This window comes from Micromys minutus (assembly GCF_963924665.1).
Source record: "Micromys minutus genome assembly, chromosome: 10".
Taxonomy (NCBI): domain Eukaryota; kingdom Metazoa; phylum Chordata; class Mammalia; order Rodentia; family Muridae; genus Micromys; species Micromys minutus.
The window spans coordinates 48,217,236-48,288,256 of record NC_137979.1 but is presented as its reverse complement, the minus strand read 5'-3'; the positions used below and the strand labels follow the sequence as shown (position 1 = coordinate 48,288,256).

Below are 71,021 nucleotides of genomic sequence, written 5' to 3'. Positions count from 1 at the left end.
ACGACCAGGGTTTAGTTCCCAGCACCTCCATGGTTACCACTTCCATCCAAAACTTCAGTACCAGAGGACTCAACACCATCATCTGGCCTCCGTGGGGACCAGGCACAAACATGAGACACAGATAACATGCAGGCAAAACACTCATGCACGTAAAATAAAATATAAAAATCTTTACGTTTTCTGGTTTTATTTATTTATTTCCTTGTTTGTTTGGTTTTGTTCAGTTTTTCAAGACAGGGTTTCTCTGTGTGGCCCCGGCTGTCCTGGAACTCTCTCTGTTGACCAGGCTGGCTTTGAACTCAGATATCTGCCTGCCTCTGCCTCCGAGTATGGAAATTAGAGATGTGTCACCACTGCCTGGTTAATATTTAATTTTTAAATGTTTGTGTGTGCGTGTGTATGTGTGTGTGTGCTTGCACATGTTTTAAGATGCCCACAGATGCCAGAAGAGGGTGTTAAATTCCCTGGGGCTAGAGCTATGAATGGTTGTGAGCCCCAAGATGTGGATCCTGGGCACCAAACTCAGGTCCAAAAGAGCAACAAGAATTAGTAACTACTGGGCCATCTCCTCAACTGCTTTTTTTTTTTTTTAAGATGTATTTTATGTATATGAGTACACTGTAGCTGTCTTCAGACACACCAGAAGAGGGTATCAGATCCCATTACAGATGGTTGTGAGCTACCATATGCTTGCTGGGATTTGAACTCAGGACTGCTGGAAGAGCAGCCAGTGCTCTTAACCGCTGAGCCATCTTTCCAGCCCCTCAACCCTTTGAAAGCTTGATGATTTTTACATCTGTTCTGCTTGCCCTTTATAACCTTGGATTTCATATCCACAAACCCAACCAACCACAGAATGAAGATATTACACTTTTTTAGGTGTTTCTATACTAAACATGTGCTGACTTTTTTCTTCTTGTTGTCTCCTAAGCAACAGCTTACATTGTATTAGACACTGTAAGTAAACTGGAGTGGCTTAAAGGGTAAAGGGTGCACCTGAATTCTGTCCTATCACTGCACTCCATGCTACACAGTGGATTGTTGGCATCCTCAGACAACCCTGAAACAAATCCCAGGGCACAGCTGTACAGCTAAGTGCTTGGGCTGGAGAGAGATGGCTCAGTGGTTAAGAGCACTGACTGTTCTTCCAGAGGTCCTGAGTTCAATTCCCAGCAACCACTGTAATGGGATCTGATGTCCTCTTCTGGTGTGTCTGAGGACAGCTACAGTGTACTTATTTATTTATTTATTTTAAATTCAAGTCATCAGTTTTTTGTTTGTTTAAGATTTATTTATTTTATGTATGTGAGTACACTGTCGCTATCTTCAGACACACCAGAAGAGGGCGTCAGATCCCATTCCAGATGGTTGTGAGCCACCATGTGGTTGCTGGGATTTGAACTCAGGGCCTCTGGAAGAGCAGTCACTGCTCTCAACCGCTGAGCCATCTCTCCAGCCCTACAGTGTACTTATATATAATAAATAAATCTTTTTTTAAAAAAAATCTGAGTCCTCCACCTGGATTAACAAAAACAAAAATAAAAAATAAGCAAATAAACAAAAACAGAGCAGTTCTAACAACAACACATCAACATAGATTATTTTATTATTCCCGATGTGTCACCACCCATTGGTTAAACTTGTCCCTTTGCTGTAGTATTTCTGCAGGGATAGGGTTTGAAACAGCATCTCTTGTAACCCAGGCTAGTCTCCTACTCACTATATGTAGCCACTATGTAGCCACTATGTAGCCAAAGCTGACCACAAACCCACCAATCCTTGCCTCCATCTCCCACTGTAATCCTGGGAATTTCTGGCATGGGCCAACCTGCCCAGTTTGAATTTGTTCTAGAACTTCATCTATGAGACATCACAACAACCAGCTCCTTCCTAGTTCATCTTTTGCCTCTTTCCATCAGCCGGCCTGGGAGATGCTTCTGCGTGGGCGTGGGCATAGGCGTGGGCAGCTGTAGTTTGATCTTTTCAGCCACGGGGCACTAAACTCGGGGAACCTATGCACGAGGCTCTGTGCCACTTCCTGTGCAGCCCGCTGCATCCCAGAGCATCCACCTGTCTGGCTGGTTCCCATTCCAGGGTGGGTTCCTCAGTTGGCGGCCACATCTTCGCCTCCTGGGGAAGCTGCGTCCCTATTTCGCTGGGATGAATCGCTAGCTAGAAACAGAGATGCTGGGCACAGGAAATAGGGAGGCTGAGAGGGACAAACTCTCCAAGCAGAAAAGTCAGGGAGAGGAGGGAGAGGCTGCTCTGATGCTCCTCTTCTGACCTCACTCCCCTTCCCTGCCACCCCACCAGGAAAACCTTTCAGCTCCTTTCCCCACCCCCCACCCTACCCCCCACATCTACCCCCACCCCTCCCCCTGCCCTCTTACAGGACCCAGCTAAGCGCTTAGCTTCCTGAACATGGCCGCCACCGTAGCAGCTGCACCATCCTACTGCATTATAACGACGATAATCAATGAACTGCTAACTCTATTGCCATAAAGGAGAGAGCCCAACCTTATATAATTCTTTTTAATTGTTTTCTCACATTACAAGGGATTTTTTTTTCTTTTTGCTAAACTTATTCCACCATAAGTTATGTCGTTTAATTTCTCAAAGTGCTAATAATTTAATTGCTTCCTTCCTGCAGACAAAGTGTCTGAGCTGTCCTCCCTCCCCAGCACGGGAGATTATAAAACGGAGTTGGCAGGAATACCTAAGAGGGGCGTCTTTTTGGCGGTAGGATTTGATAGGAAGCAGCTTTCTCAGAAGTCAGTATGTGGGACTAGGAATTTGGCTTGGGACTTCAAAGAGGCAGGAGGCCCAGCTGAGCCAGCCCACTAGCTCCAGGGGGTTTATCCTAATCTCAGGGGAGGGAAAAGGAAGGCTGTGAGATCAGAGTGGTGGTGAGGTATAGCCCAGGGAGCTTGCATCACCCAGCTTCCAGTCTTAGAAGGATGTCAGGGAAGCTGGGGTCTGTCAGAACATCAAGGAATTAGACCAGATGGGGGGAAGGGGTGCTGATAGTGACATCTGTTAACAGCCAGTGATATGCACCTTGATCCCATCACTCACAGAGGCAGAGGCATGTGGTTCTCTGAGTTCAAGGCTAACCTGGTCTACAGGGGGAGTTCCAGGATAGCCAGGGCTACACAGAGGAACCCTGACTCAAAAACAAACAAACAAACAAAAAAATCCCAAACCCTGAACCACTCTAATGCATCTTGTTTTATCTTCACACACACACAGTGTTAGTGTTATCTGACAGTTGAGCAAACCCAGGCAAAGAAAGGTTAAGTCAAGCCAGGGAGGTAACTCCGTGGATAGAGGAATCTGAATGCAGGCCTAAGAGCCTAAGTTCAATCCCTGATCCCACAGTGGGAAAACCAGCTCCCAAGAGTTAACCTCTGACTTCTGCACACACACACACACACACACACACACACACACACCACAAATAAATATATTTTTTAAAATTTTAAAGAAAGAAAGTTAAGTCATGAGTGTGTTGTGGGTCATCCCGGCACTTGAGACAGAAGTAGGAACGCCAAGCATTTTTGGGCCAGCCTGGGCAGTAAGATTGAGACCTTATCTTAAAAGCCAAAAGGGCTCTTTCCTCTTCTCTCCCTCTCTCTGCACACACTCTTTCTTCCTCTCTCTTCCCCATCTCCTCTCTCTCCCCCTTCTCATGGAGAATTCCCTGACCCCCTTTCTTTGGGCCAGTGAACTCACCTGCCCAAGAGCAGTATCCCAGTAAGCCTCCATTAAAAAAAAAAAAAAAAAAAAAAAAAAAAAAAAGCAGGGGTGGGGGTGGGGGTGGGGGCCTGGGCTCAGTCAATAAAGTGGTTTGCCACGTAAGTCTGAGAATCTGGGTTCTGTAGTTAGGATCCGTGTAAAAGAGCAGCATGGCACACACTTGAAATCCCAGATCTGGGAAGATGGAGACTGGCTACAGAACCCTGGGATGCTCTGACTAGACAGACTGGCCTATTTAACCATCTCTAGGCCAGTGAGAGACCATATCCCAAATAACAAGACAGACGGTACCTGAAGAACAAACTGAGGATGTCCTCTGGCCTCCACACTTGTGTACACACCCGTACACCTGCACTTGCACACAGGCGTGCAATAACAGTTAAAAGGGAGGGAAGGAGGGAGGAAAGAAGGAAGGAAGACAAGTGACATAGCTTAGCCTCCAGAACCCAAATTTTCATCACCAACACAATCATGTCTTGGCCATCTGTCTGGGTTGAACGATGGTGTCAGATCTATGTGCCAAGAAGGGAAAGAGACAGGCCTGGGGACAATATCATGGAAGAGCTATTCTTGATGTTTCCAAGTCCCTCCTCCTGGTCCCTCCAGCCCAGGATCTGATCCCACAAGAGCTGCCCTTCCTACCCAGTGACTCCCAGAATCTACAGACCTTACACTACAAGATGCTCACATCCCTCAGCCCAACCCTCCCACCCCCCCCCCACTCCCATCAGCAACCCCAAGAATCACCACCCTTTGATTTCTTTTCTGACTCTTGCACCTTTACAACCACTGCTGCTGCTGTTTTTCAGGCCTGGAACTGTCCCCTTGTCACTGGTGTCATCTCTTCCAACCCACATGTCCTAACTGAAAAAACACCCTTCCCTGAATCCCAAAGTAGAGTCCCCCGTCACAGCTGCCCCAGCTTCTCCAGAACATCTGGAGCATGTCTTCCAGCTGTGGTCAGTGGGGCCTGCTGGAGGGCCGTCTCTCCGAAGTCCCCTCTTGTGACTTGGGAACATTTTGTAGTTTCTCTGGATATGTTGATTTGGGAATAAAAGATTAGCACATGTAAAACATTTAGTCTGGCACAGGACTGAGTGCTGAAAGAGAGCTTTGTTGTCATGACTGGCGTTCCGACTTCCTAACAGTACTGGCTGTCTAGCAGTTGCTCGATAAAGAAGTTACGTGAAGGGACTGGAGAGGTGACTTAGAGGTTAGGAGCACTGGCTGCTCTTCTGGACATTCAAGTCCCAGCATCCACAGGGTGGATCCCAACCATCTATGATTCTAGTTCCAGGGGATCTAATATCTGTGTGACCCACATTAGCGTGTGTGAAGATTTGGGTATAATCCCCAGCACCACAGAAGCGAGATGTGTACCCCAGTCTGAGCTACATGAGACCCTGTCTCAAAAAAAAAAACAAACAAAACAACTGCAGCCCATTCTGCACCCAGTCACTCTGTCCCTCCTCTAAGCTGAGAGCCGCAGGACCTTAAATCGCCAAGCTCTCCCCACCCACATCCCCACGGAGACTCCTAGTGCCAGCCGAACACATCCCTATCAATGACACCTCTGCACTAGTTCGTGGCCCAAAGTCACCATCCTTGGCAGAGACTGGCAGAGGCCAAGCGAGATGCTGGCACGCAGAACTGAGTGACTTCCTGAAATCCCGCTGCAGCTAAGCTCAGGGAACGGGGAGCTGCTTGCTCCAGAGGAGCAGCGCCTCTTCCGGGAGTGGGCGTGGCTTCCTCCACCCTCCAATTGACACGCCCATCCCCCCAGGTGGCCTCTGGTACCTCACACTTGAATTAGGAAAAATGTTATTAGTAAACATAATTCTGCCAGGCCCACCCACCTCCCTGACTAAACAGGAAGCACCTGGCAGGTAGAGGCCTGCTTTACATCCCTGTGGACAATCTTTCTCCCCTGGCACCCACTCCCTCAGTCCTCCACCCACAAGTATTCATTATACACTGATGTAGGTACCAAGTGCCCAAGCCGGAGGCCTGAGGCTCATCCTTTTTTTCTTTCTTTTTTTTCTTTTTTTTAGCATTCTAATAGTATGTGGTGGGGGGAGGGGCTGAGGTGTGCATATGTGGAGTCCAGAGGTTCACTGTCTGTCTCTATTGCTCTCCACCTTATTTTTTGAGACAGAGTCTCTCACTCAGCCTGGAATTCACCAACTGGCTAGACTGGTGAAGCACCCAGTGATTCTCCTCCCAAAAATGGGCTTAAAAGTGCTCCCTGGGGGGTCTGAGTTCAGGTCTTCATGCTTATTCAGCAAGTATTTTACCCACTTATCCCCTCTCCCTAACCCTGAGGCTCCTTCTCTTTAGGGCACTAGCTGCTAAATCTCCAACTAGAGCTCCTGACAAAAGCTTGCTTCACTGCCACCCACAGGACAGCAGAGGTCCAGCTGTGACTAGTAAGGAGAACCCAGGTGTGCATCTATGAAGAGAAATGACTCCTCTTCCTCTGAGGGACCCTAAGGGCTTTTACAGTCCCACTTACAGCTTCCTCCTCCCACTGAGGGTCTTACAACTCCCCTCTCCCACTAAGGACTTTTGTAGTCCTGCACCCTCCAGGAAGGAGTGATTCAACTTTATCTGGGCAGCCTCTGGAATGCAAGGGAATAACCTTATATGACCCAGGCAGGTGCCAAGCAGTACTCCTTCCCAGGGAGAAGCCTCTTATCTGGGCAGCCCTGGAATGGAGGGCATAGGTCCTGAGATGCAACCTTGGCAGCAGCTAATCAACTAAACCCACCAATGCCTACTCACCATCACTGTAGCCCATCCGTTACTAAGTGTATAAAACTATACTGATGAAGGGCTCAGGGTCACCTCTCCTCTGGATGTAGGCCACCCCAGTGCACTGGACTAATAAACCTTTTGCTTTTGCATCAATCCCCAATCTCTCGTCTCATTTATGGAAGCCTCAAATAACTAATACTCAGTTTGGGTCTTACACCTCTTGCCCTTACTAACAGTGTTTGGGGACCCATGAGGCAATCACAAGCTGGACCTGGAATCTCAGGGAGGATCCAGCTCAGGCTTCACTCAAGGAAATCCTACTGCCTGAGTTCTGGGACAATATCTTAAGCCACTGATACATATAAAGCTAGGGAGGGAGACCTGGAATTTTTCTCTCTGCTCTATAGATAGAAAAGTGAGAGATCACAAAGACAAGATGCCCTAGGGAATGCCTTAGACAGGCATCCCAAAGGTTTTCAAAGTCCTATCTCCTCCTTCCCTTCTTCCCTTCTGGGTCTTTGGTTCTAATGATATCTCCTTAGGCTAGAATAACTTGCCCCTGCCCCCACTCCAATCTGTTCTACCTCAACACGGAAGCCATTGCAACTTCCTCCAAAAGTTCTGTGTCCTTTCCGAGAAAGAGAAGTTCTTTCTGTTTCTCCACTTAGAGCACAAAAACTCAGTTCCCTTCCCTACCTCCCCAGCTGTAGTCAAGACTTAGGCTTCTGAAATCATATCCCTAGGGTTGGTAGGTTGACTGAGTCCCTTCCCAGCTGAGTGGCTTCGGGCAAGTTCCCTCCCTAATTCTTGTTTGTTTGGTTTGGTTTTTATAACCATTGAAAAATATAACTGGCAGAGTGGTACATGCCTTGTAATCCCAGCACTCTGGAGGCAGACACAGGAGGATCAAGAGTTGAAGCCAGTTTGAATATAAATGGCTCCCATGGGCTCATAGACTCAAGTGTTTAGTCACCAGGGAATGGGACTCTTTGAAAGGATTAGAAGGATTGGGAGGTGTAACCTTGTTGGAGAAAGTGTGTCACTGGGGGCGTGGCCTTTGAGGTTTCAAATGCCTATATGAGGTCCAGCATTTACCCCCCTACTCTCTGCCAGTTGATCAAGGTGTAGCTCTCAGTGTTTGCTCCAGCACCCACCTTCACGCCACCATGCTTCCTGCCATGATAATAGTGGACTGAACCTTTGAAACTGTAAGCCAGCCCCAGTTCGATGCTTTCCTTTACAAGGGTTGCCTTAGTCATGGTGCCCTTTCACAACAATAGAACCGTGACTGAGACAGCCACCAGTGCAACACAAGATACTGTCTCTAAAAACCTAAAGGAAAAAAGGACAAAGACAGGACTGGTGAGATGGCTCAGAAGTTAATTAAGATCACACTGCCTCAGAGGTCCTGAGTTCAATTCCCAGCAACCACATGGTGGCTCACAACCATCTATAATGGGATCCGATGCCCTCTTCTGGTGTGTCTGAAGACAACTACAGTGTACTAATACATGAAATAAATAAATAAACTAATAAATCTTTAAAAGAAGAGAGAGAGAGAGAGAGTTAGACAGAGCCTGAGGGATGACACCAAACATTGTTCTCTGGACCCCATGCTCACCCAGTGGCATTTGCCACTACAGCCAGTTCTGGGATTCTTGATTCCTTTATGCCAAAGTGCTCACAGTCCACGGCCATGTGTCGTTAAGGAAGAAGTTCCAGTTTGATCTGGAGATCCACAGTGGCCTGTATATGAGTCAGGCCATCTTAAGGTAGAGCCAAAAGAAACTGAACACCGCTGCCTTTGGGGAGGCACAGCAAAGATCAGACAATTTCAGTGGAAGTCCAATGAGACGGCTCAGCTACCGTGAACTCATATACACAAAATAAATAAATAGATATTGTTTTTTTTCCCATTTTAAAATTAACGTTTATTTGAAATTACTTTTCCACATGTATTTCAGGATCCTATACAATAACCCATGTAACCAATGTCCCAATACCAAAATTCTAACAGCAAGTTATACAATTGTTCTAGGTAATAAATAAAGGTTGTCCTTCAGTGATTAAGGGAATACTTAAGTTTCCGTAAATTTAACATAAAGATCACACTTTAAGTTTATAGGTTTAACATGTAAATTCAATACAACATGTCTTATAGGAATTACAAGTTTTTAATTTCTAAAAGGTGACTTAATTTTTAGGTTCAAAGTTCTCTTCAAAAGAAATGTCCCACATTTTTTCCTAGAGCTTCAAACTTTCTACATTCAACTATTCAACTGTTCCATGCCGCTCCAGACAAACCTGACATGACTGACCTAAAGTGTTATTTATCTTCCCCCAAAGCTTAAAGATCAGTTTGTCATAACCACAGACTTCTAATGTCTACTACAATATCCATCAGAAAAAGCTTTCAAAAGATGGTTTCTTTCCTCTCAGTAAGAAGTTGGCAAAGAAGCACATAGCATGGCGCTCCTTTGTACTCAAGATGTTCAAGTACTGAAAAGACAATCACACCTTTAGGAGTATAACAAAGGGTGCGAAACAGCAACATGACTGCCCATGAATAGATTAAAATAAAACAGGTTTTTGTTGTTGTTTTTTTTTTAAAAGGACTAGGAAGCAATGGAAACTTGGAAATCCAAAAATCAAAAAGAAGAAAAAGCAAAGTCCTTGGGCACAATCACTCCAGTATCAATAGCGTCTTGGGCTATAGGAACGGGATCTTGATCGTGATCTGTAGCGACTGTAGTAAGGAGAGGGCGACCTTCTTCTGTACCGGTAATCATAATCTTCATATCTATCATAGCCTCGATCATATCCTCTATCGTAGTAAGAATCTCGTCGCCTGCCACCGCCGCCACCACTACCACCACCACCACCTCCTCCTCCACCACCTCCACCGCCGCTATGAGTTGGTCTGCCCATGTAAATGCCTGGCGTAGGTGTGTGTGCTCTCTTGGTGATAGAATAATCCACGCGAATTCTTCTACCATCCAGCTCCATCCCATTTGCTCTTTCCATAGCCTCCTTAGAGTCCTCTATCCTCTCAAAATACACAAAAGCAAATCCACGTGACCTCCCAGTTCGCTGATCATAAACAACATTAACGCCACTCAGAGGTCCATATAGAGAAAACAATTCACGAAGATCTCTTTCTGTTGTATACAGACTGAGGCCAAATACTCCCAGGCAAGTGTTAGGATCTGGGTTTGCCCTGCTGCCAGTGTGCCTTCTGCGGTTAGACATTGGAGAGTGACTCCGGCTCCTCCGCCGCCTATACTCTGGTGTATAGGACCTACTTCGAGATCGTCGCCTATGAGAGTGCGACCTGGATCGTGTGTAGCGTCTGTGAGAATGCCTCCTTGACCTTGACCTGGATTTTGATCTTGATCGAGAATGGGATTCAGAATGTTTGGAAACCCTTGATGGACTACGAGATCCTGACCTGCTCTCTGATTTTACACGAGCAGGAGTTCCAGTTGGAGATTTTGACTGAGAGCGAGACTCTCTGCCCTCGAAGTTGTTCTCCTCTACATCACTCATGTTGGCCAGGTGCTCCCGAGAACTAAATAAGAGATATGTCTCGGCTCGGGGGCCGACGGCCTAGTCACCGCGCTGTTTGGACTGTGGGGAGGAAGAAGGCGACGGCTACAGCTGCCGGTGCGCTCCACTCCCACTAGCTCGCACGTTCAGGCAAAATCGATATTGTTTTTAAAAAGAAAAAAAAAGAAAAAAAAAGCAGAATCAAGGTAGGGTTTTATTAATTATTTATTTTATTTATACTGTACACTGTGGCTGTCTTCAGACACACCAGAAGAGGGCATCGGATCCCATTCCAGATGGTTGTGAGCCACCATGTGATTGCTAGGAACTGAACTCAGAACCTCTGGAAGGACAGTCAGAGCTCTTAATGGCTGAACCATCTCTCCAACCCTCAAGTAGGTTTATTAAGAAAAGGTTTAAAACAAACAAACAAACAAAACCTCCCAAAAGCAGGAAAAAGTCTACCCCATTGTATGACTTTCAATTTGGTTCCACATGGATGTCTCACCTACTCAGTAGATGATTTACAAGTGCAACTCTAAGCACAATATGAAATAACAGGCTCAATAGCATCTGTTTTCAACTCTGCAGGACAAGAAAAGCAAAGGTCTGGTTACCAAGAGAACAGAAGAAAAAGTGGGAAAGTGGTCATGGACTAAGGCTGAGAAGTCACAGGGCTAGAGAAGCCACGGGACTAGAGAAGCCAAGAGTCTAGAGAAGCCATGGGGTCTAGAGAAGCCAGAGAGAACCATGAAAGCAAAATTAGCATCCCTGAGGAAGGCTGAGAGGGGCTAAAGTCTGAGCGGTGGAGGGGACCACTTTAAAACAAAGTTTTCCGAGACAGTTCCATGCCATCCAGGCTGGCCTTGAAGTTGCCGTGTATCTGAGGCTGGTCTTGAACTAATGATCTTTCCAACCTTCTGCCCTTTCGGAATACTGGGATCAGAGATGTGTACCACCAAGCCCAATGCGCCCGGTGCTGAGGATGGCAGACAGCACTATAGGTATGCAGTCAACCAAGACCAACTGAGCTGTTTAGACATCCCCGAGAAAGAGGCAGCCTTTAAAAGAATAATTACCACCCTGGGTTGCATCAGGGAACTGAAGCAACAGAGAGAAGCAATGTTTGTGGTTGTGTTGACACTGGCTGTTCTCCCATTATGGGGACTTCAGGGACCCCAACTTGAGCCTCTCAGTTTCTCTGTCAGACAGACAGATGGATCTGAAAGTAGCTCTAGTCTTTGGTGTGATGGCAGCAGCCTTCTGCAAAACATGCATAAAATGGATTCCTCTTAGCAGTAGTAAAAACCAAGCTGAAAATCAGATTTATCATTTTAATTAAATATACTTTACACTCTTAATTTTTCTTTTAAGAGAGAGCAAAATGCTTCTCCCTTCCTGTCAGCTTTCCCTTCGTGGAATCCATTCATGTCTGCTGCACAATTTAAGAAAATATCAAAGTACCCCCTAAGAGGATAACACAATTAACCGGACCTTAACATATTTCTTAGCAGAAAATCGAGACTGATTTGTAGAAGGGAAAAAGAAATTGGGAATATCAGGCAGATGAGGGTTAGGTGGGGTCAAGGTATCTAAAGACTGGGAATCAGGTCAAACTGAGTAACATAGTAAGATCCTGTCTCTAAAAATAATTTAGAAAATTAAACCACAAAGCTGTGGGCTATTTTTTTTTTTTGTTCTGTCTTTTTTTTTTTCTTTTGTTTAAAATTTGCTATTGCCAGATGAGGGTTGCAGCTTAATTGATAGGTTTTTCTAGTGTGCATGAGGCCCAGGGTTTGACCCCCAGTGCTGCAGAAACTGGCTGTCACTTGGGCCTATATAATAGCACACTCAGGAAGTAGAGACTGAAGGATCAGAAGTTCAAGGCTGAGGGCTAGAGAAATGCTTCAGCAGTTGGGAGCACTCGTTGCTCTTCCACAGGACCTGGGGTTCAGGTCTTAGTAACCACACAGTAGTTCATAACATCGCTACTTCCAGTTCCAGAGAATCTCGTGTCTTCCAGCTCTTTAAGCCTCCATGGGCACCGTGTACATATGAAGCAAAGGCATGCATGCAGGTGTACACATTAAAATAAGTTTAAATTAAAAACACAATATTTATATGGGTGTGGTGGTATGAGACTTTAATCCCAGCACTCAGGAGGCAGAGTGGATCTCTGAAAGTGAGTTCGAGAGCAGCCTGGTCAAAAAACAAGTCTAGAACAGCCAGGGCTACACAGAGAAACCCTGTCTCAAATACACAGATAGATAGATAGATAGATAGATAGATAGATAGATAGATAGAGAGGGATGGATGGATGGATGGATAGATAGATAGATAGGTAGATAGAATAATATTTAACCAATATTTTTTTAAGTTCAGAGTCATTCCTCAATATATACCAAATTCAAGACCAGCCTAGGGTACTTGAGACCCTATCTCAAAAATAAACCAAATAATGAGAAACAACCTGCTATCCTTACTACCAGCTTAGAATTGCTAACCTTGGAGGATGAGACATAGACCCTGGAGGTCTGGAAATGAGAATTTCCATGAGAGAAGAGAGAGTCCCCTCTCCCACTGAAGATGGTACAAGGCTAATTGCTCTCTGAACTTTCGAGTGCTCAGCTATAATGTGGAATTCCACATATCCACTGTGCAGGGCACAGGGGGAATGACACAAGATGACACATCTGGAAATGTTCAGGAAGACAGTGAGGCTTAAAGCTCACTTACGGACACCTCATTTTGGAATGTCAGATTGAAGTCATGAATGTCTGATCTCCATTCAGCTGAATATTGTGTTCTCTCAGCATCTGGCCTGTGCTGAGATGATCTTCTCTATCCAGGTCCCCAAGGGGTGACCAAGAGATGAGCTCTGCTCCAAACTTTAAACCAACAACCATTGCTATAAACTGCCTGATGAATCTAGGCTTGGGTGGCCAGTGGGACAAATAGGAAATCAATTGGCAGCTGCAGTCAGCTCCTTGAACTACAGCAGAAACCCTGGTGAGTTTGGGACTCTTAATGGCTAGAAATAACAGAAGAAAGAGTTTCTGTTGCAAGGAGAAGCAAAGCAAAGCAAACAAAAACGTTGGAAACAAAAACTGGAGCAGGAGACAAAGCTCGATGGACAAGGTGATTGAGGCACCTGGGATCCATACCTAGGACTGAGAAAAAACTGGGTGTGGTGGTGCAGCCTGCAAGCTCAGAACTCTAAAGATGGAGAGGCAAGAGAGTCAGGAATTCAAGGTCATCCTCAATTGTATTGTGGGTTTAAGTTAAGGCTAGCCTGGGATACATCAGACTATGGCTCAACTACTTTTTATTTAATGTTTAAAAAGGGCATGAGAACACCACACACACACACACACACACACACACACACACACACACACACACACAACTATTGCCTCCAAAAGCAGTGCCCAGGAATAGTCCCCAGGTTTTGCCAGTCCAGAGGTTTCCTAGCCCCACCTTCGCTGACTGAGCATATAGTTGTCCATTATTTCTGACAAGAACAAATATAGACACTCTCAGGGAGCTGGGGAGGGACTAAGTGGAAAAAAGATGCTTAATTTGTGGAGAGAAACTGCTTTCCCTCAGCAGAGCCCCGCCCAGCAGGAGCCACGGCCTCTCATAATTCAAGTCCACACTTAATTAAAAAGGAGAGCATCCTGCACTCCGGCCAACTGGCTCTAATTCCATTCTCATCCTTCAGATTGCAAGCATTTGTCTGTTTGTCTCTGTCTCTCTCTCTCTCCATCCATCCAAAGGGGAAAGAATTTAAAGCAAACAAACCAAGCAAAAGCCTTGTCTCCTGCAGTTTTCTGGGAGGACGATCTGTTCTCCTAGAAACAGGGAGGTGGAGATCTAAATGCACAGGGAGAAACAGGACAGAGCCAAAAATAAAAAGAGCTTTGCGTGTTCAAGGGAGTCCTGAGCTGCTGAAGGCAGTGAATGGGAAAAGCTGGGGTCACAGCACCTTCTAAAAATAGAAACTGCTTTTCTCTGGCCGCCACAGGTCTGGGGCCTCTGGGCACAGGCTCACTCTTGCCCTTTCCTTGTGAGACAGTGTTTCACAGAAAAGGAGCACAGCTCATATTCTGATCTGTTTACAAATTTTAAAATGGGGCCAGTGAGACAGTGCATCAGGCTGAGGCATTCGCTGGCACGGGCCTGACAACCCGAGTTTGATACCCAGGACCCACACGGTGGAAGGAAAGCGGGCTTACCGACTCTCCGCTATCCTCCATAAGCATGCTGCGGTAAGCATGTACCTCCAGATAAGTAAGTAAATACAGTTAGCAATGTTAAAAAATATTAAAATGTGGGGTTTTATAAATGGCCCAGGGAGTAAAGACCGTGCTGCATAGCATAAGGGTCAGAATTCAGGTCCGCCATACATGCCAGGTGGGCATGGCGGCCTGTCTATAATCCCAGAGTGAGGGAGGCAAAACCAGGGGAGCCCCTGGGCAAGTTGGCTGGCTACACTAGCCAAACTGGCAAGCTCCAAGTTCAGCCAGAGACAGCGCTCCAGTAAAAAAGACGGAGCGTGATCAAGGAAACACCCATCTCTACTTTAGACCTCCACAGATGCAGTCACCTATACACCGGTATCCATACATGTGCGTGCACATATGCAAACACACACACACAAAAAAAAGCCAGGTGGGTCCTAGGGATCAAGGTCAAGTCCCAGGCTTGACAGTGAGTACATCTATCTGCTAAGCCGCCTTACCCAGGCGCTTACTAGATTTACAGGTATGAATTGTAGGTCCCCAAATTGTGAGCCCCCATTGCTGCAGAGTCCCTAGGTCAGACCTTCCTTGGGGTTGGCTCAGACTCGCTCCGGTCCTGTGCTCATCACTCTGATCATTAGGACACCGCAGTTGTCCCACACAGATGAGATACGGTGTCTCCAGGGAACCACATCACACTAGAGGAGGCTGACTCCTCAGGAGTCATCTGAGCTTCTCTTGATTTTATGGAAGCTCTTGAGGATACCTAAGCCCTGCATCAGCACCGGACGGACAGAGTCCTCATCTGCAGGACTTCTGCTCACCAACAGGCTCCACCGGAGAGCCCCGAGGATGGGGTTAGACTGTATTCATCCCCCTCCTTTGGTCCATTATATTTTCTGCTGAATGTCTAGAGAGCCCTTGTTTAGTGGAGTCTCAAGAGGGGGTTCATCTGGACAGAGTATACACCTGTGACCTCAGTACTCAGGTGGAGTCAGAAAGATCCGGATGCTACACAGTGAGTATCAGACCTGCCAGAGCAATAGGAGATGGGGGTTGGTGGAGGTGGGGTATGGGGGAGACAGCATGACACGGACAACACTCACGGCTGACACACACACTCAGGCTAGTGGAAGGCAAACCGGAACGAGGGAAGCAGCTCTTTTACAGCCCTCTAAGCATCGTCTGCCATAGCGACGCATCCTCTCTCTGTTCTTAGCAAATTGAAGACACGGAGATAAAAGACCCAAGGGCCATGTTTCTAACCTCAAGAGTGGGAATGGGCAATTACAGACCTGCTCTGTGGTGACCCGGATAAAAGCCATAGACTCTCTCTTCAGGGAGGTGAACGCTGGAGCACACACAGATGCAGGTCATTAGTTTCCTGAGGTGCACACTCCATTCATGGCATGCGGGAGGGTCTGGAATCCCCTGCAGCCTGAAGGAGCCAAAGAGAAACTGGGCCAGTGAGAAAAGGATGAAAGGAAGTCCAAGAGAGTCACAGAGTTTTTGTTTGGTTCTGTTCTGTTTGTTCGTTTAGTGGTACTGACCTATCACCAGCTTATGGACTGGATCTAACCTTTCCCCCGCCCCCACCCCAGACCTTGCTCTCTGGTTTGTTCTCCTTGATGAGAAAGCCTGAGAGACACTGAAGGAATCCTATTTATCTCACCCCTGGCCTTAGGTATCTAGCTGTCTCTTCACATCACCCTCTGAGTTCTCTCTTTAAGTGCCTGACCTCTGCTTTTCAAGTTCTGCCAAAGCCAAGCCTAAAAACATCTCTGTTCCTGCAAACAGTCAGGCTGCACACGTTACCCACAGAATGTCCCTAGCTAACACAACACTGAGGACCAAATCCAGACCCCCTACCATTCATTCTCCTAAGCCTACGTGGGCCAGGTGTGCCCACCTGTAATTCCAGCACTCCAGGAAGACAAGTTCAGCCTGGAGACCGAGAATCTGACCCTGTTTCAAAAGATTAAGCTGTTAGTAGACAGAGGCAGGAGGATCAACATTTTAAGGCCATCCTCAGCTACCTAGGAATTCTGGGTCAGAGACCCTGTCTCAAAAAAAAAAAAAAAAAGAAAGAAAGAAAGAAAAGAAAAGAAAAGAAAGTAAGCAAGGAAGACAGGCAGGCACAACAATAAAACATGGACTGAGAGATGGCTCATCAGTTTAGAGAGCACTTGCTGCTTTTCTAGAGGATCTGAGTTCTGTTCCCTACCCACATCAGACAGCTCACAACTGCCTGTTACCTGCAATTTCAGGAAATCCAATGCCTCTGGCCTCTGTAAATGCCCACACATACCTACACAAACACATAAATAAAAATAAATAATGCAAAATAAGAAAAGGTGTTATAAAAGCTGTGTGGGGGATGCCTCTTTGATGGCTCCAGGGCCAGCATGCTGTTACATTCAGGCTTTCTTTCTTCCAAGCCCATACTGAGGTCTCCCAGCTCCCAGGGCAAACTTTGGGCTCCCTTTGTATAAAAATTTACATATCTAAAGTCCACATTTGCATTTTATAACTTAAACTCCTAGGAAACAGGTTAGAGTCCAGCCCCCCCCAAACTACTGGAGGAAAAGAATATTTACTTGCCCAGCTTCTCCCAGAGCTATATTGGTGGAGTCAGGAAGCATAAAAAGTCATGGAGTCATGAGCATCCTGCATCTGAGAGATGCTCATATAGGTCAGGTCAGGTTTGGGCGGGTCCTCCACGAGACTTCATGTGCTCCTTAAAGAAACTCTTTTCGGAGTACCCTCCATCTGTGGGAAGGGAGGGGGACTTGGAGTCAGTGTTCATCTGGTAGGCCTCTATTGTCACCTCTTGTAAAATGAGGGTGAGGATGGCAGGTGGCAGGAACTGATGAAAACCACACACACAAGGCTGGTCCTTCAGTGTCACTTGACCCACCACCAGAGAGTCCCAGTCCACACCTCCAGCCTCCCTCTTCCTTCCTCTGCCTAACTACCTTGGGCCCCCTCGGAGAAGAGGCCCCAGTGCTCCCTTTGGAAATGTCACTGATGGTAATCTGAGTGTTTATTCAGAGGCCAGGGCAAGTGTGGCAGCTGCAGTTGGTTCTCTTGCTGGGTACGTAGGTTGAGCCAGAGATAGGGAGGTAGGCTTCTTTGGTCTCTGCCAGGCCTGGGAAGCTGAGGAAAGGAGAGGAAATCGTGACTAGTCAGGGCTCTCCAGAGAAGTGGAGGAGCTCAAAATCGGACAGGCAGCCCTGGACAGGCCTCAACTGCAGCACCCAGTGCCCACTCAGGGACCCACCTGAACCCTCAGAGACCACATCAGAGATCTTTTCCTAGAACTGCCTACCTTCCTCCCCCACTTCTCCTGGCCTTGGAACTCATACCCCTCCCTAAACTGGCTTCATCTGCCCCAAGCTGGGATTTGCTTGGGCTTGCCTCTCCTTTCTTGGGCAGGGTGCCTACAAAACCCCAGCACTTTGTTTTTTTTTTTTGTTTTTTTTTTTTTTTATTGTAGCTGTTCACCTGACAGGCATTTTGTGCAACTCTCTTGAGTGTGAAGGAGGCTCAAGAAAGGAGTCCTCCTTTGGGCCCTGTAGAGCTCATAGGAGTACATAGGAATTTCTCCAGCAGGAAAGAGAATGAACCTCACCGTATATATGGCTGACCCAGGCTCTCATGAAAGGGAGGCTCCCTAGGAGAGCAGCAGCAGGTTTGAGCTTTAAAGGACAGTTTGGCAGATAAAGGGGACGAGTTGATTCGGCAGAGTGAGCCCAATTCAGGTGCCAGGGAGTTAATGTTTTTGTCCCACCTCTGACTCTTACAGGCTGCAAGAGATTGTATGTACCCTTTCCTTCTCAGAACCCCCATTTGCCCCATCTGTAGTGTTTGGTTAGATGGACAAATTTTGAAAGCAGTACCGTGGGCCTGTGGGTCCCTGTAATGACAGCTAGAGCAACCCAGACCCCAAGGGAGGTAGTTTTTCTCACACACACTTGCTAACCTCTAGCACTGTGTCTGACAAGGCAGATGTTTACTGAAGGAACCAATGAGCAAACGACAAACTAAGATCAACTTCTTGAACAAAACAGAAACCCATCTTGTCCTTTGATTGCCAAGTCACTTGGGATTTCTGCTTTTTGTCATCGGATGCTTGCCTTCAGGTAAGGCGTAAGATGACATCCTTGAGCCTCTTGTTTGCAAAGCTGAGAACGGATGATAAAGCAGCTTCACAGATCACAGGCCCTCGAGAAAACCGTTCCAGACAGTTTACATTTACTGAGCACCACCTATGCATCCATTTTTTTCCCCTCATAGCTTAATTCGCTTAAACTCATGGGTTTAGGGGGCTGCTCAGAAGATAATGCCCCGCAGTATTGACAAGCTGAGTTACTTCAGGTAAGGGGCAATGGTGTCTTTCTTAGCTTTCCTCCATTTTCATTTGTAAAGTAAAATGGAAACAGCTCCGCAGCACCGCGTTATGGGAAGGAAATTAGCACGTGGAGACAGAGCGCTTTATAAGTGCTCGTTATTATGGTTCCTCTGGGCGCACAAGTCCGTTTGCCTCCCCCTCCCCCCAGGGCACACAGAGGTGTTCACACTCCCACGTAAGTATAGATGCACAGAGGCGTGTGCTACCGCCAGCGGGAGGAGCTCAGAGGTCCTTAGACCCAAAGCCCATGCTGGAAACGGTGGAGAAGCTGCCGGGTCTTCAGCTTCCCTCTTTTTATTTTTTTTTTTTTTCCCTCAATTCTTTATGAATGAACTAAGGCCGAAAGGAGTTTATTTTTTTATGAATGGAAGTCCAAAAAGTGAATGAAGCCCGGAGCCAACCCCTACATTCTGATTGGCTTTCGTGGCTGGGAAACTCCGCCCTCAAGCTCTGCTAGCCGAGTCTGAGGATTGGCGGGCGTGCCCGGCCCTGGGGTTTCATTCACAAAAGTCAATGAAACAAAGGGAACCGGTGGGGAGGGGCGGGGGAAGAGCGAGAACGGAGGCCGAGGCAAAGGAAATGCACCAATCAGCTGCTCCCCCGGGCTCACAACTGTCTGCTGCGCCCGGAAAACAAGCCGGGGCTCTGGGGACCCGGGGCTCAGGCCGCCTTGCTCCGGCCTAGCCCCGCCACCTTAGTTGTGTCATCCCCCGGGCATGCTGAGCATCCCCCCACGGCTCCTGCACAGACGCCCCGACCTCAGGTGAAGCTGCGGAAGGGAAAGGAAGGGAGAGTGTCTGTGATTTCCTCGCTTCGTCTCCCACACACCACACTCTCTCTGTTCGGCGCCCGCTTCCGCACATTCCGGGGCGGGGGTGGGAGGCGTCGGGATTCGAGGCTGGAGGGGGTGCCCGAGTTATGGGCGTGCGAATGGTGTGCGCTGCGCGCGCGCCCACATACACACATACACTCACTCACACACACACACACACACACACGCGCGCGCGCGCACACACATACACACACGCACACACACGTCTTATGTAACCCAGACCGGGCTGAGCAGGGCTGCAGAAAGCAGACTCGCCGACCCCAGCTCGAGGGAGCAGGTGGGACCTCCTTTGGCGGGAGGGGAGTGGCGGTGGAGGCGCTCGGCCGCGCAGGTCCCAGCGAGTTGGAGAAGTTTCGCTGTCCGATCCAAAGCCTCGCGATCGCCCCATCCCCCCGCAGCGCTCCCGGGACCGTGTGCGAACTGCCTCCCCCCTCCCAGGTCTCTGCCTCCGCGCGGGGGCCCGGCCCTGTGGCCGGAGGGAGCGGCCGGATGGAGCGGAGGATGAAAGGCGGATACTTGGACCAGCGAGTGCCCTACACCTTCTGCAGCGTGAGCGCCGCGCCGGCCTCCACGCCCGCCCCCGCCCCGCACCCCGCCCCTACTCGCCCCGCAGCCCCCTCCCGGGGGGTCTCAGAGGGTCCAGGGCCGCCTGGCCCTTGAGCCACCCGGGAACCCCACCCCCAACCCCAAGTTAGACTCCTCAGGGTGATTCGGGGGCATTCTCCCCCCTCCTTCCAGCAGAAATCTCCCGGAAATGGGAGCTTGGGCGAAGCGCTGATGGTCCCGCAGGGGAAGCTCATGGACCCGGGCTCCCTGCCGCCTTCCGACTCAGAAGGTAAAGAACCAAACAAACTGCGACCCCTCTCCTTAATCCACATACATTCATCCCAAAGCCCTATCCTGGACCTCCCTAACCCACATTCCCCCAAAAGTCAAATCACTCATTCTCCGTCACTGATCACCAGTGGGGAGGCTGTAACCCGGGCTCGCCAGGTCTCTCCCCATATGATCTCCACCTCTTCACCAATCCAATATTCACCCATCAGATCTCTTCCAGGATCTCAGTCACTTCCAAGAGACGTGGCTCGCTGAAGGTGAGTAGTTTTGTTTCCTTCCTAAAATTAGAAGTGGGTCGTGGGTGTCTTCTCTGTCTCAAGGAGTCCTTCAACCCCCTTCCTCCAGTCCCTCACCATTTCACTCTCCCTGGTGCCCAGTGTGGACACTTATATTGATATTTATTTTCTCGCCCTGAGCCAGGCTTGTATAACTAGGCCTGGGAATGAATCAGACTATTGTGTGGGGTATTTGCTTATTTGAATGGAACTTGGCCCCGGGCCCTTTTTTTTTTTTTTTTTTTTTTTTTTTTTTCCTGGTTGAAAATTTCATTTGCAAAGTTTGTTTGGCTGGAGGCTCCAGGCCTAGGTGTAGTGTTGGGGTGTTGAGGTATTGAACGAGAGCAATGAGAAACAGGACTAAGGAGTAATTTATTGCCTATCTTCTGGAGTTTGAGAACATTGGTTATTTTTTGTTTTTTGTTTTTTCTCTCTCTTTATTTCACTTCTTCCTAACCAAGCCAAAATAACAACAAAAGTTTCAATACTTCTTTTCTTGGCACTTTGGCAAAGAAGACTCAGGGCTGCCTCCCCAAATAGCCTTGATTATAATTCCAGTGGCAACTGGTCCTCCCTCCATCCCTCCTGAATACCTCCACCCCCAGGCTATGCTCCTCTTCCTGTATGCTGGAGGGTTGGTTGTGAGCCCTGGCCAGGATGCCCAGCCTGGGCTGGGTGGGGCAGATGTCCTGGTTGGATTCTAGTTGTTGTGTTTTGGTGAGGCTGTGTTAGCCTGAGGGTGAAGCTCACAGGGCTGCCAGTGGAGGGAGGTATGGTGACTTACAGTTCCTGAGATTCAGGAAGTGTTAGCACCCCCTCTTCACTAACACCCCCTTTGTGTTAATACTCTAAAAACCTCAGAAACCAAAAGTGAGCACTTTCTTGAGGTCCCAAGATTCTAAGGGGTTCCCTGTTCCTCCGCTGTGGACCTTTCTTTTGGAATTTAGAAGCTCAAATCCACCTCTTGCAGGATTCTCTATAGGAGAGGCCTGAATAAGAAGGAAAGGACCACTAAGTAGGTCTGTGGAATGGGTTGAGGTCTGTCTTAGCTTCTCCCCCTCACTGATTGCTATTGTCATTATTATTATTATTATTATTATTATTAAGGTGGTGGTGGCAGAGAATGACTATTTAGCATGGAGTTTATCCTCCAAAATGCGGAATGGGGGTCAGAGGGTCTGGGTATAGTGTATGTCTTCCTCTGCCGTATGTCCTGAATGCCCAGTTGCATGTAGAGCTTTGTTGGGTGGCCTTACCCCTGCTTCAGGTTCTAGAGCTGAAGAATTCAGGGTCGCCGTGGACTACTCAAAAACCCCCTTTCTTACCACCTCATTACTGATTTTGTTCTGGCTCTCTGGGTTCCCTTCCCTGCCCATCAGTTGTGGGTCCCCACAGTGGCCAGCCAGCTCCCCAGCAGTGAGTTAGGTAGGAGTGGGCTCATAGTGACATTTTGGCAGTATTTGGTCTATTTGAATGACACAGAAAGGAAAATGTTCTCTTCACCCAACCATGGAGGCCCCTCCCCTTGGTAGTGGGTCTGGTGATAGTCCATGTGTCTGTTTGTGTGTCAGTGTGACAGCTAGTGCGTGTGCGCATGGGCATGCGCACACACATGTATGCGTATGTTACATCCTGCTGCCTTGGGAGTCCCTGTACATTTAAATCCAGTGGGTGGGGAGATGGGGGTGGGGAATGCTAGGGGGGGCTGGGATCTCCTTGGTTCCCTCTCCTTCCTCCTGAGGGAGCAGCTCAGGTTCCCAGCTGGCGATGGATGGCCAGGCCTGAGTGGGGGGGTGGGATGCTGAGGACACTCGCTCCTCTCTCTGCGGAGACAGATGCAGCTGCCGGGGTCCTGTCCCCCTGCACCATCCCAACATCACCCCAATCTCCTCTCCTGCCTCTTCCCACCAGGTCAGTGGTGTCCCCCCCATAGTCTAAAGGGGTGGCAGGGAGGGAGGAGCTCCTTTGGAAACTTGCCAGTGTTGGGGAACACCAGGAGGAATGGGGCCCAGAGCCCAACCTCCCCTCTCTCAGCTTGGTTTCTTCCTAAGGCTTCAATTTGGAGAGGAACAGTGAATTCTTAGGTTGTGGGTGGGGCAGTGAAGATGGGGGGGGGGTGGAGTGACCAGGCTGGACCCAAGCTAGGACGGAGAGAAGTGGATTTGGCTTTGGCATATCGGCTGCTGATTGGGAATTTGGGGTGAGTGTTGGTGAGGCTCTTTGGGGGCAGCATATACATCTTTGGGGTCCAGAATTTTCTGGGTAGAAGAGGAATACTATGAGCTGAAGAGGGTCATCCGGTTTCTGGGTGCCTGTGATCTGTTGAGATGTTGGAAAAGGGATCAAATGCCACTGAGAAATCCAGGCTCAGGCAGATGGAACCAGGGCATGGCTGGTTATGTAAAAAAAAAGATTTGTGGATCTGATGGAGGGTTGCTTTGTGGGAGTCTTCAAGAACCGTTAGTGACAACGACCCTGTGGTAGTTAGGAAAACTGACTGAGCTATCTATGTCCATCCTTTGTATGAAGTTGGGGAGGGAGAGCCTTTGAATTCCCAGAAGGCTTGTGGATAGATTTGGGGTCCTTGATGTTGCTGTTTTGCATGTAAAATTGTTGGGGTTGCACCATATATGAAGATAAAATAGATTTTTCTAGGAAGAGAATGTCTTATATATAGCTTATATCAGAATTTTAAGGGATGGATCTGGGCTCTTCTCTTTCACAAGAATTACTGCAGCTAAATGGTCCTCCAAGAGCAGCCTTCCTCTGGTCCTTTAGCCTCCCTATTTATAAGTCCAGAAAGAGACCCTGTGCACAGAGGGGAAGCATGGAAAGTGCTTTCACCCGTATATGGTCTCACAGTGAAGTACAAGGAATTTGGGTGAATGTGTGTACGTGCACCCTGAGGTCTCGAGGCCCTTTTGGCAAGGGGAGGGTTAATCCTTAATCCTCTCCCTAGACTTTCCTGGTTCCATGCCTCCTCCATCTTTCTATTTCCTCCCCTTCCAGAAAATTCCTGGAGAGGAATGTCCCCTCCACAGATAGAGAACTGGTTCCAATATAGAGGCTGCCAGAGTGGGGGCAGATTGGGGGTGTGAGCACCCCAGCCTTTGGTGACACAATAAAGCAGAGGCTCCCGAGGATGCTACCATTCACTCTTATTGGGACTGTCCCCAACCCCAGAGGATGACAGAAAGCCCTTCAGTGGGATATATGGCAGCTAGCTCAGAGTAGGCTTTGTTTCAGTGTTTAGCTCCATCTTTGGGGTCCCCCTGGTTCCTGTTGGAAGGATAGCCCCTCAATATGCATTCTCTCTTATTCTCTCTCTCTCTCTCTCTCTCTCTGTGTGTGTGTGTGTGTGTGTACACACGCATGCACATGAATTGAATTACACTGGTTATACACACACTTACACACCTGCCTTAATCCTCTGCCATGTCCCCACCCAGACAGTCCCTTTTTAGTGCCAGTGGAGCTGGGGGCAGACTGTAGGACACTGGCTCAGCAGCCAAAACACAGCAGAGTCAACAAATAGAATGGTGCACACGAAAGACCAAACATAGTAATTAAAATTTCTCCTGCTCTCCAGGAACTCGAAGCTCTGTTTCTGTTCCTATTTCTATCCTTGTTGATAGTCTCCGGGTGACTGAGGGCCCTGTTGTATCCCTTTGGGAGAAAACCAGTATTGGGAGAGCTGAGCACAGTGTAGGGCTTACCCCCCAATTCTTGGGTGAGGGTAGCATCACTTTTTGGGGGATATAATCTATGTGCTAAGGGGAGGTCTCTTCTGGGGGTTAAACTTTGAAGCTGACCCACAGGGCTCACTAGCCCAGTGGCGTCAGCAGGAGATGCCCCCAGCCCATTACCTCACTGGAAACCAGTAGTTAATGAGGCCCCAGGAGGGGCCCCAGCCTGCGTCAGCTACCCCCCCCCCCCCCCGCCAAGTTCCACACCCCTTCCTTGCCCTCGGGACCCTCCTCAGCTAAGTAGCAGGGAGGGAAATACCACTCGACATGCTTGTCCCTGCCACCTTCAGGTTTTCTGTCACCTTTGAAGGGTCCTGGCCACCCAGCAGCCCTTCCCTTTGACTGGTGTTTTCCAAATGAGCCAGTCACTAGGGACCTTTATTGCAAATGTGGATGCCTGGCCCCACTTCTAGCCTGTAGAATAACTTGCCCGATTTAAGGACTTAGAACAAACCAGTGTGGCTAGCAGAGCCAGGTGACCCTTCAGTCAGGGCATCTGGGGGACTGCTGCTGTGTGATTATAGTTGGGCTTCCAGAAAATTTACGCATATTTTCCCTGAGGGGTTTAGTGGCCCACTGATGTATTTAGCCACTTTAGAATTGTACTATATTGATCTAAGTTGGTTCTTAACTACTGGACACTTCTGGTCCTTAAACTCCCTCACCTCAAGTTCTGTCTAGAAAACAGTCCTTTAAGCTGGACATGGTGTCCTGACATAGGCCTGAGACAGGAGAATGGTGAATCTAAGGCCAGCCTGGGGTTCCTAGTAAGACCTTGTCTCAAAAAAACCAAAGGCTGGGGGTTCAATCCCCACCATAAATAAATACATAAACATCAACTATAAACCTATATCTATTAACACGCAGTGTCTCTGACATTTGAAGCAAGCATTTGACCATAGCCCAAGTCTCCTTCCTTGTAAGATAAGCCTTTCTGGTTGTGTGCCAACTCCGGTGGTAGCTGCCGTGTGGAGAGGAGTAGCTGCAGGGTAAGGGAAAGGCTGCCTGGGTGAGGATCTCATTGCTTTTAGCTCCCCAGTCTGTGGGGCTAGCTCCTGCCAGCCTGCAGACAGGTCTCATTGGATGCTTCTTCATAAATAACAATCATTCAGTATCTGGTCTGAGTAGAAGGACCCTGTTCTGGGTGCTAGAGACTCACTTGAGGAAGACAAAGGCTGCGTGTGCATCCGCCCAGCCTAACTTCCCAGTGAAGAGATGAACATTAACATGCAAATATACATTAGTAAGATATGTACTGGTAGAGGTAAATGCCTGCTGAGATGGAAAGCAAAGGGGACAGTTTGGCTTTGGGTGGTCAGAGAAGGCCTCTGATAAGCCTGGCAGGGAGGGTATCCATCTGTAACCAGCATCCCAGGCAGCGTCAGAAAAAAAAACGGTGCCTTTTAGGTGAGCCTGGGTTACATAGTGAGATCCAGAACATAGTAGGTGAGGCTCTGGGGCCGGGGAGAGAGGACCCAGCTCAGCAGGACTGAGGGCTAAAGGAGGTCAAGGTGCTAAGGAATGACAGCAAGGAGAGGCAGGCAAGGGAGCTGAGGAGGACAAGGGCAGGTGTTTAAATTTCACGTTTTAAGCGAGAGAGCACAGTGATTTGGTTTCTGTATGAAGACCACCCTAATGGCTGTGTGGACTGCTGGGGGGCGGTGGGTAGGCAAAAACAGGGTCCTGTGGCCAAGGCCTGAGCCTGCACGCTCACATGGGTGTACAGTGTTCCCTATCCCTTCAACTCACACGCCTGCCCAGCCACTCTGAAGTCTGAATCTTTTATCTTACCATTTCCAAATTGCCCGGTCTCCAGGGAGTGACAATCCAGTGTCCTAGGTCAAGAGCTCCATTGTCCTGCTTCAGACCCACTATTAGCCTAGACAATCAGGAAGTCCTTCTTTGTGTCTGTTCTTTTCTGCTGTGATCCTCCCCCTTGATAGAGAGGCAAAAGTAAACAAAAACTCTGAGTCCTTTGAGTATCCTTTGGCTCAGAGATGCCCATCCGGGCTCCTCAGACCTCCAGGCTTTGGAAGCCCTTCTTTTCCTTAGCTAGGTAGCAGCGCTGTGCAGGTGTCTTGTACCTTCCTCCTGCCTTTTTTTTTTTTTTTTTTTTTAACATTTATTTATTTATTTAATTTATATGAGTACACCTGTTACTCTCTTCAGACACATCAGAAGATAGTTGTGAGCCACCATGTGGTTGCTGGGAATTGAACTCAGGACCTTTGGAAGAACAGTCAGTGTTCTTAACCACTGAGCCATCTCTCCAGCTCCCTCCTGTCCTATTTTTACCCTATTCACATCTCTGCTGCCACCCTCTCCTCCATTGCTTTTCGAAAACTCTAGAATTCTGTGTGTCTCCAAAACACCTAGGAAGGTGCAGACCCCTGGGTCCCTTCCCAAATTCAGAATTTCCTCATCTCATTCTAGATCCACAGGGTCCCACAGATTATTAGGCCTGCCCACCCCTGACAAAGCTTTGTAAATTCTGAAGGGCAGATTCATTTGTACTCCAGGGACCAGAGACAAAACATCTAGGCACAGACTATCCGCTCACACAAGTTCTGAGAGTCCTCCCTGGGGGTCTTCATGGGGTTGCTGCTGGAGGGTGCAGGCCCTGGGGTGCAGTCACCCTTGGTCTAAGGCTCTGGACCTCTGCAGGGTGGCAACAGTGCTGTCTTCCTGGAGTTGCCACTTTGCAGGGTCATGTCCTGGACTCACCTCTGGCCTCTCTCTGCAGCTCAGGTCCCGGACAGCGATGAGCAGTTTGTTCCTGATTTCCATTCAGAAAACTGTGAGTAGTGAGTGCCTGGTACAAGGGTGGGGGATGGGGGTGACAGAACGACAGGAAGTGAGTCATGGGGACAGTCACCCATAGGAGAGCAGTTTGCTCTCACCTAAAGACAGTGAAGGTCAGGGCTCCCCATCCTGGAATGTGGATTCTGAGACCAACACTGGGACTGGGGGATGAAGAACCTTCGTGCCCCTCTGGGGTCCTAGCCATGTGACCTGGAACAGATGCTTTCTCTCTGCAGCCACAGCAAGGAACTTGAGATGGCTCAGCAGTGTTCTGTTATTTTCTTCAGTGATGCTATTCTAGGAAAGATTTGTTGATGGCTTTAGAGAGTTTAGGGTTGGTTGCAAATGGAATGGTCAGTGGTACTGCAAAAATATCCTATGATTCGATGCATAGGTCATCCCCCCAAATCTGACCCCAATGTCACAGGTGTCACTGTTACAAAATGATGCTTGACTAGGTAAGGTGGCCCACACCTCTAATCTGGAGGGTGAGTTTGAGACCAGTCTGGATACATACATAAGAAAAAAAAAGAAAAAAAAAGAAAAAGGTCAGGTGTGGTACCTTTGATCCCAGCACTCAGGAGGCAGAGGCAGGCAGATCTCTGAGTTTGAGGCCAGCCTGGTCTGCAGAGTGAGTTGAATTCCAGGACAGCTAAGGCTACACAGAGATCCCCTATCCTGAAAAACCAAAAGAGAAAAAGTCTTGAGAAGGGGTGTTTGGCTACCTAACTGATGGTTCTCGGATGCCATCACCCGAAATGAAAGGAACACAGAATGGAAAACAGCGGTCACAACAGATTCCAGGGCATCTGACCAAACTGAAGGAAGCCAGGATGTCACTCACACCAAGGCTCAGCCACAGTGGTAGCTGGACTCGGAGAACCCAATGAGGGCCCAGAAAAGGCCAATGTTCCGCCCAGATAATTGGGAGCATGTGCATATTACTCTGCTGACATGCAAGTGTGCTAACAGCCAAATTCCCTCAGAAGACCAAAGAATCGTTATAGCCCCAAATAAGAAAACATGTCCCTCACTTGGAATTTTCCAGGACACTCGGGAAAGCCAAAGACCCTGGGTCTGAGATGTTCACTCTTAGGAAGGTGTTTCCTCAGCTAAGGGTGTGTGCGTTGAACTATTAGATGGTTCCCTTGGCTAATACCAAGGTTAATACCTTGGTTAATACCTAATGTATAAAAGTGGACATAATGTAACCAAAATGTTCCAAAAGCGCCCAACTTCTGTGTTCAAGAATGAGAGCCCAGAGGAGACTGTACCAGTAACCTCATCCTCAGAAAGCAGAGGTGTCAGAAGCCCCATTGGCTTCTATGTGACACTCTGGCTTTGTTCTGTCCTATCCCACAGTAGCTTTCCATAGCCCCACCACCAGGATCAAGAAGGAACCCCAGAGTCCCCGCACAGACCCCGCCCTGTCCTGCAGCAGGAAGCCGCCACTCCCCTACCACCATGGAGAGCAGTGCCTTTACTCCAGGTGAGCCCCAGCCCAGGAGGGAATCAGGAGGTGAAGGCTTCTCTTGAGGCTTGGGGTAGGAGAGGGCAACCATGAACCTCAGTAGAGTAGAGTAGTCTCTACCTCACCTGTAGAGACTGAGGGTTGGATAACTGGGTTTCCTGGCTCCCGTAGCTCTAGCAAGGATTCCTCTGAGCGTTAGCAGGAAACATCACACAGTGGGCAGATGTTTAGAGACTCAAGAGCCCAGTGAGTCTCTAACTGGAGGCCGGTGCCCTACTTAAACCAGTTGCTCTGAGCTTCGGAGAGAGATTGTCAAACTGAGAGGTCCAGTTCCAGGTTTAAGAAAAGGTATTCCCTTAGGTATGGTGGGTGGTGTGTGCTTGAGACACGGGGATTGTGAGTTTGAGGTTAACCTTAGCTCCAGAGAGAGAGTTCAGGTGAAGCTGAGCTACAGAGCAAGACTCTTGGGGAGAGATAAAAAGAATTCACCTGTGGGCTGGAAGTGTAGCTAACTTGATAGAGTGTTTGCCTAACAGACACAAAGCCCTGGATATGATTGTCAACGCCACTTGAACCTGTCAGGGTGGTTACTTGCATGTAATCTCAGCAGCTTCGAGGTGGAAACAGGAGTTTGAGGTTATTGTTGGCTGTACTTGGAGAGTTCGAGGCCACCCTAGGCTACACGAGACCCCATTTAAAAAGAAAAAATTCCTAGCCCTTGGGAAGCAGAGGCAAGTGGATCTCTGAGGTCAAGGCCAACCTGGACTGTATGTAGATCGAGATCCAGGTCAGCCAGGGCTATGCAGAGAAACCCTGCGCCAACAAACAAGCCAGTTCCCCAGCCCCTCTACTGCAATCGCAGTAATCACTTCCTGGGGTATGAAAGATACAAAGATGGCCGCCTAGCTTCTCTGCCCCCTTATCCCCATCTCCCCCTCAACTCCAGTGCCTATGACTCCCCCAGACAAATCGCCATCAAGTCCCCCGCCCCCGGTGCCCCTGGACAGTCGCCCCTGCAGCCCTTTCCCAGGGCAGAACAGCAGCAGAGCCTCCTGAGAGCCTCCAGCTCTTCCCAGTCCCACCCTGGCCACGGGTACCTTGGTGAGCACAGGTAAGGAGACAGATCTGAAGCACCCGGGGACCCAGGCCTCGCCAGGAAGTCTGGGCTCAGTTCCTTGGTTCTCTGTAGAGACCTGGCTGGGAGAACTGGGGAGATGGAGTCTCATTATCCCTCCAGAGCCCTGTCAACCAGTGACAGGCTCAAGGGGGCTAATGGAAGATTCTCTTTTTTCCTTCCTCACCACATCCAGCTCCGTCTTCCAGCAGCCCGTGGACATGTGCCACTCCTTCACATCTCCTCAGGGAGGGGGCCGGGAACCTCTCCCAGCCCCCTATCAACACCAACTGTCGGAGCCCTGCCCACCCTACCCCCAGCAGAGCTTCAAGCAGGAGTACCATGACCCCCTGTATGAACAGGCTGGCCAGTCAGCTGGGAGCCAGGGTGGGGTCAGTGGGCACAGGTACCCAGGGGCAGGGGTGGTGATCAAACAGGAGCGCACAGACTTCGCCTACGACTCAGGTAAGAGACTTGGGGGGCGGGGGCGGAGGGGACTCAGGAGTTTTTCTGGGATTGCCAAATAGGGTGGCAAGTATTCCAGTGAGCGGTGATGTTAAGCAAAGGTTCCTAGATTTGTGCCTTTTCATGGCCCATACACTAGTTGATAACCCAACTTACTCCTTTGCTCTCCCCCCCCCCCAACTTTTCTAAGGAATGATAGATAGTTTTTTCCAGCCAATATTCATATGATAGGGTCCATAGATCTTTGCCCTTATAGCTCTTGACACTAATAAGGGTTGGGCATTAACTTCTGTCAGAAGTCAAAGGGTTATAATTAAATCCCTGCCTGGACCAAGAGTATGCAGTTGGAGGATATAAAAAGGAGATGATCACTAGTCCTTGTCTCCACAGTGACTTAAAAATAGGAGGGAGCTGTACCTATGTAATGTGGGAAGTGGAGGCAGGATGGTGTCTATTAAAAAAAAAAGCTGTGGTTGTTCATTCCTGAGAAGGCCAGCATTCAGGGAGCTCGGGGCAGGTGGATGGCTGTGAATTTAAAGTAGGCAACGTAATGAGTTTCAGGCAAGCCTGAACTATAGAGTGAGACCTTGTCTGGAGATAGATAGATAGATGATAGATAGATAGATAGATAGATAGATAGATAGATAGATAGATCGATCAAATAGTAGCTGCAGATTGGCTAGAATTTTAGCATTTTTCTGGTGCCCACAGTATTTTAGGATCGGGGGGCTTATCTACAAACCCCTAGTCGCTCCAGAGAGAGTGGGAAGACAGGATAAGTGCTTCCCTTTCTCAAACTCTGGTTGTAACTGTGAGCCTGGTGGCCGCTAGAGAAGGGAGCCACGTTAGGCTGCTGACCTTCAAAGGCTGGAGACCGGAGGGATCGAGTTACTTGCCCTTGAACTCTTGCCCCTCCTCCCTCCGCTTTCCTGAATGGAGTCAAGAATTCCATTCACAAAATGGAGGAATGAATGAACCCTCCCTCCTGCCTCCTCCCCCGAGGTGTCGGGTGTCAGCGGCTCATTCATAGGTGGGAGTGGAGGGGGCGGGAAAGGGTTGGAACTTGAAGCCTGGCTTCCCTAGGTGGAGCTAGGTGGAAGGTTTCAGTTCTGTAGCGACGAACACAGGAGAATGTGCTTATACCTGAGAAAAAAACAGCTCAGTGCTCATCGCCCCTGCTTTAAATATATTCATCCCCCACTTTGGCCCCCACTCCTCTCTCACTTGTCTCTCTTTCTCACACACGCACACAGGCACAGAGGTACTAGGTTGGAACCTGACCTGCTGACCGGACATGTGCCCATTCTGAGGAAGTCTTAGGCAAACCTTTCCCAACCCCCGGAGATTCATCTCACCCCCTCCTTCCCCTGAACTCACAGGAAACAGCTGCTCCCTGGAATCCTGGGTCTTGTGAACAAGCTGCCTGGCCCAGCAGCTGCCACCCATGCCCTCTGCCCCAGCCCTCAAACTGAGGGCCCCAAGCTTCTAGCTCCCTCTGGGTGAACTTCCCCTGGAATTTGGTGGTGGGAAAGGATGGTCACCAGACTGCAGGCTAGCTAACTCCTTGAATGTGTGCGGGGCTTCCTCCCCTGCTTCACCTCAGCCACTTAAATTACCTTTTCTTCCCTCCCCCAGATGTCCCTGGATGTGCATCAATGTACCTCCACCCAGAGGGCTTCTCTGGACCCTCTCCAGGTGATGGAGTGATGGGTAAGGCAGCCGGATCCTTGCTATGGGGGAAGAGTCACCCCAGCCACAAGTCTCTGCATTCTATGGGGTTTTCAACAGTGAACCCTCAGACCTGAGCAATCCCCACCTTTCCTCCACAAGGTTATGGCTATGAGAAATCTCTTCGACCATTCCCAGATGATGTCTGCATTGTCCCTGAAAAGTTTGAAGGTCAGTGACTTCGTAGGAGGGTCAGGGTCTTTACCCCTTTCACACACTGTAGGAATCACGTATCTTTGGTGGGAGAGGGCAGGACAGGCAGGAAAGCCATCTAAGGGAGGAGAGGAAGCTGGGTAGGGGATATATACCTCAGACCTATTTCTACTTTCCAGGAGACATCAAGCAGGAAGGGGTTGGAGCTTTCCGGGAGGGACCGCCTTACCAGCGCCGGGGTGCCTTACAACTATGGCAGTTTCTGGTGGCCCTGCTGGATGACCCAACGAATGCTCATTTCATTGCTTGGACAGGCCGGGGGATGGAGTTTAAACTAATCGAACCTGAAGAGGTGGGTCTTAGGTGTTCCCACCCCTCCTGTCCCGCACCTTTGGTGCCTTGAAAGGAGAAATGGTGGCACTTGCCTTCCACCATTGTCCTCAGTCTGCCTGACCCAGTTCTTGCCAAGCCTGAGTCAGCATTGTGCTGGTAACTAGCCTAGATTTGTTCCTGCACCAAGAACCTCAGATGCTTTTCCACCCTGCCCCCCCATTTTTCCTCTGAGATGGCATCTCCACCCAAATTCTTTGTCTCTTGTGCCCAGGTCGCCAGACTCTGGGGCATCCAGAAGAACCGGCCAGCCATGAATTACGACAAGCTGAGCCGCTCACTGAGATACTATTATGAGAAAGGCATCATGCAGAAGGTTGGGCTGAGGTCCTAGCATGGCCATGAGGGAAGGGCAAAGGGAGGGCTGAGGGTTGAAAAAGTGTCAAGAGAAGGTCAAGTGGTGTGTGTGTGTGTGTGTGTGTGTGTGTGTGTGTGTGTGTGTGTGTGTGTGTGTGTGAGGGGGGAGGTGGGAGGATGTTTCTCAGCAGGTTTTCAAGAACAGAAAATGTAAATCCCAGGGTTCCCCTGTAAAGTTACTAAACAGTGACTGAATAGTCCCAAGTGGGCTGTAATTGAGATGAGATGTGAACAAGGACCAGAAGGGAGTGGGTTTCAAGAACCAGTGTGGGAGGTAAATAGGTCCTAATGCATTTTTGTAGCCCATGAGAAGGGCAGGTATCTCTAAATTCTCTTGAGGCATGGCATGCATGTCTGGCCTGATAACTCTCTCCACAGGTGGCTGGTGAACGCTACGTGTACAAGTTTGTGTGCGAGCCAGAGGCTTTATTCTCTCTGGCCTTCCCAGATAATCAGCGTCCAGCTCTGAAAGCCGAGTTTGACCGGCCAGTCAGTGAGGAGGACACGGTCCCTTTGTCCCACTTGGATGAGAGCCCTGCCTACCTCCCAGAACTTGCTGGCCCTACTCAGCCCTTTGGCCACAAAGGTGGATATTCTTACTAGGCACCAGTGGCTTCCCCTTGCCATGGTGGGATTGCCCAGTGTACATATCAGCTGATTTGGTATTGGTGAAGCCCTCTTTCTGATACCTGTAGAAGTCTCTGGGGTCAGAGTTCCCATCTGATACTCCTGGCCAGACTCAGCTGCTAACCAGAGTCTGTAGGAAAGTCAGTGGAGGCAGGTCTAAAGGCAGTAACTCAAGTTCACTGTGGTTCACCTGTACCCTCAGTTCAGCTTGGCCTTGGCCTAGGTCTTTACACCCCCACCACAGAGAACAAGTGCTCTATTCTGGGGACAGACAAGGGGCTTCCCTTGTTTATTATGGCAGCAGGGTCAAGGGGATTCTCAGAACACCCTATGTCTCCCCCTCAGCCCCTGTTGGAGACAAAGTTCTGCCTGGGTTCTGCCCTGAACTGGGGTCCTGTGTTCTTGGTGCTGTGCTCTGGGAGGCAGGAGCACGTGGGAGGCTGGGGATGGGGGGTGTTGGGTGGAGGCAGGAGTGGGACTCTGCCCTAGGCCTACCCAGGCCGACTTCCACCTTCGCCTCATCTGCCAGACCTTAATAAAGCCTCTGCTTCTCCTGTGGTTTCTACTTGCTCTTTGCTTCCATGAGGCAAGGACCTAGGGTGGGAAGAGCTATGGCCCTGAAGCAGACACTGGAGTTGAGTCTGTCCTTACAAGTCCTTCCATGATGACGTGATGCCTTGTTCCTGGAGTCTAGCTCAGGCCCTCGCTTGCATTTCTGGAAATCTCTTGCCATTGATTTTCCTCTAGAAAATGGACACTTGGAGGAATTTGCTCTTCTCTAACCTAGGATATGAGGATCCAGAAATAATGGGAGTATACTTTTTAACCCAGGTGGGGCCCCTTGGCCATCTCTTACCACTGTTAGCCTGTCCCTAGAAACATCCTCAGGTAGAGACTTGGTCTTCGGCTTCTGTGATAATAGTTGCTCCCATGACTAGGAGCCCATGTTTATCCCAACAGCTTGCCCTTCCTCCTACACAAACTCCAGGTTGCTGCTTTTAACTGAGGTCAGAAACAAGTGTTAGGAGACGAGAAGAGAGGTACTCAAGCAAGCAACTGTAGGGGAGGGGGTGACAGTAGGTCCTAAGGTGCTTTAGCTGGACTGGGGGTGGCAGGGGTGGTGGCAGTGGCAAACATTCTCCTAAGACCAATCTCAGGTGGGAGAAATGGATTGACTGAGGAGCAGTGACAGAAGCAACTCAGGACCAGGGAGGGACAGAATCTGGATCTAGAGCAAGCAGGTTCAACAGAACCTCAAATAAAAAGCACCACTTTTTCCTAGAAACACCAAAAATCAGCGTACTGACTCATAATTCAGAGCAAGAGCCAGAAAACCAGTGGGGGCAGGGGATGTTTTAGGCCCAGAAGGATGACTCAGTGGGTACGATGCTTCCTTCCGGACAAGCCTAAATACTTGAGTTCTGTCCCCAGCGTCCACATGGGAGAGAACAAACTCCCCATGGGCTGTCTTCTCATCTCTACACACATGTACATAGTGGTCAGGAAGATTCTGGTTCTGTGTGTAAGACCCACATCATCTCTTGGGAAATACTAGCTCACGAATAAACGAGAGCAAGAGCCTAGAGATGGATCAGCTGTTAAAGGCACTGGCTGTTCTTCCAGGAAACCTGGTTTTCATTCCCAGCACCGGCATGGCAGCTCTCAAACATTTCTAAGTTCAATTCCAGAGGTTCTGCTATTCTCTTCTGACCTCTGCAGGTTCCAGGCATGGCACATAAATGGTGCATGTGTGCAGGCAAAATACCTGTACGTATAAAATTAAATACTTCAAGCAATTTTTTTTCCCTAAGGAGACAAAACCAGCCTGGTGATGTACATTTGCAAACCTAGCACCTGAGAGGCAGGAGGACCATCATAAATCTAAAGGTAGCTTGGGCTATAGAGAACCAGTTTCAAGCATATATACACATGGAGTGGGGTTGAGAGTGTGAAGGGAAACCAGGGCCAAGGGCCCCACTGTCTCATCCTCAGGCCAGCTCTCCCTCCAAATCTCAACAGGACACTTGTTCCCCTCAGGGTAGCCCTGGCTTGTAATTGGCATGACTGTGGGATTTGTAATTGTAGTGGCTATTCTGATGGGTGGTCAGAGGTCAGACCCAGGGTCACAGCAGAGAAGTGGCCCCAGCTCTCAAGTATCAAAGGAAAGGAATCTCTACAGATGCATCCACAGTCGGCCCTGCAACCCTGACCTTTCCAGGGCTGGAGCTCAGTATGGAGGACATGCATCCCTTCTCCAATGACGAGAAAGGGAGAGCAGAGAGGGGAGAAACACTGAAAGTGCGTACAGAGGTTAGCAAGGTCCTATGCAAGGACGACATACATGTCAACTGTCAAGTGTTGTCAAGTGTTGTAGAAGACCAGGAACTAGACCCTGGGTTCCTGCTTTGATTTTGTGTAAGTCCTCACAGGGTAACAGGAAAGGACACATCCTCTTTTAGGCATTTGACCTACTAGTCAGCAGTTAACTTACAGTAACTAACATGGGGCCGAAGGAGGGATCCCATGGCCCAGGATTAGCCCAATATCCCCAGGGCTCCTCAGCAAGCTCCACTCTAGCTAAGCAGGATGAAGGGTCTCCCATCAGCACAGAAGCTCCTCAGTTCTCAGTTGGGGGCACTGGGAAAACCACTAGGAGTGAAGGTACAGGTCATTCCCCAGACCACAAGTCAGCGCACAGCAGCGGCAAGGCCTGCTTGCTTTCTGCTGACAGTGAGGAAACATTGTCATGGTGTCATTATTTCCCACGTTTTAAAGGAAAGGGAACACACTGCTCAATGACAGTGGCAGGAAGGGGACAAAGGATCAAGGAGAACTTTGTGTTCCGATGTGGCATCTGTAACAGAGGCGCCACTGAAGCACTCTGGCACAGACCCGGTTAATCTGGAGCTATGTGCTGCCAAGGCTGAGCTAGCTCCAGTGGTGCTGAGACAGACTGGATGTTTGGCTCATTCACCATGTCTAGACCCCGAGAGGCCTAGGCTCTGGTAGCAGGAGGCTGCCACGTGCACCACACTGAACTCAAGCTACCCCTGCCCAACAAGACAAAGTCATAATAAACCATTGTTTCCTTTAAAAAAATAAATATTTCCAGGAGGTAGAAACCCATGTACAGAGGCTAGGGAGTGGGTAGAGTGGGGCCAACATGGTACATGAGAGTCATGGGTCATTCCTTCCATAAACTGCGTCTGTCATGCATCACAGACAGCCACTCATGTCCCTTGCCCATCCCAGGACGCACAACTCATCTAATTTGTCTTTTGTGTGTGTGTTGTTTTTTGTTTTTCCAAGACAGGGTCTCTCTGTGTAGTCCCAGCTGTCCTTGAACTTGCTCTGTAGATCAGGCTGCCCTCAGGCTGCCCTCGAACTCAGAGATCTTCCTGCCTCTGCATCCCAAGTGTTGGGATTAAAGGCTCTAGCCAAAGCCCTGCTTAAATGTTTCTATCTTACACTATGAAGAGAGTCAGGCTTGGAAAATGCTCAGTTTAAGATAAGTCACTACAGGACTAGCTTGTTATCAGCCAGAGGAAGCCACGATACAGGAGAGGAGAGTCATCAGCTGTCTTTCAGCGCCGCCGGAAGGCACGGGAGATTCTCCAGGCGTTCGGTTCCTCATACCGATTGTACAGAGGCTCCAGGCGCTGCTGCTTCTTCTGCTTGCTTAGCTTGGTTGGGTCAGAGACTTTGAAGAAAGCTGGAGCAAATTCCACAAGCCACCGGGGGTCGATGGTGGTGACCTCACGCATGTATTCCTTTGTGGTCAGCACCAATTCATGGTATACAACCCTGAGGGAGACAGACAGGACTCAAGCCTTAGATTAGACCCCACTCCACAGCCAGTTTGGTCCACTGGGGGACCGCAGCTGAGCTGGCATTTTGTTCTATCATTTCTCCTGCCTGATGCATCAGGAGACTATCAAAGCCACGCTCCAACACTGCAAGCCTGCACCCTTCCAACACAAGACTGCTCACAGAGAAATGGCTCTGGTCCTGTCTCTGGCATGAACTAATTAAGAGACAGTGAAAACAGCCCTGCCCCTTCTGTAGATTTCAGTTTCTTGCTCTGTGAAATAAAACAGTGGTTTCTCAGATAGTTTTCATAGAATTCCAAGGCTCTACAGAGGGGCCACAGAAATATCACCAAGGAATGGTGAGGACTAAGTAGGCAAGGCAGTGCATAGTGCCAGGTATGGTGGCACACGGTTGTGTGTGTGTGTATTTGTGCGAGCATGCACATACATGTGGAGATTGAGATCAGAGGACAACCTTTCTGTGGCTTCTGGGAATCAAACTCAGGCCAACTGGTTGTACAGCAAACACACTTGCTGAGCCTGTTTTTGTTCACTTGAGACTGGGTTTCCATGTGTATAATCCAGACTGGTCTCAAACTCAAGGCAATCCTCCTGCTTTAGCCTCCTGAGAGCTGGGATTACAAGCATGAACCACCATGCCTGGCATAAACTTTTAAAAACGACTCTGGGTGTAGAGGTGCATGCCTTTAATTCCAAGATTTGGGAGGCAGAGGCAGGCAGATCTCTATGAGTGAGACCACTCTGGTTTACATAGTAAATTCCAGACCAACCAGAGATACAGAGTAAGAAGACCCTATCTCAAAACAAACAAACAAAACAAAAAACCCACAAGACCTTTTTAAGACTATCTCATTAGATGATTTCTAAGCTCTTTCCCTGCTTTTACCCGTACAATTTACTTCTCTTAAAAAGACTGTTTATGGGCTGGAAAACAACTCAATAGGTAAAACGCTTGCCTTGCAAGAGCAAGCTCAATCCTCAGCACCAACAGAACGCTGGGTGTGGTGATGTGCATTTGTGATCTCAACACTGAAAAGGCAGAGATAGAAGGACACCTGGAGCTCACCAGGCAATCTAGTCTAATTGGTGCACTCCAGGTAGTAAGATTATCCTAAAAGGAGAATGCCTCCTGAGGCTGCCCTCTGCCCTCCACACGCATGCACAAAGGTACATGTATATACACACAAATACATATTAAAGAAAAAGGGGGGAGCTTGTTAGTGTACCTAATTTGGGCTTTTGCTACTCTAGAAATACAAAGTCAAAAGAAGAAGTGGGGGTGCTGGAGACTCAGCAGCTCTGAGTGTAGAGCCTGCCACCTACCATTCGGGCTGTCTGTTGAAGAGAGCACTGGAAGGATGGATATACACCACCTGCTGGTCAATCAATGTCCGGTAACCCTCCTGGGGGTCCTTCTTGGCAGCATTCCGGAAGAACCCGCTGCAGATGGCCTTCTGCACTCGTACTGTAGACTTACCACAGGAGACCACATCCAGCTTGTGCCTATCAGGGCAGTAAGAGCAAAAAAGACATGAGCCTACTCTGTGCTCAGGGTCCTCACAGCAGTCACCAGGGCCTTTCTCACAGCCCACTGAGGGGTAGCACTGGACATGGCAGGCTGTATGAAGGAACTAGGAGCCAGATGCTTGGTTCAGGCAAGGATTCAACCCAGATTCATGATCCAGAGGCTTGTAAGCAAAGTGTTCTTAACTAATTCAATTATTTTCCTCTGAAGTTTCTTAAGTGCTTCTTAGCCACACCCCTGCCTGGGGAGACAGCCTACAAGAGATGGACACTGGAGGACAAATGTCTGTACACAGGGACCTATAACTACAAATACATCTGAAAGTGACATAAGACCAGGGAGACAAGACAACGCAAACACTAACATTATCACATTATTGACTGACCTGTCCATTATGCCTAACATCTGCTTTCGAATATCCTGGGCCCGGCGTAGGGAACGAGCCTGAATAAAATTCTCATAGCACCATGGGTTGGAGAATTTGTTGTTTTTCCAGGAGTTGTATACGGCCAGCAGGGTGAGATGGTCTCCTTCTGTCTGGTGGAATTTGGCCTTCTTCTGATCTGCAAGGGCCTGTTTATCCTGCCAAGCAGTGCGATGGAGAGTCATTTCTTACCTAACAGTTACCAGGTGAGCAGCTAGCAAGAAACATATGGAGCCCTGCAGGCCTTGTCCCCAGCATCACAGCACAGGCTGATGCTACACCAGTGCATCAGAACATGGGGTTGAGCACCGTACCTTGGGTCGGTAGAAGACGTTCTGCACAGACAGCATGGACACGATAGTAAGCATCTCTTCACTGCAGCCCAGATGCACTGACATGATGAGCATTTTGCAGAGCATTGGCTCCAGGGGGAATTCCGCCATCTACAGGAAGAAGAAGAAATTACAATGGCTTCCCTATAGACCATGCACATGGACTTGACTAGTCAATAGAAAATAGATCAGGAAACATCCCCATGCTGATTTGGGGTGCCTGTCTCTACCACAAATTTTCTTTGCTAAATAACCTCTTGTTGCCTAATAATGTATCTACTGTTGATGTAAATGGGAATGTTGCAATTATTTTTTATTTGTTTTTGAGACTATATAGGGAGCTAATTCCAGGCTAACCTCAGCTACACACAGAATAAACTGTTAAATACAGTCAAGGTTAGATTCCGTAATATATCTGGGGTAAAATTAATTGCAAATAGTCTTTACTATTATAAAGAAACATTTTAAAGTGATATTATAAAAACAGCTTCCTTAGCAGGTAAAGGTGCTTTTGTCACATAAACCTGGTGACCTGAGTTCAATCCCCAGATCTCATGAAAGAGAGGAAAGAGAGAACCGATTCCAGAAACATGGTACCCATGATCATACCCAGCATTCACACACAACAACAACAATTATAACAATTGGGGCTGGAGAGATGGCTCAGAGGTTAAGAGCACTGGTTGCTCTTCCTGAGGTCCAGCACCGTGTGTCAGTTCACAACTGTCTGTAACTCCCGTTACAGGGGATCCAACTTCTTCATACTTGCAGTCAAAACACCAATGAACATTAAAAAATAATAAATTAAAGTTAAATTTTTAAAAAGGTGCTTTACAAAAAGTAAATAGCCAGGAGTTGTGGCAAATGCCTTTAATCCCAGCACTGGGAGGCAGAGGCAGGCAGAGCTCTGTGAGTTCAAGGCCAGCCTGGTCTACAAAATGATTTCCAGGACAGCCAGGGCTACACAGAAAAACCCTGTCTTAAAAGAAAAAACAAACAAACAAACAAAAACAACATAACAATAAAATAAATAAATAAATAAGCAAGCACTGAGTAGAAATAAACTCTACCCATTCCTTGGAAGAAAATAAACTGACCAGGGCCAGGTATGCTGGTACCTGCCTACAATCTCAGTACTTGGAAGGCAGAGGCAGAAGATCAGGAGTTCATCCTTGGCTACATAAACAGTTCAAGGCCAGTCTGGGCTTACACTCTCCATTCCCCCTCCACCGCCCCCTTCTGAAGAGCATTTAATCCTACTCAAAGCTTCTCCAAGGCCTCAGCACAAGGTGGAAGACTGGCCAGGGAGACCTCCCAAAGCACAAGTTCTCTCAGCTCCTTACCCTGCGGCCAAGGCGAGTGAGCAGGCCCTCATCATCCAGGGCCCCCAGTGTATACAGTTGCTCCATGGCTGTGATCAGAGTTTCCATTGGTGGGGCATCCATGAAGTCAAAGGACAGCAGGTCATTAATGCCCATGGCCTAGAAAATAAAGCAACAGGAAGATAATCCTCACAGTTAAAACAGGTGGTTTGTCCCTGTCACATTCTCTGCTATTTCTTCAATGCAATTAGAAAGCCAGTCAGAGTGGTAGTAACTTCCAGATGTAACAACCATGTATTTTCTCAGGAAACTTTCTTCCTGTGCCCACTTCCCGAGTGCTGGAATTACTGGTGTACACCACTATGCCTGGTTTGTGCAGTGTGCTAGAGATGGCACCTAAGGCTTCATGATGGTAAGCAAGCATTCTACCAGCTGAGATAAATCCCTACCCTCTTCAGGGAAGTTAAAAAACATTCCTTCTGTGTTGGAGAAATGGCTCAGAAGTTAAGAGCACTGGCTCTTCTTCCAGTGGTCCTGAGTTCAATTTCCAGCACTCCCATGACAGCTCATAAGCATCTAGAATGAGATCTACTGCCCTCTTGTGGCCCGCAGGTAAAGATGCAGACAGAATACTGTATAATAAACACATAAATAAATACATAAAAATAATAAATAAATATTTTTTAAAAATTCCTTCCACCCTGGAGAGATGGGTCAGAAGTAGGGGCACTAACTGTTCTTCTAATGTTCCGGTCCCAGAACCACCATCTAGCAGCTCACAGCCATGGTAAGTTCCACTACAGGCAATCCAGGGCCCTGGCCTTCAGACACCTGAACTCCTATGCAAAACCCCACACGTAGGGATACATGCTCTATATAGCCATTAATCTTTAAACAAAACAAAAACAATCTTTTAAAATAAGCATATACAAAATAACAAAAGAACAAATTTTTAGCTCAGTTTAAAAAATATGCTAGGGCTGCATGTAGTGGTCAATGCCTTTTTTTTTTTTTTAAAGATTTATTTATTTATTATATATGAGTACACTGTCACTGTCTTCAGACACACCAGAAGAGGGCATCAGATCTCATTGCAGATGGTTGTGAGCCACCATGTGGTTGCTGGGATTTGAACTCAGGATCTCTGGAAGAGCCGTCAGTGCTCTTAACTGCTGAGACATCTTTTCGTCCCCATGGTGAATGCTTTTAATCCTAGCACTCGAGAGGGAGGCAGAGGCAGGTAGACCTCTGTGAGCTCAAAGACAGTCCTGAACAACATGAGCCTGTCTTAAAGCATCAAAGAAGGCCCAGTAAAATATCAGATAAAGTGGCTGGCCGTGCAAACCTCACAACCTGAGTTTGATCCCTGGAACCTCCAACGTAGGAGGGAATCACCTCTCACAGATGCCCTCTGGCTTCCAAATGCAATCACCGCATTCTCACCTCCACTCATACACACTGATAAATGGGGAAAAGTAAGTCCAGAGTGGGATGGTGAGCAAAGTTAGAGATTTCACCAAAGATAACACAAGCTCTAGCAGGACAATGCAATGCAAAACTACAATTAGGCACTGGGGATGTAGCAAGACGGAAAAACAAACAGGACAAAAACAGGAAACCTTGTACATTTCTTACAGGAATGTGAAACAACCACTATGCAAACTAGTTTGGTGACAGTTTAAAAAGTAAAACATAGCCTAGATGGCGGCCCAGGCCTTTAGTTATAGCACTCAGGACGCAGAGGAAGGCCAGTCTTCCTAAGGTTCAAGCCAGTAGGGGCTAAATAGTCACCAGAATGTTTTAAAAAGTTAAACATAGTTATCATATGACCCAACCTGTCTGTCTCTAGGTTCTTAAACTATCATGAGGTGGCTGGAGAGAGAGAACCTGAGGTTCAGTTCCCAGCACCCACATCAGAAGGCTCACAACCATCTGTAACCCCAGCTCCAGGGCATTCTCCTGTCTGGCTTCTGTGAGCACCTGAACCTATGTGACATACTCACCCATACATACACACTTAGTAAAAAATAAATCTTAACAACATATTGAGGGCCCAGAGAGAGAGAGATGGCTCAGTGGTTAAGAGCACTGACTGTTCTTCCAGAGGACCTGGGTTTGAGGTCCAATGCTGAGCAGGCAGCAGACAACCATCTGTAACTCCAGTGTCAGGGGATCAAATGCTCTCTTCTGGCCTCTCAGGCACCTCATACACGTCAGGTAAACATAGTTGCAGACAAAGCACCCATACACATATAAATAAATAATTTAAAACATGTATTAAAAGTAGGAACTCATATATTTGTATCCTAACATTCACAGCAGCAGAAGTCACAAGAGCCAGAAAGTAGGAACATCCCAAATAACCATTCTCAGATGAATGGAGGATTGTTATCCTAAGTCAGCCATGAAATCCCAGCACATACCGCAACTGCCTACACCTCTGAAGCACTGTGCTAAGTGAAGTCAGAAAGACATGAAAGAACAAATATTGTAGTATTCACTGACATACATTAAACAGATTGTGCAAACACACACACACACACACACACACACACAGTAGCATACTTATTACCTAAGGCTAGAGAATGAAGAAAGGAAAGTTAGCTAAAGAGATAGTTTTTATTATTATTATTATTATATATGAGTACACTGTAGCTATCTTTAGACACAGCAGAAGAGGGCATCAGATCTCATTACAGATGTTGTGAGCCACCACGTGGTTTCAAGGATTTGAACTCAGGACCTCTGGAAGAGCAGTCAGTGCTCTAACCACTGAGCTATCTCTCTAGCCCTAAAGAGATACTTCTAGGAACAGATCTGTGCGATTTCTGTACAAAGCTATGACTGGGCCTGATAATGTGGAGTTAAGCCTTAAAAGCTTACAGTGGCCAAGCGCAATGGTACACATCTATAATCCTGGCGCTCTGGAAGTAGAAGCAGAAGGAACACAAGTTTGTGGCCAGACTGAGCTACACGGCAAGACTCTGCATCAAAATAAAACAAAAACAACAACAAAAAAGGCACAATGACTGTGGTGCAGCTCAGTGGAGCAAAACCCAACACCAGCCACGTGCGGCAGTCCATGCCCATGATGCCAGTGCTCAAGGCAAATGTAACCAGATCTTTGTGAGAGTCAGAGGCTAGCCTGGTCTACAAGGGAGTTTCAGGCTACCCAGGACTACACACTGAAGTTCATTCCCAAAAAACATCAAACAAGAAGGAAGAGAAAGAAGAGGAGGAGGAAGAAGAGGAAGAAGAAAAAAAAAGAATGACAAAAAAGCTGAGAGCAAGTTATACATTTTACATTATGCATATTTTATAATAATTAAAGACAGTATAGCATCTCTGCCTTGTGTCCCTCACATCTGTGAAGTGCTTCATACCACAGTAGGTGGCAGGGACATAAAAACAGTGCAACATAGTTCACGAACATAGGATGACACATGTGGATGGCACAACACAGAGTCTATGCAATACACTCCTCAGCTAATTTGGTGACAAAGTGTCAAGTGAGTATGAGAGTGATGTGCTTTCTACCCCTCATAAAGTGTCAGTGATCATAAGCACAGCAGGTACCCAGTAACTGCTTATTGTGTGAATAATAACGTAAGAGTTATGTGAGCAATCACTGTACCAAGTGCCTTCGCCTGCATCACTCCACCTCTCTCTCCAGCAACAACAGCTCCCTTTCTGGGACAAGATCACAGAACAGAGGGCTGAACAGATAAGCTTGCCCAAAGTCACATGGCCAAAGTCATACGGTCACAGAGGCCTCCCTGCCAGCCCTCCAGGGACCACAGTGGTCTTTTCTCTGAAGTGCTGTTTTAGCCTCTCTTACATGAAATGAATAATAAATGCTGAGAGCGCTCTGCATGGTGAAGCGCCCAGGCTCCAGGGCAGCATTGGCATCAGGGGACTCACCATGAGTTGAGAAATGACTCATGTGGTTCCTCCTGCCAAGACACAATGAAGACCCTCGCTGGGGAGTTGGAGAGGAAGAACAGGATTCTGACTGAAAAGCAAACCCTGCAGGACAGCTGGGACCCGACAGCCTTCTACTCCCAACACCCACTCAGGTTCACAAACATCTGTAATTCTACCTTCAGATGCCTCTGTCCAGCCTCTGAGGGCATTGGCACTCACATTCACATAGCCACATGCACACATAATTGAAAATAATAAGTTTTAAAAAAAAAGGAAATTCATTCAATGTGGTGCCTTTAATCCCAGCACATGGAGATAATGGTAAGTGGATCTCTGAGTTCAAGGCCAACCTAGTTTATACACAAGTTCAAGACTGACTGTCTGTCTGTCTGTCTGTCTGTCTGTCTGTCTCTCTCTCTCTCTCTCTCTCTGCAAGAGAAGACTAGATTTGGAGCTAAAAGCTAACATGTTTGGGGTTAAATGTATTGGTCTGCAGTTTGGCACTAATTTTATTTGTCTAATTTCTGTTTTGAAAATGCCTCATCACTAAAACTTCGCACAACCAAATATCCTGCTGGTTATTACAGTAAGAAACAAATGTGTATTCACAGGAGACTGCAAATTCAGCCTAGACCTGCACAGGGAGTTGCTGTCAGACACTGCATCCCACTCAAAGGGACAATCCTGTGAGGTGCCCTGAGTGAGAGGACTGTGGAGTAGATGGCTCCCCAGGCCACTCTCAGGTAACTGAGGTCCTTACCTTGAGGGACAGCACTGTGCTGGCCAGGTTGGTTCTCTGGATTTCTGGCACATTGGTGGTGAGCATTTCATCTCGGTAGGCACGCTCTGTGTATAGCCTGTAACACTTCCCTGGGCCGGTCCTCCCAGCTCTGCCAGCTCTCTGCTTTGCTTGAGCCTAGAGGGTGAACATATAAAGTACCAGCTGCAAAACATCACTTGGTAGCTTGGGAAATCTGTTGGGAAGGGGACTGGCAAATGTTTTCTTTTTATAAGGCAGAGTTAAGGTTTAACAAAGATATTTTAATCCAGACTTTAAGCATGAGGGTTAAGAAGAGAGCGGCTCAGAAAGAAAGACCCGTCAGAGCTCAGGGCAAGCCTCTCAGAGCCACCACTTCCTTTAGGTACATTTCCAACACTAGACAGACTTACCAACTCTCAGTACTTCCAGGACGTTTGTCCCAGGAGGCACATACAAAGCAGGTGGACAAAAGAAAGAGAGAGAGCAGCACAGATCATAAAACCCCAGCCCCACAGTTATGATCAAAAATACAAGTAAACTAAGTAAAGTCTGTACACCACACCAGTAACTTCACAGCTGCTTTAAAATCAGGTTTGCAGTGTTCAATGGCAACAGTGACAACTTTTCAGGTGAAAAGTACAAGTTACAGCCAGGCAGTGGTGGTGCACAGCTTTAGTCTCAGCACTCAGAGGCAGAGGCCTGTAGAACTCTAAGTTCAAGGCCAGCCTGGTCTACAGAGAGAATTCCAGGACTATCAGGACTACACAGAGAAACCCTCTCTCGAAAAACAACAACAAAAAATGAAGAACAATGAGCCACACCAACCCAGGCAGCATTCATACTGTCGGGATTGCACTGCACCCACAGATGCCTCTCCAAGTCAGCAAAGGCACACAAGTAGCCAATTATCTGGTCATCATAAAAGAGACACATGTCCTAAGAAGCTGTATAGAGCATGTGTGCTGTACCCAGGCTTTCTAGATCCAAATCCTACCTCTGCCAACTGTATGACAAAGAGGTGAGTACTTTATTCCCTCTTGTGCCCGAACCTCCTGGCTGGGAAATAAAGACTGGTGTGAGTATGTCCCGAGTCAGTGCATGTGAAGTACCTAGGACAGTGCCTGGTATTTGGTAAGTACCTTGTGAACACTAGTCATGATTCAAGTATAAGAATGAAGAGTATTGTGGGTTTTACAAACTATAAACGTCAATGTATGCCTGCTATAAAGGATGAACACAATACTTAAAGGTGTCTAAAGGAAGAAAAGCCCATCATCCACATCATCCACCAATGATCCACAGCAATCGACAGCATAGCAGCACCCATGAAAAAGCCCTAACTAACTAACATCCTGCCTACAGGCTTCTAGTGTGGGCCACAGCCATATGCTCAGCCCAGAACATCATGTATTTTTTAAACAAAAAATTGGATTGTTTTATTTATCATATTTTGTAGCTCACTTCCTTCAATATGCCAGTTACACATTCATAACATTAAATATAAATACACACCAGCAGTTAATTCCACACAATACTCTATGGCATGGTTATACTATATTGGATTAAGCTGCTTCCCCTTTTGGCTGATCCAGGCAGGACTCATCCTTCCATGAACAACCATTTTTGTTCCTTGAGCATGTACTCATATCTAACTCTGGGATATGTTCCTAGAAACAGAACAGTTAGGTTAACAAGATGAACATTAAATATATATATTAATATATGTATTTATATATAATATATATAGTATGTACATGTTCATGTTACAGGCGGCTGCAGAGAGCACCATGATTAAGGGCACATACTGCTTTCACAGAGGAGCTGAGTTCCCACATTAGGCAGCTCATGACCTTCCGCAACTCCAGCTCTAGAGGATCTGGAGCCTTCTTTTGACCTCCACAGTTTATGCACACACACAAATGATAAAAATACTGAACATGTGCTAGAGAGATGGCTCAGTGGTTAAGAGCACTGACTGTCCTTCCAGAGGTTGTGAGTTCAATTCCCTGCAACCACATGGTGGCTCACAACCATTTGTAATGGGATCCGATGCCCTTTTCTGGTGTGCCTGAAGAAAGTGACAGCATACTCATAAGCATAAAATAAATCAATAAATCTAAATGGTAGAGTGTTTGCCTAACATACATAGAACTTAAATTTAATCTTGAGAAACACACAGACAGATTGGCTAGCATGCATCACAAGCCTCTTCATATCCCACTAAGTTCACTTTTGAGGACAAAACATTAAGAATATAGGACCAAGCTAAGTGTGGTGCCACATGCCTATAATCCCACAATGAGTCAGAGACAAGAGGATTCCACATTTAAGACCAGCTTAAGCTATACAGCAAGACCTGCCTTCCCCCCACAAAATGGGGTCTCTCTGTGAAGCCCTAGTCATCTTAAAACTTGCTATGTAGACCAGGCTAGTCTAGGACTTACAGAGATCCTGGCAAGGCCCTGTCTTGAAACAAACAGGAAAAGAAGAAGGGGAGGGAATGAGGAGGGAGGGAGAGACCATAACAAATCCCAGAAAGACCTTCACCAGAATTTTGAGAAGAGCTTATGATAAACAAACCCATACCTGAGAAATAGGTGTCACCACAAGCTGGTCAATCCCGGTTTTAGAATTGTAAACTTTCTGCTTCACAAATCCAGGGTCAACCACATAGTAGATGCCGTCAATGGTCAGAGATGTTTCTGCAATGTTGGTGGCAATCACCACCTACAGATGAGAAAGACAGAGCCAGAGTGAGCTGAGTTTGGAACAGGTCTTACTCTTTCCCAAGGAAACTGCTATCTCCCTCTAAACCCTTGACATTCAGCCCCAGTCCAGGTCCCCAGTGGTCAGAGGGAAAGGTGCCCGCATCTAAAGGGTTCCTTTGGAAGTGGGTGGTGCCTCAGAGCTGTAAAGCAGAAGAGAGCCAACACTGCTCAGAATCAAGCTCACTGGGTATAAATAGCTGTGTACTTCATTGTCTAGAGCAGATGATTACTATAATTTTAATTTTCTAGCTCCCTGGGAAAGCACAGATTTCCTGGCATCACATGTAGCACTGCAAAATGAGATTTTTCTTTCTCCCACAGAGACATCTGGACTACAAAATGGGCTGCTCGTATATGTGGAAGAAGAAGAGGATTGGGTCTTTTCTCCTCCTCATAAAATGAACAACAAGGGACAAGAACGTCATGGTTTGTGTGTGCAGCACCGTATGTGATCTAGAAGATTATTACTCTCCGCTTGGCTCTGACACTGGTTTTCACCCAGAGGTTCAGCTCATAAAACACAACTCTTCAGAAAAATCATTGCTAGGGGATACTGAAATGGCCCTGAAAAGCATTCACCTGCCTCACAGCCACAAAGGCCCTGCTTAAAAACAAGTCTAACCAACAGACACAGAACAGAAAAGAACTTACCACCTGTCCCTCCCAAACCTGCTCCTTCTCCCATGTTTAACTCTTAGAACTAAGCCACCCAGCTATGCAAGTTAGAAGCCCGAGAGTTATGCCTGATTTTTCCCTTTGCCCTTCACCCTTCTACCACTTGACCCCCACTGAATATTTTCCCATGTATCTCCACTGTCAAAATATACTCAGAGAAACACGTCTGAGAAAACTGGTAAACAAATGTTCACAGCGGAAGTACTCGGGTATGTCCCAAAGTGGAAATAAACTAATATCTATCAGGTAATGAACCATATACAAAATATACTACATCCAGAGTCTATGAGGATAGCTCAGCGGGTAAACACGAACTAACAAGCCTGAGAACTGACTCCTGCAAGTATCCTCTGACATGCATGCACTGTGATGTGCAGCTGTAAAATAAAAATTTTAAATTTAAAAATGATAAATTAAGGCAGGGGGATGCTCAGTTGGTAAAGTACTTGTCTCAAAAGCCTGAAGACCTGAACTTAACACCCAGAACCCACAGAAAAATGCTAGGCATGGTGGCATGTGCATGTAATCCCATCACTGGGAAGGCCGTGACATGTGGAGCCATGGCTGTGCACCCCAGGTGACTTTAGGTTATGTGGAACCACTTCATTTAAGCCTCATGTCACCTTTCTACTGCCAGGGGGAGCTGGATCAAAGATTCGGGTCTGCATCTCACTCGGAAGGGCAGAGTACACTGGGAGGATGATCAACTCTGGGACATCGGGTCCCAGTGACTTCATTCTTTCGTACAGGATCTCACAAGCAGTATCGATCTCTTCCTGACCAGTCAAGAAAACCAAGATGTCACCTAGGAAGAGAATGAAATGTCATTTACTGTCTCTGGCTCTCTTGTTTCTTTTGTAGCAGGGGAGGTACAAGAGTCTTGTACATGTCTGCCCTGAGCTTCATCCCCAGATCTTTTCACTTGGCAAAAGTTTTGAGACAAGGTCTTAACTCCATTGTCCAGGCATGCCTGGAACTTGAGATCTATCTGCCTCAGCACCCCGCCCTCTACCCCACCCCCACCCCCAAGTAACTAGCTGTGATTCCAAGCAACCAGGCTTGGATCTGTTTTATTTTGAAAGAGAGTTCTATCATGTTGTCCAGGCTGGCCCTAAATGTCTAGCTCAAGCAATCCTACTGCTTTAGCCTCTTGATAGCGTGAACCACAAGTACAAATCACCAAACTTTGTGTGTGAAAGGCAACAGCAACATTAACAGCAAAACACACACACACAAATGCACACACACACACACACACAAGAAATACACACTATGAGCTCTAAAAAACCAAGAGGGCTTGGTTTTTTAGATAATAAATAAAGAGACACCCTGTCTCAAAAAAACCACAAAAACAAACCAAGAGGTTATGTTCCACCTACACTAAAATAAGTACATTTAAACATTTCCATCACTATTCCAAACACACATGCCTGAGGCTTACAAAGACAAATTTAAAACAAGTTTTCATAAGACTAGCAGAAGAGAAGTGTGCACTGCCCTCACCTGGTGGCTCTGTCAGATGGATCTGCATGACTGTGATCAGGCTAGCGTCCAGGTAGTCTGTCTCGGGCTCCTTTGTGTACAGAATCTCCACTGGATAGGTTCGACCTGGGATTGTGAAGATGGGTGCTTCATAGAAGTACTGAGAAAACTTCACTGCATCCAGTGTGGCTGAGGTGACAATCAGCTTCATGTCTTGTCGTTTTTGAACTGTCTAAAGGGAAATGCAAGATGGCTTACTAAAAAACACAAGCAAAACGTCACAGCACATTCAAATCCTATTCCCAGACACCGGTGTTTACCCAGTTACCTTTTTCAACAATCCAAAGAGCACATCTGTGTGAATGGTCCTCTCATGTGCCTCATCCAACATGATGATGGCATACTGAGTGAGATCGGGGTCAATCAGGCACTCTCTTAGCAGCATGCCGTCTGTCATGTACTTGATGACTGTTTCTGGGCTGGTGCAATCCTCAAATCGAATAGTGTAGCCCACCTAAAACAGGACAGAAGAAGAAAACCTAAGGCAAAGGGTCTCTTTGTGAAATCATCAAACTGGCCTATAGTGACAATTTTGGAACTCTAGTTTCTTTTAAAAAATACAGAAATATTTTAAGAATATGTTTTCATTTTAATCATAGGTATGGGATATGGGGCTGCTTCAGGTTGTCCACAAAAGCAGTCAACGATTTGCCTTGTGCTCTAGCTGGACCATAATTTTGACAACTGCAGATAAGTTTCTGCAATTGTGTGATGTTTGAGATTCTGGGGATTTTTTCAGAGGATATATAAATGCTAGGGTCCCAGATTGGTGTAGGCTGTTGGTCACAGGGCAGCTTTGTTAAACAGTCATTTGCAAACCACAAAACAACAAGAAAAAAAAAATAGATATCCTAACAGCAAGGCTCAAACTTTCCCCAAGGAACTGGAGGCCCCTAATCAGCAGGAAGTAGTTTAACAATACCATCACCCCTTATCAACCCGATTTTATTTTTTCCTCTATCCATTTTTCTCTCTTATCTAGTGTTACTTAGTTTAAAGTATAGAAGAAGGAAGATCCCACAAAGAAGCAAAAGTAAGCTACATTAGCCTTCATACTCCTAGTAGAGAGGAAGTTACAGATCACAGTGGTCTCCTCTAGTAAACTCTGCCCTGCTCTGGACTTAAGCCTGAATTATTTGATAACAATGAAAATCCTTTGGAAGAAACCTAAAAAGATGTAATTATATTCTCATCTTATAGATAAAGTATCTGGACCTGTCTACTTTTCTTCTGAAATTCACACAGAAGCTTCTCCAACCACTTACCTCTTTTTTTTTTTTTTAACGACTTTATTTTGCAAAACAAAGATACATGTAAAGATTTTAAACATTTTTTGCTTAAAATTATACATTTTTGTCAGTACTGTTTTTTCAGACATCAACCACTTACCTCTTGACCAAGGCAACAACCAAACTCTTCTGATACTCTTTTAGCCACAGACATAGCTGCCACTCTTCTGGGCTGGGTACACCCAATCTTGCCCCTGGAAGTATAGCCTGCCTCTGCCAGGTACTGGGTGATCTGTGTTGTCTTCCCAGATCCTGTCTCTCCAATTACAATTAGGATCTGATTGTCATGTACAGCCTGAAAGAGGCACAAAATAAATATGTTAAAATTTGCCACATTAAAAAAAAAGGGGGGGGGGGATTACCACAGGAGGTGGAGATGGCTCAGGAGATTTTATGTCTGCCTAGGATATATGAGACTCTCAAAAAAAATCAAAAGGAAGGTCTGGGAAAATGTATCTCAGTTGGTAGAATGTTTACCAGCTTGATTCTAGCACTGCACATGGTGGTACATACCCACAATTCTAAACTAAGGTAGAAATATTAGTTCAAGTTCACAAGGCCTACTTCAAAAACAATTCTAAAGGTAGGTGTGGTGCTCACACTGTAATCGCAGTACTGGGAAGGGCTGAGGTGAGAGGTTAGATCGTCATCAGTGTGAGGCCAGTCTGGGACAGAGTGAGTTCCCCACCGGCCTGTGCTAGCCAGAATGAAGCCATGCTTAAAAAAAGATAAAATAAGGAGCCAGAAAGATGGCTCCATTGATTGCTAAAGATGCTTTAGCACAAGCCTGGGTGTCAACCCATGTAAAGGTAAGAGACAGTCAACCCACAAAATGTCCTCTGACCCTTCACATGCCTTGTTGAAGGTGCCCTGGCCCCTAAATCACACAAGTACATACATAAAAGCACATACACACAAATAAATAAGTAATTAAGTCTGGGGATATAGCCTAGTAGAACAGTGTTTGATAAAATCTGAGCTCCAGCACCCCATTACACATCCCAATTAGAAAACATTCTACACCCCATCCCTCACCCCAAAATGGCCTCCCACCTGCACCAGCTGTTCCTTCAGTTTGTAGATGGGCAGGCTCTCTCTCTGCTCAAGGATTGACATTTGGGTCTTCTTCCCGTAAGAAGCTTTGTTGCCCCCAAAGGCATGCTTCTTCCACTCGGGAATGTCATTGGGCATCATCCCAATCCCCCTCATGTTGGCAGCGATCTGCCTGCCTTCGGCTGCAAAGGAGAACAAATTGAGCTCTGTTTCAGGGTATTACTACACACCATTCTTCTCAAGCGTTAGCTCCATGGCCTTCTCAGACACAACTAGTCTGTTCTCTCCCTCTCTCCCTCTCTTTCTCCCTCCCTCCCTCTCTCACACATACACTGGATACCTCATACAGTATGTGGTACTTTGGGCCTGGCTCCTTCCACCTGTTTTAATGTTTGCTATGTATGCAACCTACCACTGAGATACCTCTCTAGTCCTTACACTATACTATCTTTAAAATGAAAGTCTTAAAAGTTGTTTAGAAGGGCTGGAGAGATGGCTCAGTGGTTAAGAGCGCCGACTGCTCTTCAAGAGGTCCTGAGTTCAATTCCCAGCACCCACATGGTGGCTCACAACCATCTGTAATGGGATCTAATGCCCTCTTCTGGTATGTCGGAAGACAGTTACAGTGTACTCACCTGAAATAAATAAATAAATCTTTTAAAAAAAAAGTTGTTTTGAGAAAAACTTAGCCACTATAATGACTTGACCAAAATTACTGAAACACTTATTTTAAACAACTGTTTGGGTTGGAGAGATGGCTCAGTAGTTAATAGCACTGACTGCTCTTCCAGAGGTCCTGAGTTCAAATCCCAGCAACCACATGGTGGCTCACAAGCATCTGTAATGGGATCTGATGCCCTCTTCTGGTGTGTCTGAAAACAGCTACAGTGTACTTAGATATAATAAAACAACAACAAAAACAAACAAACAAAAAACACAACTGTTTAAAACTTAAAGCATTAGAGAGATGGCTCAGTGATTAAGGCCATCTGTTGTTCTTTCAAAGATCCTGGTGGCTGCTCTTCCAAAAAACCAGAGATAAGATCCCAGCATCCATGTCAGGCAACTTACAACTGTCTCTAACAAGAGCAGGGGATTCAGCACTATACAGAGACATCTGCCCGTACAGAGACAAACACATTAAAAAAATTTTTTAAATCAAATAAATAAAGTATATATGTAGACATGCATACATACACATACATATATACACATACATATATATACATATACACACATATATACATATATTTATTTATTTATTTATTTATTTTTATTTTTATTTTTTTGGACACAGGGTTTCTCTGTGTAGCCCTGCTGCTGTCCTGGAACTTGCTCTGTAGACTAGGGTGGCCTTAAACTCAAGAGATCTATCTGCCTCTGCATCCCAAGTGCTGGAATTAAAGGCATGTGCCACCACCAACCCCCAGCTAAAAGTAATTTTTTAGAAAAAAACAGTAAATTGTAAAAAGAAATGTAATATAAAAAAGCTGAAATATAAAAAGTAAACCAAGGCTAAACTTCTACTTTGTGTCTACAGTATCAACTGTTACATATACATAAAGCCTTCTTTATGTTTAAAAAAGGTCCACAATCTGGAGCCTTACCATCAGGCAAGGGATCAACCCAGTGTTTGTTGAGTCCCATGGGTATGGAATCCATCTCTGCTTCCCGCTGGGCCTGCTTCAGCTCCCGCCTTTCTTTGGCCAGGGCACTCTGCATCATGGCTGCTTGGGAGAGTGAGCCATCTGGGTTCTAAAACAACAGAGGAAAAAGCAGCAAGCACTTAGTATCTAGGAAAAGGTGGACGGTTAGCCTGGGCACCGTGCTGTTCACCTTTAATCCCAGCACTTGGGAGACAGAGGCAGGTAGATCTCTGCGAGTTTGAGGCTAGACTGGTCTACAGAGCCAGTGTCAGACCAGCCAGGGCAACATAACTGAGCCTGTCTAAAAACTACAGAAAAGGTAGAGATGGTTCAAGTACGGTCACTTAAAGCATGAGAAGGAATAAAGTTCACATGTCTCATCTCAGGCTACAGGAAATCAATGGATCACCTGTAACACATACAATAAAATTAAAAATCACTGGAAGAACTTTTAGCTTGAAGAATCATCCCTTAGAGCAAGGGATGATGCTACTTTTAGATGCATAAAGGACAGAACAAAAGGCTGGAGCAAGATGTATGCAGACGGTGATCCTAGAACTCAGGAGGCTGAGGAGAACTATTAGTGTTCATTTGAGCCATTTTTGGCTACATAACAAGCATCAAGACCCTGACTCAAAACCAACAATGAGAGAGGAATCCTGGGGAGACATCTTAGTAAAGCTCATGCCACACAGTGTGAGGACCTGAGTCTAGATCCCCAGAGCCCGCACAAAGCCAGATAGAGGTGTGTATCTATGAAATCCCAGCATTTCTACAATAAAATGGGAAGAGACAGAAAATTCCCTGAAGCTCAAGGGCCAGCTGGCCTGGTGTACTTAACAGTGACAAACAAGATGGATGGTGAGGCATTAGCTTGTCATCTAGTTCCATATGTGAACTGTGATGCAGCCACACGCCTGTACTCACACATATAAATATGTGTATATGCAGACACACAGAGAGAAGGGGGTAGAAGGAATGGAAAAGAATTCTATATAACCCTAACACTAAAATTCAGGGCAATATGGGTGTTTGAGACAGAATTAGTGCCCATATCCATCATGGGTGTCCTCAAAGGTTAGTGAATTGCCCATCACTAACAATGCCAGCAGCTATGAGACCTCATGAAAACACTGCAGGAGTGGACGGCAGCTGGGTGTGGCTCACACCTGTATTCCCAGTACTCAGGAGCCAGAGGCAGGTAATCTCTGAGAGTTCCAGGCCAGCCAGGGCTACACAGTAAGACCTCACCTCAAAAAACAAAACAAACAAGTCACCACTACAAGTATTATATAGGCTAGCTGGGCTGGCAGATCCTTAATTAAGATTATCTATTCCACACCAAAATTTTAAGGATTCTGCCTTGCACTCTTGCAATTCTGCCCTCCAGAGCACCAAAGACTCAAGCCCTAAGGACCTAAACACAGCAAGAATGGTGGAGCAGGCCTTCTGCTTAGCTCTGCTTTCTCTCTCTGCACACAAAGGTTAAGCACAGAGCTGAGCCACCCTCCATTTACAAGATGTAGACCTGGTTTCCAGTCAGATGGCCTGACTCCTGCTAATGCTGATAGCACTGCTTTAAGGTAACAAGTTGGTGGGTATTTCCAAGTACAAAGCTCCACTTTCTCACCTTAACGATCTTGATGGGGCTCATATCCATGCTTTGCTTGGTGTGCCCTCTCAGGAATGGAGGCTCCTCTTCAACCAGTTCAATTTCAAGATCCTCATCTAAAAGTTCACCAAAAAGAGGTAGCCATAAACAAGAGGAAAGGACCAGTCATTTTCATTAAAAAATTTAATTTTAGGCTAGCAAAATGACTCAGCAGGTACCTGAGTTCAATTCCTGGAGCCCACATGGAAGGAGAGAACCAAATACTGCAAGTTGTCCTCTAAAAGCTATGCATGCACACACAGACAGACAGGGACACACTTTCAAGCATAGTTTTCCAAAACTGGCAGGATGGCTAAGTGTGTAAAGTCACTTGATGTTCTGAGGTTGATCCCCAGGACCTACATGGTAAAAGGACAAACCAACTATGGCACATTGTTTTGTTTTCCATATATGGGATGCAGCACATGTAGCACATGTGTGTGTTTTCACACACACATACGTGCGCGTGCACACAAAACAAACAAATAACAAAATAAGCAAATCTAATTTCTTTCCCAGGTCAAAAGGACATTTCTAGAAGTAAAATTCTACCCCAGGTGACTGCTACTCCTCTTCTGGGACCCCTCACCCACTGCTATGGCATTTATGATTGATTAAATCTTGATTAAAACTTGATTAAAACTGTTTTCAAAAGAGGCCAAGCCGTGGAAGAAAACTGTTCTGATATCCTAGATGGCATTACTTGTAATGGCCCTGCCTAAGCCTTCCGAGTGCTGACGCAACAACTGTGCGCCAACCATCTCATCTAGCATTTCTACGTGTTGAAAAATAAAAGGTCTTCCATACATGTAGTAACAAGCAAGCTTAGGAACCTCATAATAATCTTATTCATAAAGATGAAGAGGGCTGCAGCTCAGTGACAGCACCTGCTAATAGATACAAACTAATATATATGCTCAATCCCTAGCACCACACAGAAAACCGTATAAAAAGATTAAGAGCCAGAAGCGGCACATGAGTATAATCCCTAGCACCTGGAAGGTGGAAGCAGGAGGATCAGTAGTTCAAGATCATTCTTGGCCACATAGTAAATTATAGGCCAGCCTGGGCTACATGATATGTATGTCTCAAAAAAAAAAAAAAAAAAAAAAAAAAAAAAAAAACCCACAAATAATAACAATAGTAATAACACACACACACACACACACACACACACACACACACACACACACGCCCAGAAACTAAATACATATGCATCTAAAGTAAAATTGTGTATAGAGCTCATGCATGTAATCCCAGCACTCCGGAGGCTGAGAAGGGAGCATCAAGTCTAGGGCTGGAGAGATGGCTCAACAGTTAAGAGCACTGGCTGGTCTTTAGAGGACCTGGGTTCAATCCCTAGTACCCACATGGTGGTTCACAACTGTCTGTAACGCCAAAAGGATCTGACACCCTCATACAAACAACCAATTCACATCACATGAAATAAAAATAAATCATTGAAATTAAAAAAAAAAGAGAGACATAAAGTCTAGCCTAGACTACAAAATGAACTCCTGTGCAAAAAAAAAAAAAAAAAAAAAGATAAATAACACATTTATATGCAAATTCTCCAAGGCAATGAAACGAATGAAATGTAACTCTAAGTGTCAGCCTAGATAAACATTAAGGGGCTGAATAGTGGCTCGGTGGTTAAGAGCACTTGCTTCTCTTACACAGAAACATATATAAAAGTTCAATTTCCAGCACCTACATGGCAGCTCACAACACTCCTGTTCCAGGGAATTTGATTTCATCTGTTGTCCTCCTGAAGCACTGCACACACATAGTGCATTTACACATACAGGTAAAACACACACATGCATGCACACATGCACACCCCAAAATAAATGATAGATTTAGACAGATAGATAGGTAGATAGATAGGTAGGTAGGTAGGTAGGTAGATAGATCAATATAGCGGGACATGGTTGTATGCACCTTTAATCTCAGTGCTTAGGTGGTAGAAGCAGGTGGATTTTTGTGAATTCAAGGCCAGCTTGGTCTACATATCAAGCCAGGGCTACATATATAAGCTATATACATACATACATATAACTAAAAATATAAATCTTTAAAAAAATATTTTTAAAAATAGTACTAAATCTGAAAAAAGGAAAATGAGTCCCACAGGGAACTGATCTGTCTAAAGACATCCTTCTATCCAGAGACAAGGAGTGAGCCAGGTAATAAATGGTGAATATTCACTAGGTAAACCACAAATGGCCCACTCTAGCAGGGCAACTTGCCAATCACCCTCCCAAACCCTCCCCCAGCTAACCCAAGTGGCAGACTACCTTCTTCATCATCCACCTTAGGGAGAATGCCTGTCTCCTCATCAAAGTCTGGAAACTCTTCTTTGGAAAGCACATTGGCAGCAATCATCTAGTGAGGGGCACAAGGAGGCAACACTGTAACTAAGACCTGTAGCTACAATTAAAACTTTTTTTCTCAGTGTTAATTCCAGAGATGTCACACCAGAAGTCTTCTCCCGCAGCCCAGCACATTGGAGTAAGAGTGAGGCACATGTCTAATCCCAAGGGACCAGCACAACAGGGTGCTGAAGGCATGGGCTCAGAGGTATTGTCCTCAGGAGGTTACTGGTGCCTTCCCTTACCACCACAGCAGCTGGCACTTTTTCATGCAGCCCTACAGTTACTTGTTCAGCCCTGTCTCTGCCCCTGGTGCTGAGTCCTTCAAGGGCAGGAACCATGGAACAAGTCTCTGCAGCCCAGTGCTACCCAGTGCTTGATACATTATCAGTCTAAACAATCACAGTTACCACTAAGGTTCAACTCTGCTCACTGTTAATCCCACACCGCCACCTCTGGCCCTGGTGGACAGGGAAGGGCGCTGATGCACACTGAGTGGGATAACTTGGCTCACACAACCAGTAAGTGGACAGAAGCCGCCACCGGCTGCCATGTCTAGGGCCCACTCTCCTAACCACCATGCTACATGCTGGATGACTGCGACCCCAACCTGTTTGATCTCCCACTTCTCTGGGTCGGAGATGCGGGTGAGCCGCTTGCGCTCCAGTGAGTCATCCTCTACTTCAGGAGCACTGACGAGGGAGAGGTGAGTGGGTCTGTCTGGGTTCCGCATTGATGTCTCTTCGCTCGTCTCCCCAACCAGATTTCTGCGTCTATTTGGGTTTAAGTCTTCTCCTGTTTCTTGATCCACATCCTAAAGCACAATAACAAGGTAATCGCTCACTTGCTGTCTTCTGACACACCCTGAGCTGTCAGCTACGGAAACAGACTGGACATACCACCCACCTTCATGCTCAGGCTGGTCTTGGTCCCAGTGAAGGACAGAACTTTCACCTTAACCCTCTGGCCTTTGCTAACAACATCAGCCACATTGGCCACTCGACCTTCCCGTCGGAGCTCAGAAATGTGCACCAGGCCTTCCCACCGCTTCCTGAGAGAAAGTGATGAAAGAAACATTTCTGAAATAAGCCTCAACATAACTTTGCCTAACTGATTTCTACTCCTGCTGGACCTGAACAATGCAGTCCTCATAGGCCTGAAATCTTAGCCACAGGAGGCAAGGCAAGAAGATCATGAATTCCAGTCCAGCCTAGGATACACAGGAAGCCTGAGGTTACATACAATGCCTACAATGGCGAGTCTTTGTTTCAAAAAGATAAGATGGCCCAGCTGCTAAAGTGCCACACATGAACATGAACATATGAACATAACACAAACAAATAAGGAAGGAGAAGGAGGAAGAGGAGGGGGAGGAAAGGGTTTACGCTCTTAAAAGAGCACTAGGAAGTTGGCCAAATAATAAAATAGTGTTAGCATCACCACCCTCCTAAAAAGATACGGACTGAGAAGGAAGGGAGAGATCAATTCTCAACTGTCACAGTCAGCAAAGGGCAGGTCTCCTGCGGGCAGAGGAAGGATTAATGGCTCTGGGACATTTCAAAATCAAAAAACAATCTAAGACTAAGAATGTGTCAGGGAACTTGCCTTGTATACTCAAAGTCCTTGAAAAAAAATCAACAAAATGGATAGACATTACAACACACACCTTTAATCTCAGCAATTGGGAGGCAGACACAGGTGGATCTCCATGAGTTGGGGGCCAGCCTGGTCTACACAGAGAATTCTAGGACAGCCAGGGAAAACAGACTTCACCTCAAAAATAAAAAATTAAAAGAAATCAACAAAAACTCTAACTTCCTATTAAAAATAACCCTGGCATACCTGACTTGACTAAAGTGTAATTGGAGCTTCTTAGACTATGAACGAACACACACCCCTACTTCAGCAGTAAAGCAGGTTACCATCACTGATGTGAAAGATTATCAATCGTTACCTTAGGCCTTCCAGCTGTACAAAGCAACCAAACTGCATGATGCTGGTCACTTTGCCATTGTAAATATCTCCAATGGCAGGCTCTTCAGGGGGAGGGCGGTCCACATGCTTATCCCGCCATCTGTCCAGATTCCTCTCTCCATACTTTTCCCGGTCTTTCCGATCTTTGAAGGGACTCTGACTTCTGCTCCTAGACCTGTATCTAGACTTCCCCTTAGTCCTCTCCCGGGTCCTAGAGTGTGACCGAGAACGTGATCGGTGTCTCCGCTTATGGTCTCTATCTCTATTTCTGTCTCGATCTCGTTCTCGTTCCTTGTCACGGTCCCGGTCCCGGTCCCGGTCACGATCTCGGCTCCGACTCCTCTTCTTCTTCTTTGTCCTGTCCCTAATAAATCAACAAGGACCTGTTTGAAAAAATAAATCAATCCAATTTCACCTCTACATCCCCAAGCACCCAGTGTTACTTTGTACAAACTAGGACCCTTTATCTTCTGAACTGGACCACACCCACACAGGCCAACCCAGTGCACAGCCAGTTCAGAGTCCACACACTTCACAGTTTAACTGGTCCACAAAACTCAACCGTTATAGTATACACATGGGAATAAACAGGATGTAAGGACAGACCTGTGCTCAGTATCTCTTTGTTTCTCTTGGCCTGCTGCACTGGGCATTAAAGCTTCCAGCTCTTTCAAGACATCCACAGCGACTTTCACGTCTTCCTCATCCAACATGGTCTATAGGGTCAGAGGGCAGCAAAAAAATGAGAAGGAGAAAAAAAATCTGCCCACCTTCACATCACTAGCCTTCAGAAGTCAGTTCCCTCCTTCCAACAAGATGTGGGTCTTGGGGACCAAACTCAGGTTTTCAGGCATGCGCACAAGCACCTTTACCCACTAAGCCATCACTCTAGCCCTAGATATAAAAACTTAAAAAAAAAAAAAAAAAAAAAGGCAGCATTCTTTCTGCATTCCCTTTTTTGTTAAATTACATTCCATAGTTTTTACTGTTATCCACTGTGACACAGACTATTGGCCATCTGTGTTGACAAGGTCTATATCCTAGATTCAGATAATTGCATGTTTACAGGTTTCCTTGACTCCCTAAGCAATACGGCCTAGCAGCTACTTACATAGCACTTACACTCTATTGGGTAATCTAGAGATGATGTAAAGTTTGTGAAAGGATGCATTTGTGCTATATGCAAATATTATACTCATCTTGTCTGAAGAACTTATCAGATCTTAGTACTTGGGGGTTCTGGAACCAACCCCCTATAAATACCAGGGTATGCTGGTACCCATTTGTTTACTGTCCATCTCTCTTCCACTAGGCAGGCTACTGACATACTAATTTCCTACTCTCCATCCAAAAATAGCATATAATCTGCAAAAAGGCAGAAAATCTTATCTGCTCTCTTTACTGTTACACAGCAAGTATGATGAACCAGCCTGCTTCCATCTTGGGCTTGAAAGCCATCTTATAATAAAGGCAAACTACGTTCATTCCTGTTTATAATTAAATTTCTGCTTCTCAGGGATTGAGCTATGTCCCACTGACAATCTTAACTACAAATACTCCAGGTATGGCAATCATATCTTGTTCCAGAAAGTTGTTATGACCACCTTACAACCCTAACTTTGTTTCAAAAGGTTATTGTAACCACCTGTTGTTATGACACCTTGTCACATTCTGCTTTTGTAACCCCAGCTATTTGCCTGCCAAATCCCCCATTTAGAATCCCCTACCCTCTGAGCTATAAACACTCTGTTTTCCCCATGCCCAATGCTGACTTCTTGAGCCCTATCTTAGGAAGAGGCAGATAAAAAATAAAAAATACACAAATAAAAAAGCTTACTTTAATTAACTGCTTGCTTTAATTAATTTGATCATGATTTGGGTTGGTGGGCTTTCTCATCCAACCTTTGGAATTAACAGGTACTCAGGTACTCAATTCTTTCTATGTTTTTGTTTCTATGTAGCCCTGGCTGTCCTAGAACTCGATATATAAACCAGGCTGGCCTTGGACTCACAGAGATCCTCCTGCCTCTGCCTCCCAAATGCCAGAATTAAACAAATTCACCAACACAGCTATCCTAAAATAAAATCTTTTAAAAATAAAAACATATCAAAATTACCCTTTTTAAAAGTACAAATTAGAAAACTTTCTAATTTTGTACACTGGGCATCTCTGTCAGAGCCTAAGTCACTCCATAGCTATTGGCTATCCCTCACCTCTCTTCCCCGTGTGCCCAAGCTCATCCAAGCTCATGGCCTCTGACTGTCATTCGCTGGACCCTTTTATACTCTTGCTTGGGAAAACACCACACAACAGGCACAAAGTTAAAATCCAGATACTCTCGAAGGAAAAGAAGAAAAGGAACAGACACTTAGGGCAAACATTCCCCAAACAGCATCCGTACCCGAACTGAAGGGTTGTCTGGCTGGCAAAGCACAGGGAAGAGTTCCTTCAGCTTTTCTTTTTCAGTTTTGGGTTTAACAACTGGATCTGATTTCATTAAGGAACAGGAAAGGGTTAAAAAAGAGAGAGACATATTTAATGTTATTACTGGTGAGTAAAATAACTTCAACATTAGATTTGTATCAAATGGAAAACAAATAGCATTTTACTACATATATCACATAATTACTAGAAACAGTTGAGCTCGATTGTCTAAATCCATTGACTGTGAAAGCCTCAACAAGCCGTGTGCCCATGAAGGAGGGGAGGGAGCATATCAGTCCTCATTTGAATGTCTCAGAATCTGACTAGAGCATTCTCTTGCTTAGCAACAGCTGAGAGCAAAGTGCAATTTACAGGGATGTCACCACCCAGACCCTTCTGGAGGCTCAGCTCAGCTGGAAGCCCTACTTACCTTTACTAGTTGAAGGCTTTGCTGGAGGCCGCATGGTTTGTATGAGACGCAGCAGGTTGCTGATAAGAGAATCCTTTGAAGAAAAGAAGCATAAGACAAAGCATGTCAGCCTCTGGATCTGGTTCAATATTACAACAGGAAAGGCAGGGGATGTGCTTAGGAAGTGTGCTTATGCATTCCACATAGGTGACTAGGGCAAGAAAGCACAGGAGGTCAGCCTGGGACAGCATAAAGCTAACTTAGATCAACAATTCTCAACCTGTGGGTCACAACCCTTTTAGGGGTCACCTAAGACCATCAAAAAACACAGATATTTACATTATAAGTCATAACAGTAGAAAATTATAGTTATAAGGTAACAACAAAATACAATTGTATGGTTGGGGGTTGTCACAACATGAGGAACCGTATTAAAGGGTTGCAGCGTTAGAAGGTTGGGAACCTTGGACAATGCCCAGAGATCATTTTACTTCCCATCTTTTAAAACTGCCTCCAAAACTAGACTATTATGGTTCTTGACATCCTGATTCACAGAACAAGAATGCCAATATCCTCAGAGACTTAATGATGGAAATCCTGTGGCAGTCTCCTAGGAATGCATGGAGGAAAGCTGGCTCCTTAACCAGCAACCCAGCTTTACACATCTGATGGCATGTTTATTTGAGATGCACAAACTGCTCCTTCCTACTTGACTACTATCAAATTTTAAATTCAGTAGCAAAACCAAAAGAAAAAAACAAAGAGTCTTCAGAAATACATACTGTGAATTCTGCACCATTTTTGACCAGAGAAGCCTTAAAAGTATCAAAAGTAGTATTTTTCTCAGCAAGACTGATGACAAATTCAGCTGTAAAAAAATAAATAAATAAAAAATAAGGAGAAGAAATTATAAATGGGGATTCCATCCAAAATTTGTTTTAAGTATATTAAAAACTATTTAGGTTATCCAATTGTCTAAAAGAAAAAAAGCCAACAACTTTACTTAGTTGAAGCAAAGGAAGAAATTTTAAAAATTATTTTTTAAGGATTTATTTATTTCATTTCTATGAGTACACTGTAGCTGTCTTCAGACACACCAGAAGTGGACATCAAATCCTATTCCAGATGGTTGTGAGCCACCATGTGGTTGCTGGGAATTGAACTCAAGACCTCTGGAAGAGCAGTCAGTGTTCTTAACCACTGAGTCATCTCTCTAGCCCTGTATGGGTGTTTTCCTGCAGCTATGCCTATGGTCTATATTCATGCCTGGTGCCCAAAGAAGCTATAAGAGTCACCTCCGTGACTGGAGGTACCGAAGGCTGAGAGCCACCACATGGGCATGGGTACCAGGAATCTTAACCCAGGCCCTTTGGAAGAGTAGCCCCTGCTCTTAACTGCTGAACTGCCACTCTAGCCCTAAGAAAATCTATTTTTTATTTAGTCTTTAAAGCTCAAAACATTTTACTAGTGTTTGAAACCAAACATAGGACAGACTAGCTTAAATTCCTGGCAGCTGTTGGGAGAGAGAGATAAAAGCCATCCCTTTTAATTTAGGTTTGCAAGGCAGAGAAACAGAGAGAGCCCAGAGTACCAGGGAAAGCAGGCATTGATTCCAGGACAGTAGCTGAAATGAGGTAAAAAGAAGCAGGGAAGAAAAAAAAGGAACCTTTCTCCAGAAGAGAGGAGACGATGGTCATGATTACCGGCCTTGAAGGTACATCTAGCCAAGGTGCTTAGATGAACTAACTAGTTGAGACTCTGCCTGGTAAGACCTAAGCTTTGAAATATTCAAAGGTCTCTGTGTGTTTATTTAGGGAAAACTGGTTAAAGAATAACTGCCACCATCTCACTCTCCAGCACTAATTAATATATACAAAATATTAATAATAATTATAATAAAAGAAGAAGAAACAGGAAAAGCATGCCTTTTTAGTACCAGGCTACCCAGGAGAGGTTCCTGTGTTCCAGAATGAAGGATTCCACCAGGGACACAGCTTAGACATCAAAATAAAGATAATAAATTAAAAAAAGAAAAACAGGGCTGGAGAGACAGACAGCTCAGCAGTTAAAAGCACTGACTGCTCTTCCAGAGAACCTGGGTTCAATTCCCAGCATCTAAATGAAGGCTCACAATTGTCTCTAACTTAAGTTAAGGGATCCAACGCCTTCTACTGGCTTCTACAGGAACTGCACAAAGTGGTACCCAAACATAAACGCAGGGAAAACACGCACACACACATGTACAAAAATAATAAACAGCTAGGCATAGTCCTACAAACCTTTAATCTAATCCCAGAATTCAGGAGGGAGGCAGACTGAGCTTTGTGTCTGAGTCCAACCTGGTCTACTCTAGACTGTAAGTTCCAGGTAAGCCAGGGCAATATTGTGGGACCCTGCTCCTCCCACCCCACCCCCAAAGCAAAAGAAGGAAAGAAAAGAAAAAACATTCTTGGGAGTGGAAGTGGACTGGTGGGCTGAAGAAAAAAGCCCTCAAAAAATGTAAATGGCTGAGAGATTATTCATCTATGTTCTGGTGGATTTTATAAATGAAAAAAAAAAGATATTACTTCAAAACCAAGCTCTAAAATGTGTTTACACTTGTCCCAGATGTACATATCCTCTTATCATAAAGCTAGGAACTATGCAGACTGCCACAGTCTCTAAGGAGACAACATATGAAAATACAAGCCCATGCATACACACAGACACAGCATGCATGCACACACATACACATACACACAAAGAGAACACATTCTACAGTTTCTGGAAGGTCAGACCCAACCTTTACAAAAAAAAATCAGCTAGCTATTACTAGATGATACAATCTTCAAGCTAAGTAATGTGGTGGTTTGAATGAGAATGGCCCCATAGGCTCATATGTTTGAACGCCTGACTCCCAGTTAGTGGAACTGTTTGGGAAGGATTGGAAGGTGTGTAACCTTGTTGGGAGTATGCTAGAGAAGGTATGTCAGTAGGAGATGAAAAATTTCAAAAGTCCATGCTAAGCTCTGTGTGTGAGTGTGTGTATTATGTGTGTGTGTGTCTGTATTGTGTCTGGGTGTATGTCTAGGTGTGTGTCTGGGTATGAGCATACATGCTTGTGGATCAGGATGTGAGCTCTCAGCTACATCTCAGCACCATGTCTGCCTACCTGCTACCACACACTCTGCCATTATAACAGACTTAACCTCTAAAACTAAAAGCAAGCCCCCAGTTAAACACTTTTCTTTTCTTTTTTTTTTTTTTTTTTTTTTTGTAAGAGTTACTTTGGTTATGGTGTCTCTTAACAGCAATAAAATGGAACCTCAGATAGTAAATATGCACACAAGCATTCAGACATTCAGATACCCGTGAAGGCCAGAAGGCATCAAATTCCCTGGGACTGCAGCTGTAGGTGGTTGTGAGTCAACCTGATGTGAATGCTGGGAACTGAACTCAGGTCTTCTGCAAAAGCATTGAGTGCTCTTTAATGAGCCATATCTCAAGGCAGTAAAACTTTTTAATTAAAAAACAAAACAAACAAAAAACAGCATGGGGGCTGAAGAGCTGGCTCAACAGTTAAGAGCACATCCTCTGCTTGCAGAAGACCTTATTTCACTCTCCAGCCTCACAGCTACTTGTTAACTATAGCTCCGGGGTGGGGGGTGTTCAACACGTGTGCAAATACTCATACAATTAAGCACACATATACATAGCTAAAAATAAATCTTTGAAAATGTACTGGTATATATTTATATTTATTGTACATAGTAACAGAATGCTTTTATTGTACTTAATTTTTCTGTTTTTCTTGAGATGGCGTCATACCCCTGATTCACAGACATGACCAAGCTATCCTCAAGATTGTCTATGTATATAACTCTGGAATTACTCATCATCCAGCCTCCACATCCTAAGTCCTGAGATTATAGGTGCCTGCATGGTTGCTGCTAACTTTTGATGACATTCAGAAAAAGCCAAATACCACCCAACTACATGGACACAGCTTACAAATAATTAACAATTTAACAACAATGCCCATAGTTGATACATTTTGAAGCTTACTTGTCTCAAGCATTGTTATTTCCAAGGTTTTTACAAGAATCACTATGTGTCCTGCTGTTTGAAATAGCACCCTAAACAATAATTGATGAAGCAGGGCTGGAACCCAGGCAGCATAGACTTTAACCAAATCCTTTTGAGAAAGGTAGAGAGAAAATAAGTGATACTTAGTAGATGCTCAAAGAGCTAATCTCAAAGCTAGCAGCAGCAGCAGCACATTCACACTGACAGGTTCATGTTGGTACCAGATCAAAGTGGTGCAAATTTCAGATTAGGGATGATCAACCTGTAAAAATAGGCACACCTTGACTGGGAGAAAGCATGACCTGAAACATACTAGCTGGGGGACATCCTAGGTGCCATCTGCCAACCCAGCAAAAAGAAATAACACTCTATTTCATGGGTAAGGAAACAGCTCATTTGAAATCCCAAATCTGACTTCTGTGGCCCCTTTGAGCTTCCTGTTATCAGAAGTTTTGTTATTATTGTTGTTGTTATGGTGGTTTATTATTTATTTTGGTACCCCACGATCTCATGCAAAAACTGTACCATTCCCAACTCCCCCTGACCTCTCTTGAAACATTTCCTTTCCCTTGAGTTCTCCATTTGATAACTTCACATGTTCATTTTAAAAACCAGTCTGCATGATTTTCTGTCCAGCACCTTAATTCCAGCACTTTGGAGGCAGATGTCAGAGGATATCTGTGAATTTGAGGCCAGAGAACATCTGAGTTCAAGGCCAGCCAGCTTGGTTCTAAGTTTTGAGTTCCAGATCAGCAAGAGATATACAGTGAGATGATAGATAGATAGATAGATAGATAGATAGATAGATAGATAGATAGACAGACAGAAAGAAAGATAGATAGATATGTACATACACAGACAGACAGGAGGAGGGAGGCTAGAGATGGCTCAGCAATTTAAAAGACCTGGGTCGAATTATTAGAACACACACAGCAACTCTCAACAACTTGTAACTCCAGTTTCAAAGCATCCAAAACTTTCTGTGGGCATTAGGCATGCAGATGATACACAGACATACATGCAGACCAAACATTCATGCACATAAAATGCTTGGGGCTGGAGAAATGGCTCAAAAGTTAAGCACTGGCTGCTCTTCCAGAGAACTCAAGGTTCTAGTTCCAGTACCCACATGTCAGTACACAACTGTCTGTTACTTCAGTCCTAGGGGATCTGAAACCCTTTTCTGGCCTCTGCAGGCCCCAGGAACCCACATGATGCGTGGACACACATGCAAGATAAACAACCATACACATAAAGGAAAGATAAAGGAAAAATACTCGACTAAAAACAAAAAAACGGGTGACACTCTTTCACCCATCTTCCTACCACCCATCTCTAAATCTTCCTCCATCTATTATCATTTTCTCCTGTAACAAATGAAGAAACCCTGTACCTATCAAATGGCATTGCTCCCTGTGTGTTCCTAATTCATATACACGGTTTATCATTTTCATAAGGCTATGTATATATTATCATCTGGGTTCCCTAGTCATAGTTTGCCCCAAAACATCTAATGACTAGTGTGTGTGAGATAAGAATATGTGACCAATCAAGGACATGGTTGAAAGCACAAGCTCAAAGTAGATGCTGACTACTGCCTCACTGTAGCGAAGATCAAACAAGATAATGTAGATGAGGAGCTACCCACATATCTCGTGAGCGTCTAAAAATTATTAGCCGTAATTACCACCATCATCCTCGTGGGGGCTGCTGCTGCTGCTATTGTTAAAGCTATTTAACCACCTAGAACTGAAAATCAAATAGCAAGCAGACATGGCTCCCCCAGACTTCATTGGCAGTTCACAGAAATGGTTTCTAACAGCTCGGTCTGAAGATCTCTCAAGCAGAGGCCACCGCCACAGATTCCCGGAGCCCAAGTCACAATGACACACACACACACACACACACACACACACACAGCCCATCAACCGCTTTTCTCCTGCCCCCCTCGACTCCAAACTCAAAGGCCATAGGGACCTTCTTTCAGCTCACCCAGATCCTTGTCGTTGATGCCCAAGTGATTGTCCAGCTCCGTGCAAACCTTCGACACTAAAGACAAGTACTCGAGTTTAGCGAGCTCTTCCGCGGGGCCAAGCTCCGAGCCCATCAGGACCCCGGTGGTGGCCACGGCCACAGCCATGTCTACAACTTCCCTTTAGTCTCCTTCCGGTCGGCCAGAACGCGACGCTACATCTTCCACTTCCGGGTCGGCGCACGTCTCTTGTTTACAGTGACTTCAACAAAGTTGACCGCCTCCGTACGGATCAGAGAGATCTGGCAGGAAGTCCTCACAGACGGGCCAGATGCACTGAGTTACGCCGTACGATGACTGGCGGCCTCTATCGGCTGAGAGGACTCCCCCAGCCTTTAGGTTCCTTAACTTTACACTCAGCGCGCTTCCGCACCACGTCAGCAGAGGGCGACCGTGGCCTGCGCAAGAAGCCCCGGAAGCACCTGAACGAACTGCGCCTGCGCGTTGGGATCATTTTTAGAAAAGAACAGACTGAACCGCGTCCGGGAAAAGCAAATTGACTTGTCCTTGATCAGTTCAGTTCGAGACCTCTTGTCAAGTGCTCTCAAGTGACCTTACATCAGCAAACGATAGATTCTAGTTGCTCATCTGTAAACTCGGATTAAACTGTCTAAATGGCTTAGGTAAAGACTAAAGTTATGCAAAGTGGCTGACCCACAGTAGGCACATTGCAAATGGTAGTTGCTGTTATCTCCCATACTGCGAGTGTTCAGCAAAGCTGATCTCAAGCAATACCCTCAGTCCTTTTTAAACCTGCTTCTCTAAATCTCATCTGTGTTGTGAACCTGAGGTCATAAATTCAGGTGTCCTAACTCTTACTTGTTTTCCCCTTTGGCAGAACCTTACTATGGAGGTAAAGGGTTCCCTATGTCTTAATATTCTGTGTAAAAAAATATAAGAAAACAGGGCTGGAGAGCGGGCTTAACAGTTAAGAGCACTGACTGCTCTTCCAGAAGTCCTGACTTCAATTCCCAGCAACCACTTGGTGGCTCATAACCATCTGTAATGGGATCTGATGACCTCATCTGTTGTGTTTGACAGCTACAGTGTACTCATAAATAAAATAAATAAACCATTAAAAAAAGAAAAGAAAGAAAACACCTCCTCCAAAGCGAGCAGCCCTCCCATCAATCAAAAGACAGAAAAAGTGTTCCCTCTGCTACATTTTGCTGACTCAAATGTACTATTTTATCTTTGAACTCTTTTGAGCCCTTCAGTGATAACAAATTGCAGGCAAGCTGGGCATGCTGATGCTCTCCTTTAATCGAAGGACTTGAAGGGCAGAAGCAGGCCAATCTCTGCATTTGAAGCCAGCCAATGCTACATAGGAAGACCCTCTCTCAAAACTGCATGCAAAGAAATACTGCAGTAGCTCTGTGTTTCCAGGTTCCCAAGGATTTAGTGCATTTAGTGTCATCTGAGTTCCTGATACCCTTCCCTTCCTTATAACTTATTTAATTTTATATGCATGGGTTTGCCTGCCTTCATGTCTGTGTGA

At 46.2% G+C, this 71,021-nt stretch overlaps 3 protein-coding genes across 7 annotated transcripts; 1 reads left to right on the top strand and 2 right to left on the bottom strand.

Annotated features, from left to right (window-relative positions):
• Positions 1–9,115: 9,115 nt before the first annotated feature.
• Positions 9,116–10,057, bottom strand: LOC308425669 (transformer-2 protein homolog alpha-like). 2 transcript variants are annotated; one of them, XM_080923108.1, is made up of 2 exons: positions 9,727–10,057; positions 9,116–9,537 (listed from the first exon to the last, which is right to left on the bottom strand). In XM_080923108.1, the coding sequence occupies exons 1-2, from the start codon at positions 10,054–10,056 to the stop codon at positions 9,205–9,207; spliced, it is 663 nt and encodes a 220-aa protein (XP_080779234.1). In that variant the 5' UTR covers position 10,057; the 3' UTR covers positions 9,116–9,204. The 2 variants fall into 2 exon arrangements, with proteins under 2 accessions (XP_080779234.1, XP_080779233.1); XM_080923107.1 differs by having other exon boundaries at positions 9,116–10,057.
• Positions 10,058–19,981: 9,924 nt separating this feature from the next.
• ETV4 (ETS variant transcription factor 4) lies at positions 19,982–33,932 on the top strand. Of its 4 annotated transcripts, none has more exons than XM_080923061.1 (12): positions 19,982–20,089; positions 20,282–20,375; positions 20,587–20,634; positions 27,142–27,195; positions 28,563–28,689; positions 29,618–29,782; positions 29,982–30,250; positions 31,886–31,960; positions 32,081–32,149; positions 32,311–32,483; positions 32,736–32,837; positions 33,257–33,932. In XM_080923061.1, the coding sequence occupies exons 1-12, from the start codon at positions 20,030–20,032 to the stop codon at positions 33,479–33,481; spliced, it is 1,461 nt and encodes a 486-aa protein (XP_080779187.1). In that variant the 5' UTR covers positions 19,982–20,029; the 3' UTR covers positions 33,482–33,932. The 4 variants fall into 4 exon arrangements, with proteins under 4 accessions (XP_080779187.1, XP_080779184.1, XP_080779186.1 ...); XM_080923058.1 differs by having other exon boundaries at positions 20,005–20,089; positions 29,636–29,782; XM_080923060.1 differs by lacking the exon at positions 29,982–30,250 and having other exon boundaries at positions 20,005–20,089; positions 29,618–29,772.
• A 2,843-nt stretch (positions 33,933–36,775) lies between these two features.
• DHX8 (DEAH-box helicase 8) lies at positions 36,776–69,631 on the bottom strand (the record flags this gene model as incomplete). Its single annotated transcript, XM_080923057.1, has 23 exons — positions 36,776–37,309; positions 38,659–38,838; positions 39,246–39,442; positions 39,599–39,727; positions 40,960–41,097; positions 45,623–45,778; positions 48,209–48,349; positions 49,689–49,870; positions 50,569–50,779; positions 50,876–51,061; positions 51,997–52,191; positions 52,950–53,131; positions 54,557–54,704; positions 56,226–56,323; positions 58,544–58,631; positions 59,229–59,432; positions 59,525–59,669; positions 60,573–60,956; positions 61,199–61,308; positions 62,995–63,080; positions 63,448–63,520; positions 64,209–64,294; positions 69,484–69,631. The coding sequence occupies 23 exons, from the start codon at positions 69,629–69,631 to the stop codon at positions 37,090–37,092; spliced, it is 3,687 nt and encodes a 1,228-aa protein (XP_080779183.1). The 3' UTR covers positions 36,776–37,089.
• Positions 69,632–71,021: the final 1,390 nt, after the last annotated feature.

Bases quoted from the DNA above. Each gene is read 5' to 3' on its own strand.
- LOC308425669 (XM_080923107.1), bottom strand. From the start codon at position 10,056: ATGAGTGATGTAGAGGAGAACAACTTCGAGGGCAGAGAGTCTCGCTCT.
- ETV4 (XM_080923061.1), top strand. From the start codon at position 20,030: ATGGAGCGGAGGATGAAAGGCGGATACTTGGACCAGCGAGTGCCCTAC. The intron at 20,090-20,281 runs GTGAGCGCCGCG...TCCTTCCAGCAG, and splicing joins TGCCCTACACCTTCTGCAGC to AAATCTCCCGGAAATGGGAG. The intron at 20,635-27,141 runs GTGAGTAGTTTT...CTCTCTCTGCAG, and splicing joins AGAGACGTGGCTCGCTGAAG to CTCAGGTCCCGGACAGCGAT.